We start from the raw sequence: 72,089 nt of genomic DNA on the forward strand, positions 1-72,089 counted from the left end.
GTATCGAGCTAGTTTGCTCTGCTGTACGTGGCTTGTTTGACTAAATTACTAATTCAGAGACCAGATGACTACATTTGATTTTCTTCATAAGTAAACACTCTGTACAAATAATTCAGTAGAGTGCATGCATTATGGTTACCTATTGCCATTTGCCACTAAGTACCATGATGCTGAAATCCCACCAGTTTTTGCACTGAAGAAAGGTATTGAATGTGGAAGAATAAGTAGTCTACAAAGCAATAAAAAAAGGCAAGAACATGGGGTAATTTTCTCGTACTCTTGGACACTACATAAAGTCACATCAATCTTTCAAGAAGTTGATACGTTTGTACCCCCCACCGAAAATGGGATCTGATGTCCTGAATGTACATGCTTGTTCCTGCACTCTCTCTCTCTCTCTCTCTCTCTCTCTCTCTCTCTCTCTCCCTCCTTTTGACAGTCTTTCTTTTGTATAAAAGATGATGCCAAATGTTCTTTAAAGGAGATACCATGCCTGCATTCATGGAGGGTGAGGTTAAATCAAACATATATTATGTCTGCAAAACCTGCTTAGATTGAAGCTAGCTTACTCATAGTGGCGTCCAGCTTATATGTTGAATCTTAATTTTAAATTGAGGGTGTAGTGCAATAGCCGTGGGGGCTCAATTCACTGCAATCGTACACGACTCCCTTATACGGAATCTTGAGTGGAAAGTCACTTCATTTCTTTTTATTGGAGTATGACTTCCATTATATGTATATATATATATATATATATATATATATTTATATTTATATGTATATGTCTCCATTTTTTTTTGGGTGGAAATGCATGAGTCATGCTTAAAAAATGAGTGTACATTGGTTCGGTGCTACCAGGCCTAACGCATGCAACAGTACTAGACGTGCTAGTTTCCGTTTTGCTTTGATATTGGTGCAGAAAAAAAATGCAGATTTTATACATCTTTATCAAATTAATTTAGAATATAATTAATTGAGCTTCAACAGAAGTACTAGTCTTTTTATGGGGGGAAACCAAGAAGTTTATATGATGATCATCATGAGCATGTTCCTGCATGTCAAAGGCTCAAAGCCTTGACAGTCTGCAGGTTTCATTTGCTGCCAATAATTAATTAAAATGCATGCACGGGTTTTATAATTTATTTACATATGATATCTAGCTAATACATGCATATTTTATATAAAGTCATGTAGTCCCATGAAATTACATGATGATGAGCATGTCGTCAATGATCTGCGGGCTGGCTTAATTTTCAAAGTTGCTTTGCTTGCCCTCCACTATCTGGTAGTCGTGCACAACAAAGTTGACAACCTGAGCAGAATGAGCGCACGCCTCCAACTGTGCAGACTCAGAGCCATTTCTTTGCACAAACATGCAGGAAGATACGCCATTATAAGGTGCACCTAAATAGGCTCAAAATGAGGCACATACATACACACACTATACATATCTGTCGTTTTGACGAGTTCGGTTTTTTGCGAAGTGTTTTCTTGTATCGAGGCATCCAATATGCCAGGCTCAATTAATAGTTATTGCTCGAAAACTGCATTGACTTGATCAACCAATATCGGGCTGCAAAAGTGGACTTTTTTTAATCCCTCTTTCCCCCATTTTTTAGATGGATGTACGATAATGAACTTTTCCAAGATGAAGGAAATTTTTTCTGCTCGCTGTTTGAGAAAAGAGACTACAAGAATTAATGATGGGAGTCAAATGTCAGATTGTTTGGGGCATGGATGACGATACAAGGCAACAACAACCTGCGGGAGAATCCTTCATTGATCTCAAAGGGGCCCCATGTATATACTGTATTGATTACGATCAACTTGCTTAAGGTACGCAAGCTGTACTGAGGTGACACTGATTGTTTGGGAGGAGAGAGAGGGGGGGGGGGGGGGGGGGGGTCTCATTACACGCGGAATGCGTGTGGATGCCCCACATGTCCTTGATGTTCATGTGGATCTCAAACAGACACTTCAAATTGCAAAGGATTTTTTGTTCCTTTTTTGGGACTTAAGCTGTCTGACAGGATAACGATCCCATTCATGCTAAGCTTTTGCCACAATATTTTGTTTGCCATTGGAAAAAAATTCACCTGAAAAATTTCAGGCTATGCCCTCAAACTTTCCCCCCACTTTCTAGCTGACTGATTGAGCAAAAAGTTGAGAGATCGATATTTCCCAATAAAATTTATAGAAGTAGGCCGTCTGGTTGCAGGAACACTTTCGTCACATCAATGGAATCCATCGAACGCGTTCAGAAATATTGAAAAAGACAAGGAAAAGAAAAAAGAGAGAAGGAGTGGATGAAAGACAGGATCATTTGGTTTGTCTTGTGTATACATGATATTGATGCATGCCAATTACAAGTTAAGACAATCCTTTTCTTCATTAATTCCTAGTCACACTTGTTAATTAATTTATAATATGGTTTCAGTGTTTCACATGTCTTGTATATCATCATTCATCTTAAATCATGTCATCTCTAATTACACATATTAACGTAATATATAATTTCAAATGTTTTCGAATATCAACCACTTAAATTACAGTTACTTAAAATATGCTACATATATAGCTAATGTCATGATTATGGATTGTAAAATTTTAGAATTAAGAACAGCCAGCATTCTCATATTTGGATATCAAATTTCAGAGGTCAGCATGTACTCCATCACAACAACGACAATAATATTGGTTATCTTGTCGTTTTAATAGCATATATATATATATATATCCTTTCTATATATAATGTCTGTTTCAATATTTATCTCTTGTACTACTACTTGTTATTAGTTGGTACTGATAAAGTATTGATAAGACTAGAAGATTGAAAGTATTTGAATCAGATCCAATTGAATGTTGAAACAAATTAATGAGACCAAGGAAAAGAGATCGAAGCAAAAACTAGTTGGCGCGCTGCTATAACTCCAAAAACCAACAACCCCACTACTTATAATTATATATATATATATATATATATATATATATATATATATGTATATATAAGCATTTCCATGAATCCTTATATATGTGTCTTAGTGCCAATTAATTATATGTCATCTCATGACAAGAAATGCAGATAAAAGCTGACTTATACGGATGTCCACTCCGGCCAACCAATGGAAATCAAACCCTCATCCAACACTTGTAATGTACGGCTATGATAATATAGAGAAATGATATATATATACAAGGTTCAAATAATATATCGATCGGCTTTCGAACTCCTTTTGAATATGGGAACGGCCTCAGCGTCCACCGATCGAATATATATATATATATATATATATATATATATATGTGTGTGTGTGTGTGTTTTTTTTATTTGAAAGTTTTTATAAAGAGGACATGATACCATATTTGAGATCAATAATAATTTGAGACCTATCAGGATTTTGACCGGTACTTTCGCTCTAGTCACTTTATAGTTCTTTGAATGGCCATTAAAACATCTTTATTGGATTATATAAATGTAAATTTAATGAAAAATTTTGTTAATAAAACTTAAAAATGCTCTACATTAAATTATTTAAATTGAAAATTTTTAACTTTTAACTACGGTAAAATTAAGATTTGTAATCAAATTTAATTGTTACTGTTTCACATCTAAATGAATAAAAAATAATATCTTTATACATTCTCTCTTCTTCTATTAATCTCTCTCTATTATCATTCTTCTTTCTGCATTATTTTTGCATATTATTTAATAAAAAATAATAATGTATTAATAGAAAAACATATTATTAAATTTATAATATTTTATTATTATTTTAACTAATAGATGGATAATCTAATGTGAAAATAAGTTTTGAGTAGAATAGTTAAATATAAAATCATATCATATTATGCAAATTTTACATTTATATTTAGATAATCCAATAAAGATACTGTACCTATATAATTTTTTGTCCAACATTTCTTTTGTTTTTGTCCAACATATCGACTGTTCATGACTTATCTAATATTTTGATGATCGTTAATTTATTTGTTGTAACAAAAGAGCATAATATATATATATATATATATATATATATATATATATATTTTTTGCTTCCTCATAGCTAGCTAGGAGTGCTCCATCAAAAATCTACCTCGAGTCTATGGGGACGTACAGTTGAGAGTTACAAATTTAGAAATCTAGCTAGCTATTTCATAATCATGACATGATTACCCTTAGGAGTTCTTAATTATCACCATTTACGTACCCACTTATATATTAATTATTTTTTGTTGACCATCATCATAAAGATATTCTTGCAGTGATGAGATCTGGCCAAAATATCTCTATCGACACAAATCATAAGCATATAGATCTTTTTGTGGAGCATTAATATACCCAATTAAGAGCATGCTGCATGGACGACATGATCTAGATGAAGAAGATGACTTGATTAGTAATTATTTATATGTCATGCTATAAGACAACACTTTCGACAGTAATATTAATTTAATGGGAGGTTTAGAGATAGAGATGAGAATTTTGAGTTTGAGATGAGAGTTTAAAATATTATTTTTAATATTATTATTGTTTTGAGATTAAAAAAATTATATTAAAATTTAAAAAAGTTAAATTGTTTATTATATTTTGTGAGAGAATTTAAAAAAATTATAATGATGATATGAGAATTTTAAATTTAAGATGAGATTTCTTTACTTCCAAACCTGTCCTAATTAAAGTACTAGTTCTTTTCAATCACGTACATGCGAGTACTAGAAATCGATCATACTATCATGGTAATTTATAATAATTTAACATTTTAAGCCTCATACAAAATTAATTAGAGGGTTTCAATATATGTTGAGATTGAGAAATATGTAATTAAATAGAGAGAAAACGGATGTCCTCAGCCTCGACTCTTTGTGGACTGTTTCTAAAACCTATCAACGTGCTTAATTTGATTGTAGAGAAGTAGCAAATTGGTGACACAAAGGCGCGTATATTTGTTCACGAATCTCATCCCTACCTTGACGTGTGAAGTTGCTGTCATATTTATGCAAATAATCATTATAAAAAAATTAATTTTTTTACGTCACTTAAATTAAATATGAATAACATAAAATTAATGGTTATGAAAATAAATTTTAATAATTATTTTATATTTTTTTACATCCAATTTAAATAACATAAAATGTTATTTTTTTTAATAATGAATTTACCTTCTTGAAGTAATCCAACGCCATCAATATCAAAATTGTTAGCTCAACATCATCAGATCCGGATCCCTCGTCAAATATCCGATTAATAATATCAACACCATGACCATCCAAGCAATTAGCTTTCCTTATCCAAATATGGGCCACTTTACACGGCCTATATATATATAGCTAGCTAGCTATTGCTAATTAAAGTAGTAGTACTGATCTAGCTAGCTACCATAATGCACTCAGTAGATATATGTATAAAAAAAATACATAGAATTTAGGCTTTCATGTCATGTCACCATATTGGATCAGCTTATAACTAGACGTTTGAAATTGGTCATCCATCGGGACGTACGCGTCAAGAACTGCATGATGAAAATTAGACGAAAAATAATAATGTACTTAGCTAGAAATTAAGTAGTACGAGATCAAGAACTGCAAGCTAGCTAGCTACAACAGGCCGCTGGCTAAGAAATATATATATATATATATATATCATGATATCATATATGCAATACTGAGGGATAATGTAGATATGTAGGTAGCTAGCTAGCTAGCTTTATTCAGCATGCAGATCGATGAGATCATGAGTTAAGTGGATATATGCTTCCCTTTGGTACAACATGATGATGAGTGAATTACAGCTTTTTTTTTTTGTTTTGGGATCGATCGAGTTATACAATATTAATAATATAATGCTCCATTAGATAGCTTGCTAGGTTTTCAGTGGATCATGCAGAAAGCATATTAAGATGTCAGGAGAGTGGACGACCATGCTCCATTCATGCCTACTAGTAGTAGTACTTTTCATTAGTACTCCCTGTAAACTATTGTGGCCAACCAAGAAGTACTCCATAAATATTCCCTATATCTTGCTATACATATATATATATATATATATATATATATATATATATATATATATATATATATATCTGAATTAAATAAATTAGATCCTTCTAATTAATATTTAACGATCTATATATATATGCATCTGACATAAAATTGGAAACATCGATCGTACGTACGTTAATAATGTTTAATTCATGCTCATTCCAAACTCGAATTAATTATATGCATGTAATATTAATTAATTACATGATATTGTGTGTTGGAGAATTTTCCAACACAGAACACGTACGTAAATGTCTAGCTAATAAGTTCGATCGGCATTCATTGATGGTCATGACGATCGACTTTAATTTGTCGACTGTTGGAAATCTCATGCATGCATCACTCCTAGCCTGACGTTGGCCGGCAAATTCTACTCGCAAAACAAAACACATGCAATATAATTTACATGTTTATGTTCAAATATTTTTATTAATTTATTGTAAGTTGATCAAATATTTTGTCGATATATATCGAAAATCTTAATAATTTTCACTCGAAGATAAAGTAGTAGTGCATGCATGCTTTTCTCGATCGTTCTATATACGCAGATGATGAGGTAGCTAGCCATTAATTGGTTAATTAGGTAGGTGGTTGGAAAAGGTTGCTGATCTATATATTTTCCTGATCTGTTGAAGATGGAGTAGTGATCGAGCTTTGTTAATAGAGAGATCATTGAATTAAAGAGAATAGTTAGTTAATTCGGTATTCCGACAAAGATAAAGTAGTTTTGATCGTCATGTGTTTCCGGCCTCACATTGAAAAATTAATATTGCAGCTATGGAGGTTGGAGAATATTTAAGGTCCTGGAAAATAGTAGTCCCTTCCAGAAGATATATAGCTTTATATCTATATATATTGTTTTGTTTCATATTTCTCTCGTGCTTTATAGTTGGTACTACTGTTGTTACAGTTGCGAATATACGATATATATAGATGTGCATGCAGGACGTTTTGTGTGGTTCATATATAAGTAGTACTTCATGTGTGTTGGTTGCATTGCCACTTTGCTTTAGTACTTTTGTAATCCAACAATCACGTACATTGTATTCTCTCATTTTCCAAAATCTCTTAATAAATCTTGACTTAAACCATTTAATTACTATTTACAAACAATCAACTCACTATTATTTATATATATATATATATATTTATCTCATTTAATCTGTTTAACCAAAAGATATCTTAATTAGATTTGGTTGAAAATAGCATCAAATTAATTCCCATTTCTGATATATATCATAAAAATGAGATATTTTAATTATTTTATTTATTAATATAATATTAACGAGATGTCAAAATATATCATATTTTATATTCAATGAGTCCTATATATTTTAATTAAAATGGAGATCAGTATCTAATTATTCTCAAATATATACTCGAACTAGATCATAACTTCACGAGTATTATATATATATATATATATATATGGTGATCCGTGTTAAGTATTGTTGTGCCTCGTTAGACATGGGTTGTGCCTTATGCCTACGATCAGGCTGTTTTTTAAAGCCTTATTTTTTTCTTTTGTTAATTATGAGTGGCTGTCGTAAAAGTCGTTAATCCTTCATCTTGGCTTTTGATCAATGATGCCTGAACATAAACAGAAAAAGGATGCATGGAATTTAAAAGAGATGCTGATGATCGGTTCCTAGCTAGCTAGCCAGAGCATGGTGGCGCGCAATTACGTACTTTGATGCTTTTATTATGAAAAATGATAAATATCACACAGCACTTTTTACAACACTTTTACACAATAATATTTTAAAAGAAGTAAGTTTAATTTGGACTAATATAACTAATTAAACTACCTATGCCATGCAAAAAGAAAGAGAAGGAATTCTGATCTATGAGCATTTTCATGATGATCCTCGATCTGGGTTTTGCATATGCAGCATTTTCATGTCATGCAGCTAGCTAGGCCGGCTGGGTCTGAATGCAATATGGCCACTGAAATAGATCAATTGTTAACAGAAATTAGGCTACAAACCAGACATTGTCACAATCGAAACATAAATGAAACATCAACTAATACTGATGATCAGATACATTAAAAAGAAAAAGACAAAAAAAAAAAAAAAAGGAAAAAAGGAAAAAAAGGAAAGATCGATCAAAGCGAGACGCAAGAAACGACATGATAGTGATAAGAGACATAATAAGGGGGAAATGCATTTTCCAACAATTTTATGTGCAGGTTCTCTGGCCTGTTTCGGGCACTTCCCACAATCTCCACATATTGCCGATAGATGACGTCTCAAACTCTGCAACGATGAGTGTGCACGTATGTATGTTTCCACTTGGTCCTACTGTTATTGGAGAAACTCCATGGATCTCAATCCAGGAAAAAAAGATGCTTTTTTAAATTTTGACCAACATTTCTTCAGACAACTTTAGCCAAGCTAAAAAGATGTGCTTGTCGGCAATTACCATAGTTAAAGTACTTCAGGCGTTGCCGTTGCCATGGCCAACCCTAGTATTAATATTCTGTTTTTCCCAAAATGAAATAAATAGTATCAAATAAATAATGACCATATATATTATTTAGACAACAAATTCATATTGAATGTAACGAGCAAAGGGTTTATTCTTAAATTAAATCTTAGAAAAAAAATCTGTAAATGAGATCATATATAGTTTTATTATAAACGTTTATAATAGTACTGATAAATGTGTCACTTCTTATATATTAAGATGAAAATAAGATGTAAGTATGGTGTATAAAATCTTCATTAAAACTATATATATAAATGCGAAGGGGCATGTAATAGCATGCGGATCCATTTTAGTAAATAAATCATCACCATGCACGTCCTTTTATTTTATTTTATTTTTTTTCTTACGAAAAAGCTTATATATATGATCTTAATATATCTTCTTATCATCACTTTCTAAATCTTTTAATACTTATTCCTTTTTTATTAAATTCTTTTATTATTTATCCATTCTTTCCATACATATTTAGCTCGGATTAAAAATTGGAACTCGAGTCTAGTTATATGTATAATACAAACAAAAATATTTTCTTTTGCTAGTCACTCTCCACATGATCATGTACAGAGCACAATTCTTAAAACTCTTCAAATTTTGAGAATTTGATGATGTGGGGTATTGCTACTTTTAGGATTTTAGTGAGAATTGGATGAAGAAAAAGCCAATTTAGGGAGATTGATGTGGACGCTACTGAGAACTACATACCAAAATGTCTAAAGCAATTACATGTAAAGCTCTGCAACCTCCTTTTTTTTAGAACAAAGAGGGAAGAGCTTATCCTCTCTCTCTCTCTCTCTCTCTAATTAAGTTTGATGGCAATGCAGAAAGAGAACATCTCGCAGCAAAAGGGGTCCCAAAAAAAAGTGTTATGGACACGTGGCACATAATAGGTCGATCATCGTGTTAGATATGATACAAGAGAATCCAAATCACAGTACCATGCTATACAATCTACTGAAGACTATACAAAAGAAACTTCAGATTAAAAAAAAAAAAAAAAAGGAAAGAAAGAGAGACTTGAAACAAACAACGTGTAAAAAACTTGGTGATCATTCCTTCGGCATCCTGATCTATATATATTGATGAGTTGGCAAGAAGTTAGGTCAGGGCCTAGCCTTGATCTCTTGATCATGATAAGTTGGCAAATTAGGGCAAGTTAGGTTTACGCATGCATTTTAAGTGTATATCAGTACGTACTAGGCCGTATGCATGATTAGAGATAACAAAATATAGAAAGAAGATAAACACACACTTAAATGTGTCATTTCAGTAGGTGTGATTGGAGATGATGAAAAAATTTAGAACAAATTAGAGTAACATATATCCGCGGTCAACGTACGGCTTTGCATGCTAAATATATATATCTATCTAGCTGTTTGCTCCATAGCCATCCGACAGGCGATTGCTTTATTCGTTTAGTTTGCGTAACTCATGATGAACACGTATGGTGATGATCAGTTATGTTTAATTCCATGTCAAATCAAATATTATAATGCGAGCATATATAATTAATAGGCATATATAGTAAACAGTACCGATATATTCCCGCGGAATCTTCGCTTATAATGTAAAGGAAGGCTAGCTGTACGTACATTGATTTCATTCACTTCACATTCTTTTAATTTGGTGATCAACGAAGAACCAAAGTTTCAAGTATATATATTTTTATGTATTATATATCAATATTGCCCAGATATATATATGCTACTGTATGAGCATCTTCCAAAACTATAAATGTTTGTACGAATGTTCACACACATATATAATCATGATCATAATCGAACATTTCATCCGGCCCCTAAGTTAAGAACTTCTCTAGTCAAACATACAGTTGGAGTAGTACTGCTTGATCATTTTGAGTACAAACAAGTATATATATGATCTGTAAATGTTGTAAGAGTAATATTTACGGCAGAGATCTAAGAAAAACATTGATACTTGATTCGTAAAATAAATGGAAAAAAGTATATATAGAGCTTTCAGTCATGTCATGGTTACGCCATCTAATCTAGCCAGCTAATCCATTATCTCTTCTAATTCCATGGATCGAAGGGACATTAATTTGACACCTAGAAAGGGCCGGCATGATCATCAGGAACCCAGCACTCCTTCCCCACCTTTTCTTTTGATCTCTCCCTAGCTCACTTCCACATGATCTCTCTTTACCATCTCTCTCTCTCTCTCTCTCTCTCTCTCTCTGATCTCTCTTTACCCCCTGGGCACTCAGGTGCCCTCAAAAGCTAGATAGAGATGCCCAATCCATGAAATAATTGAAACGATGGATCGCACAGTACCTGATCATCAAAGAATGATGCATATCTATGATCATGGTGATCTGCTTCAATATTAATTCATTTATACACGTGAAAAATATAACATACGTACGTACATGACTGATGACAAGTGCTAGCTCTTTGTGCATGGTTAATTTAATTTGGTGGCAAATCTGGTGGCCACAAATTAAAATCATGTACATACTTTTGGCCTACATACATGATCAAATATGCATACACGTACGCACGGTAGCATATTTCATATAAAATAAAAATCACATTTCACAACAATGTTTTAAAATAATGATATTTTTATAAAATAATGTTACTTTTATAAATTATTTTGTAAAAATATCAGGCGTATAAAACAAAATCGTACGTGTAAAACCATGTTGTGAAAAAGTATTGTATGAATCATTTTTCAACGACAAAAGCGAAGTCTTATCTGCTTGCCAAGCGAGATAATTAATGGGGGATAATTTTTAATATTATAATGTTACTTTTTATTCTAAATGATGCGGTCTTCTTTATTAGTTTTTATTGATATGACAAAATCTAGTGCAAAAGAAAAAAATATTTCTTCTTTTAATATCTTAAAATAGTTAAAGTAAGTTATCATTCTTGATTTTCAAAAAGATTTTATTAATTAATATATAGACATTTATATCAACATTCGGGGGATGTTTTTGCCCACAAAGAAAAGCGGCCCGAATACACTAACTAATAAGAGACACGTATCTAAGTAGAAGAGAAAGGAGGAGTTGTGATTGATGAAATAAAGCATCACCCAAAGCTTGATCACCAATGGCTATATATATAATTTATATTATGTTGGGATACACTCGTAGCAGTGGTGGTAGTACTTTTTATGGCTACAGTTCTATTATACCCAAAGTCTTTTTCTCGTGGCTTCCTCACATTATAAAGTCACATTACTTGTTCTTGCATGTGACCACCCCTCCCTCTCCTTCTTCATAATTAACTCTTTGCTAGCTTCCCCCCCCGCAATTACTGATCTTCTCCTCTTCAGCCTTCTCTTCCTCTCTGTCTGTCTGTTTAAAATCTATTGAAATGATGCCTCCTGAGCAAGAAACAATTGCCACCACTGGTACTGCTACTAGTATTCAGCCTGCGAATATCCCAGCCGCCAATTGGTCTGAGAACGCCTTGGTCCATGCAGAGCCATCCGGTACTTCAACAAGCAGTTTGTCAATTAATGTGAGCACTTGTTTCGAAGATCAGATGCCAGACCAACTGCAAGATCAAGCAAACACACACAGATTCTCCATTCTCCACCAATCCCTGCGCCCCATTACTCTCAAGGTATACAAACATGGCCAACTACCTGCACAAATTACGAAGATACTAGTCATGTTTCATCTATCAATATTGCATAAATTTAGCACAAGACAATTAATAGATGCATGTATAAATGAATATTCCTAATTTCCTAGCATGGAGTACTCCTAGCTAAAACTCATCATGTGCATGATGATTGTGGCAGTTTGAAGACGTGGCGTATACTATAAAGTTGCGAACCAACAAGGGTAGCTGTTTAGCGCCGCATGAGCCGAAACCCACTCGATATGTGCTGAATGGCGTCAGTGGTGTTGTTCGACCCGGCGAGCTTCTGGCAATGCTGGGTCCATCCGGCAGTGGCAAGACCACACTCCTCACGGCCCTCGCCGGCCGCTTGCCCAGCAAGGTCTCCGGCGTTATTACATACAACGGCCAGCCCTTCTCTAGCTCCATGAAGCGCAAGACCGGTTTCGTCGCGCAGGACGACGTGCTATACCCTCATCTCACGGTGCTCGAGACCTTAACCTATGTCGCCATGTTAAGGCTACCCAAACAGCTCTCGAAGCAAGAGAAAATGGAGCAAGCTGAGATGATCATCATGGACCTTGGGCTATCACGATGTCGTAACAGTATCGTCGGCGGGACCCTCCTCAGGGGTGTTTCCGGTGGTGAGCGGAAACGGGTCAGTATCGGGCAGGAGATGGTGGTAAACCCGAGTCTGTTGTTGCTGGATGAACCCACTTCGGGGCTCGACTCCACCACCGCTCAACGCATTGTCGCGACGTTGCGAGGCCTGGCACGCGGCGGCCGGACGGTAATCACCACGATTCATCAGCCTTCCAGCCGGTTGTACAGGATGTTTGACAAGGTGGTGGTGTTGTCGGACGGGTGCCCGATTTACAGCGGTCATGCGGGTGGGGTCATGGAATACTTCGCTTCCATTGGTTATGTGCCCGGGTTTGATTTCGTCAACCCTGCTGATTTCCTGCTTGATCTTGCCAACGGTACGGATCATTTTCTTAGTACTAAGTTCTCTTAAAATTTTTTATTGAATATAACATAAATGATATATATATTTTATCGGTTTTAATTTTTTGAACCCGACTCTATATTTTGTTCTAATTGGTAATTTCACAAGCAAACTTATTTTCTATTTTAACCAAATAGACAATGAGTACAAAATTTTCTTTTTCATTAATCTTTCCAATATTTGCTTTGATTTTGAGACTCAACGAGGATGAAATGCAAAAATATAGGAACTTGTCCACATGGCCCTCAAAATTGACTCGCAACAACAGGAAGTTACTTGGAAAAAAAAAAAAAAACAGAAAAGAAAACTTTTTAGGAGTTGTTGGTGATAATTTAGGTAAGAGTTCGTTTTCGAAATTAATGATGATTGTTCATGACAAGTTTTCACCACATGTCTGGCTGTTATGCATAGATACATACACATAATTAGGGTCGACCTCGATTGACAGGCACCACTCAATACAGCGCAACCGGGCACTACTTTTGTCCTGTTATGCAATTTGTTTAGGGGGATAGACATAGAATTCTCGCTGATTGAGAGGGATTGACCCCCGGCCTGATCTAGCTAGGACAGGGGAACTACCATCAAACCACACGTGTGCCTGCCTGCCACACTTTTATATATAATCACGACCTTTATGTTATAAATCCAAGAATAACAGCAAAATGTCTACATCCCATGATCACTTAAACATTAAAGTTTCGAAAATGAGCACCCTCCTTGAATGTCGACTGATTTCCAATAAAGTGGTCTTACGTACCCTTTTCACAGATTTAATATTCAACAATGTGTAGTACTCGTGAGCTTAATGGTCATAAAGTTTATTACATGTATGTTATATTGGTCATGGAACTTCTTCTTTAATTATCATAGTCAATGCCAAAGAACTTTGATTGATTCGACAGCCCTAGTCCTGTCACTGAAGCTCACGGATCATACATTACAGCCTAAGATATTTTCTTTTGTTTTTCATGATCTCCTAATGCCCGTTATGGTTTTAATAATTGTACTGAAGTCAAACAAGTTTGGACTGTAACTTACTTATTGGTCAGATTACAGCTACTTGAATTTTGGAATGTTACTCTTAGTCTTCATAAATGGCCCATGACTGTTCTTGATCTCTGAATTTTTGTACTTACACTACGAAAGATGGTGGCCGGTCGTAAAGCCATGCATCTTAATCGTAGTTATAGTTGTGCTCAAGGCTTAATTTTACTGATTTTCTTTTTAACTTTTGGCATCCTTTTGACATCACGTAGGTATAGCTCCTGATGTAAAGCAGGATGAGCAGGTGGAGTTTCATGGCAGATTAGATAACCATAGCGATCACAATTCAACCAAACAATCCTTAATTGCATCGTACAAAAAAAATCTATATCCAGCCTTGAAGGCAGATATTCACAGAAATTTGACAGACCCAGTTCTTTCTACATCTGGAATATTATCTTCCAGAGGTCAGTGAAAATTTTTGGCCGATCTATGTGCATTTATTCGATATCTATCCGTATGCAGAGTTCACTAAAATTCAGAAAAATCAGTCAGTACGTGTACTAAAAGTAAGTTTGTGTGGTACAGGTTGTGAGAATCGATGGACCACCAGCTGGTGGGAGCAATTTAAGGTGTTGCTAAGAAGGGGTTTGAAAGAGAGGAAGCACGAATCTTATTCAGGTCTGAAGATTTTTCAGGTCATGTCTGTGTCAATTCTGTCGGGCCTCTTATGGTGGAAATCTGATACTTCACACATTCAAGATCAGGTATCGTCATCTTATCCTGGCAGGAATAGGCAGACATCTACATTGGTCTCTAGCTAGAATGGCCTGTAATATTGGCAATATCAGAAATAGTATATGATTTGCTCTTATTCCCCTCCAACTATAGGGCAAATACCATTATCGATCCCTAAGGAAAAATACTTTTGAATCTGCAGGTTGGACTTCTCTTTTTCTTCTCCATCTTCTGGGGCTTTTTCCCACTATTCAGTGCCATATTCGCATTCCCTTTGGAGCGTCCAATGCTGATAAAAGAACGTTCATCAGGCATGTACCGGCTCTCCTCCTATTACTTCGCTCGAATGGCCGGCGACTTGCCAATGGAGCTTGTGCTCCCAACCATCTTCGTGACGGTCACGTACTGGATGGGAGGTCTCAAGCCTTCACTACTTACATTTGTGCTAACCCTCTTGATTATCCTTTTCAACGTGCTGGTCTCCCAAGGGCTAGGCCTTGCACTTGGGGCAATCCTGATGGACGTAAAGCAGGCCACCACCCTATCTTCTGTGACCATGCTTGTGTTCTTACTTGCTGGAGGATACTATATTCAGCACATTCCATCTTTCATAGCTTGGTTGAAGTATATCTCTTTTAGTCACTACTGTTACAAGCTTCTTGTGGGAGTACAGTACTCAGTGAATGAGGTTTATGCTTGTCATGAGCTAGGGAAGGAGTGCAGGGTAATGGATTTTCCTGCAATTCATTTCCTGGGTCTTGATCACAAGTGGTGGGATGTGGCTGCTTTGACTGTGATGTTGGTGGGATACAGGGTTTTGGCTTATTTGGCTTTGAGGATGGGACATTAACCTCACTGACTTGAGAAAAAGATCAGGTATCGTTGGATTGGAAGCCCGAGTTTAGGTTAAGGACCCACGATTTGACTGAATAATTTAATCAGGAACTTTGACCAAAAGTCTGGATAGAGATGTTGCAGGCTGGCTCTCAGACCGATGTAAATTAGATTCAGATGGTCCAACACCATATGTTATCTACTGACATGGGAACTTAGGACCTTATGGTTGATTATATATATGAAATATTAAGTTTGCAAACATTTATGTAGCTGATGAAATTGTCCTGCTGTACTTTCAAAACCACAAAGCTAACAAATGGACAATAAGATAAGAGCTTCGTTGAAAATGATCCAACTCTTTGATATTTACTCATTTTGTTGCAAGCAAATGAATTAATTCAACCTTCTCGTCTCATTTAATCTCATTTCATTTAGTACTCGTTTCGATAATGAGATAAGATAAATTGATATGATTTTTGAATAACAGTGAGACTGCTGAGTTGAAATAAGATAAGATAGTTTTTAAAAATTTTGTATATTTAGATTAGGAAATGAGATGAAATAGTTTTAACTTTTTTGAGATTTGATAGATGTGAGTCAACTCACCAATTATTGCATAGTATTTGTAATGATTTTATTTTATTTATAAATAATTATAGTAATTTATAAATTACCTACTTAAATTTAATTTTTTTATAATATCTTTCACAATAATATTATAAGATGACAAATATTTTTATTAAATTACATTAATTTCATAATATTTTCTTTCTTCTAAAAAGGTGACAATTTTTTTTTTTGTGAAAATAAATTCAAACCAACCTTCACATCTCTGTTTGGCTGTTTGGGTGGGAGATGATTTCTCTAATGGTTTCATCTCACCTCTATATCCAACAACTCTTTAATCATTACAACTTTATCAAACTTTCAAACAAAATGTAATAAACAATTCAATATTTTCAAATCTCAAAACAAAAATAATATTAAAAAAGTATATTTTAACAATATTTTTTTAAACTTTCATCTTATCCTATCTATAAAACCAAATAAGACTTGTTGAGCAACACCACCCAACGCTGACTCTGTTTATGACTTGTGAGTACTTATACATGCGAGATAGTTGAGTTTTGCGAGATAGTCTCAGCTATTTGAACATATATAAATGCACTTTCCGAACGGTGCATTGGAAGAGATTAGGGAGAAAACTCCATCAAAACAGCCCTGCAAATAGCAGAAAGTTTCCTTTTTCACGTTTTAATGCTCTGCTAGGGTTTCACACATCGCTTGGGTCTTTACATAGGCTGCATCGTGGCTGCTGGTGCGCCGCCACCTACGGCTAGCCATCCTCGGCTGTATGCCGACCTTGTCTCTGTGGTTCCTCAACCACTACCAGAGATGGATGTCCCGTTTCGTCAACCGAAAACCATCGATGGAGAATTGTTTTTCACATTTTCTGTGGAGGAATTGGAGAAAAATGCAGAGCCCTTTCACTACTCAATGGTGCTTAAACTCCTTCGACAGCAACCTTCCTTGGATTCCATTAGAGCTTTTATCCATTGTCACTGGGGATTGTCGAGTATGCCTATTGTCTCTACCATGCGAAAGCCCAGGCATGTGTTTATTCAGCTGTCCAACGAAAGTGACTTCAATAAATCTTTTTCCAGAGAATTATGTGAAGTGAATGGAGTTTCTTACAGGGCTTTTGCATGGACAATAGATTTTGATGAGGATTTCGAATCGTCAAGGGTACTGTCATGGGTTTTCTTGCTTGGTCTGCCACCGAACTTTTACCATTAGTTTGTTTTAAAGATGCTTATGGTTTTGATCGGCAAGTTTATACATTGTGGCAACTCCACGGCATGTGTGACTCGAACCAATGGAGCTAGGGTTTGTCTTGAGATAGATTCCTTCAAAGATCTGATACCACATTTTTGGATTGGGAAACCATGCTTGCCATGAAGCCGTCGACAAGAAATCCTGTTTGAAACGTTACCTGCTTATTGCACCACCTGTAAGTGCTAGGGACACAATCTAAAAACCTGTAGACGTGCTCGCGACCAACAACAGAAGACGCAATGAGGGTAGAGGTGGGCAGCAAAAGGGGGACAAACTAGAGTAGAAGAGAATGTAGAAAATACACATGTTGTGGATACTGAGAGTGCACCAAAGTCTGATCTTGCACGAAAAAACATGGTACAACCTGATGGAGTTGTGGTGTAAGAACTGGTAGATTCTGAACAAGAGCCTTCGAAAGATGGGGTCCCTACTTCGGTTGGGAATATTGAGGGCACAGGTAAGAGGGACGGTCTTCAGGAATTACAACAACTTGATCAGCTGAAGATGGTGGTGGTCGTTGATGCTAATGATTTTGGTCTTGAGATGAATGCAATATTAATCGTGGGACATGTGAGGGGCCTATTGCTTTCATGCCTGATGGTGATGGGGCCCAGTCACAGTTGGCGTCGTGTGTTGATTCGACCTTGGGCCTTGTGGAGCAGGGCCCTACGCAGGGGCTGGATTTGGTGGAGGGCCTTGGGCCTGTGATTGCTATTTTGGGTATTTGTGAGGCCGGACCTAGTTTGAAGACTCACTTAGACCCGATTCAAATTGAGGAGATTGATGATGATCATGGTGAAGAATTTGTTCAAGATAGGTGTGAGATTGTCGATGAGCAAGAATTGGGCATTAACATTCAATCTGATTACGGAATTGAGAGAGACATGATTAAAGGTGATATGACAAAAGATTACCATTCAGACTCGGAAGACTCCAATATTGTTGTTGTTGGTAAGTTTAAAAATAGAAGCTCCAGCAGGGTGGTTACTCGCCCTTCCAAATTAAACCAATGATAAGTCTTATCATTTTTTGGAATATTAGAGGAGTTGGTACTTCTCAATTGTGATTGAAGAAACTTATAAAAAAATTTAGGCCTAATATTATTGCCTTGGTTGAACCCTTTTTAAGGGAGGATAAAATTCCTAATCTTTTGGGGCGTTTCCATTGTGAGTCTTTTCTTACTAATGAATCGCAAGAAAGAAAATTTTGGCTTTTGTGGAATTTGGTAGTTTCAGTTCATTGGTTGGTTGCGTCTAATCAATTTGCGTCTGTTAGAGTTGAGGAGAATGGGCATGTCTTTGTTCTCACCATTGTCTATGCTAAGTGTACTCAGTTCGAGAGAAAGACACTTTGGGAGGATCTTGAGATTTCTGGCTGTGGTAACCTTCCATGGGTTATTTGTGGGGATTTCAATATTATCAAGGATGATTCAGAAGGGTGCGGTGGGCAGCCATGTCCTTTTGCCGCTATGGAAGATTTCAACTTGTGCATTTACAACAATGGTTGGATGGATATGTGTTCTAAAGACTCGAGTATGACTCGGTGTAATGGCCAAGGTGGCTTGGCTCGCTGGTGGCAATGTTAGATAGATGTTTTATTGATTCAAATTTTCTTAACTGCTTTCCTAGTGCCTTTTTTTTTTCAGGTTTTAGCTCGCTCTATCTCTGATCATTCGCCACTGGTGATCCAAATGGGTGAGGGTCCTTTCAGGTATGGCCCTAGTCCCTTCCAGTTTTAGTTTATGTGGACGAATCATGTTGATTTTCTTCATCTTGTTGAGAGTGCTTGGAGATTAGAGGGGAATGGACTTGGGCTTTTTAATCTTTCTCTTAAATTAAAAAGGGTTAAGGTGGTGCTAAGGGATTGGAATGAGAATGTTTTTGGTAGGATTGAGGTTAATTATGATCAATACTTTAGAGCAACATATTGAGAGTTTAGAAAATAGGCTTCAAGTTTGTTTTAATGTTGAGGATGAAAATGATCTTTTGATGTCCAAAATGGATCTTTTAATTTGGATGAGTAGAGAGGAAACTCATCTATCTCATATGGTTAAGAAAAGTTGGCCGAAAGATGGGGACCAAAAGTCAAAAATTTTTCATGCTTATCTGAATGCCAAGAATCACAAAATGGTTAATGAGATGTGTCTGGCTGACGGTACCACTTTAAATTCCCCTCTAGAGATTCATCAAGTGGCTGTTGAGTACTTTCAAAATTTTTTGGGGGTTGAGGATAATAGAGAGCTGCCCAACTTGAATGACTTGATTGCTCATATGATTACTACTGATGAGAACTTGGCGCTTTGCAGAGCTCCTTCTCTTCAAGAAATTAAGAATGCTCTTTTTAGTATTCCAATTGATAGTAGTTCTGGTCCATATGGTTTTAGCTCTGGTTTTTATAGGGTCTGCTGGGATCTAGTTAAAGATGATTTATTGAGTGCCATATCCAATTTGTTTCATAGTAAATCTTTTCTCAGATTTTATATTACTTTTTTTTATTATTTTGATTCCTAAGGTGGCTAAGCCTTCTGGTTTTGATCAATTCAGACCCATTAGTCTTTGCTTGGTGATTTCTAAGATTTGTGCCAAAATTCTAGTGGGTCGTATGACGGGTTTGCTTAGTAAGATTATTTCTCAGGAGCAAAGTTGATAAAGTCTTGTATCTCTATGTCGTGGTACTCTGTTATGATGAATGGCATCTTGTTGGGTTTCTTTAAAGGTGAGCATGGATTGAGGCAATGAGAACTGCTTTTTCCTTATTTATTTATCATTATGCAAGATGCTATCCCGTCTTCTTAAGAACTCTTTTGGGAATGTTAAAATTGGTCAGTTCGCCTAAGCTAGAGGTACCCCTCTTATTTCCCATCTCATATATGTAGATGATATTGTTATTTTTGCTAATGGTGGTAAGAGGTCCATGAGAGGTTTGATGTAGGTTTTGAATACTTAAGAAGATTGGACGGGGCAAGTTCTTAACAAACATAAGAGTGCCATGTATTTTTCTAAAAGAACTTCTCCTCCTAGGAAACTTTCCATTCTTCATCTCATTGGTTTTTCTGAATGTTCATTTCCTTTTAAATACTTAGGTGTGCCTATAGTTGATGGTAGGCTCAAAGTTGGTGATTTTGGTGAGTTGCTCGGTGAGATTCGTAAAAAGATAGTGGGTTGGAAGATGAAAATGCTTTCTGTTAGTGGTCATACTATTTTGCTTCGCCATGTTTTTTTGAGTATGGATACTCATTTGTTGGTTGTCTTACATGTCCCTAAAATTGTGCTCACAGCGTTGAATAGGATCTTGAGTTCCTTCTTTTGGGGTAAAGCTGAAGGTAAAAGCAAGAGGAAATGGATTGCTTGGAATAATATTTGTAAGCCTATTGAGGAGGGTGGCCTAGGTTTTTGGGATTTTGGTGATATTCAAAAGGCCTTACATTTGAAACTTGCTTGGCAGCTTCTTAAAGGTCAGTCCTTAAGGGTGGATTTTTTTTAGGGGCAAATATGTTAGGGGTACTCATTTATCTCTTTTAATGCTAGATAAGGGTACTCGGTTTTGGAAATCTATTATTAGAAGTATTCCTGATGTTTTAAATAACTCGAAATGACTTGTTCGATAGGGTAATATTTCTTTCTGGTATGATAACTGGGATAAGGTTGGTCCGATCAGTGATCATTATCCAATTATTGATCAGCATTTGTTGAAGATTAAAGAGTGTCGATGTGATGACCCGATTTTGATTGTATTTTCGCTGATATGGTTGTTTTCATTTTAATTAATATATTAGTTATTTATTTTAATTTATTTGCGTTTTAAAATTAGTTTTTAATTTATTTGATGTTGTATTTTATTTCTTTAAGTTGTTTTGTGGTTTTTAATCCCTTTTCGGTGGTTTGTTTTGTTTTCCCGGAGTGAGGATTGGACCTCATTTCTTTTTGCAGCTCTTTTCCTTTTTCTCTTCTTTTTCCTTTTTCCTTTCTTTTTCTTTTTCATTTTTCTCTTTTTCCTTCTTTTCTTTTTCTTTTCTTTTTCTTTTTCTTCTTTTTCTTTTTTTTTCCTCCTGCTTCCCGCGTCGTCCCCCCCCCGAGCTCTCTCTCTCTTCTCTCTCCCTCACGGCCGAAACCTTCTCTCTGCCGGCCCACCGCCGTCCGGCCACCATTTGGCTCGCCACCGGTCCCATTCTCTTCGTCTCCCTCCGGCGCACCACCCCTCCGAAGCTCAGCCCCAACCGGCCGGCCGTTTGGCCGGAATAGCCCTCCAAAGCCTCCACGGATTTTGCTCCGATCCGCCGCCGTCGCTCCACCTCCGGCCACCATTTCTTCACCACCTCATCACCGGTCCCTTGCCGTCCTAACCCACCCATTTCCAGCCTCCAACGACCACCGGAACAACTCCTACGAGCTTAGTTTCCGATTTGCGTTTTCCGGCCATTTCCGGCGATTCCGCCGCCACCCTCGGCCAACCACCACTTCCAATAGCTTCACAACCATCCCTAGACCATTCCCTATCAATTTCGTGTCCTAGTTTGCCCCCGTTCAAAAGTGAGTTTTTCAAACCCACGACCATAGTAAATTTTCACTGTGACGTTGCTTTTTCGCCGCCGTTTGCAACGCCGCTTGTTTTCTAAAATTGCCATATAGCGCTGTAAGTATTTTTCAAACCCTATTTCTAGATTTAAATATATATTTCTCTTTCAATTAATTAATCTGCTGGTTGGTTGATTCCAGACTGAGTCCGAGGAGTTCGGGGGTCGGGTGGATGGAGGACGGAGTTGCCTGTTTAATTGTTTTATGTTGTTGGATTATTTTATTATGCATTTTTATGGCATTGCATGGTGCATGCACGTGTGTTTGTGACAGTGTGTGAAAAGCCTGTGTATTGGCGTGAGTGGTTTTACGGGTGCGTGTGTATCACGACCCCAAGCCGGGATGAGGTATTATCCCGGTGGAGCTCCTCTGGTCACTCGGGAGCGGAATAAACTGAGTGATGTCCCCTGAGTTTTCGCTAGACGACGAAAGCGGGGGCTAGGGGATGCTTGGCTACGAACGCGCCGGGCGTGGAACCGGGCATCGCCCTACTCACCGACTCCGTGGCCCTTCGCTGGCGAGGGCTAGAGGATGCTTGGCTACGCACGCGCGGGGCGCGGAACTGGGCATCGCTTGTTAGGTGTCACACGCGTGGTGGTACTCTGCGGTGTGGCACTGGAGCCAGGGTGTGCGGATGACCCCTAGGGGAGGTCATGGTGCATACGGTTAAAATTGGATAATGGTTTGAGAGGCCAAATGAGACTTTTGGCGTGGTATTGGGCCAAATGGACTTTTGGCGAGATATTGGGCCAAATGTGACTTTTGGCGTGTTAGTTAGAAAGGTTGTGTGTTTTTGGGCCAAATGGGTTTTTGGCGTGTGTGGAAAACTTGTGTTTTATGGGCTTTGTGCATTGGGCATGTTTCATGCATCTTGTTTGAGTTTTATGTGTTTTTATCTGGTAGTGTTTGGGTTTTACTTACCTGCGGTACCATTTTTGGTTCCGTAGCTTTTGGTGCAGAGTTAGAGGACGAAGAGGAGGAGTCTGAGCCCGAGGATGCGGCTCCGCCGGGTTGCTGATGCTATGTTTTATATTTGTTTAAAACTGTATTTGTGTTTTTTTTTTTGTAATATTTTATCTATGTACGTTTTAAACAGCTTGTATTACGTTAAGAAAAATTCTGGTACTTAGTTATGACTTTCGTTATCCGCTGCGTGCTTCTTGTGCACATATGTTACCTTTGCACACACTTGGCACCCGTCGATAGGATGGTGACTCGGGTTGTCACCATCCAGACGTCTCGATTTCCCCGTGTTCGGGCGTGGAGATTTGGGGGCGTCACAGTCGTCTTGATAATGGGTGTGATGTTCCACTTCTTGAGAGGCTTGTGGGTTCTCAAAAAGCTTTTGATTTATGTAAGTTGTTCTCTAGGAGGAGGGATGTGCAAGATGTCTTAATTTGGTTTAAAGGACACATATGGCAACTTTACTACTAAAAGTGTTTGGGATTGTATTGGGGTTCAGGCATCCCCTTTAATTTGGGCTAATTGGATTTGGCATAGTAGTCTTCTTAAGAAGGTCTATATTATGATGTGGACGGCTTATTATAATTGTTTGAGTATTGATGAAAAAATTAGAACTGTTGAGATTCCTATGGTTTCTAAGTGTCATTGCTGTTCTCAGCGTCACGTTGAGGATTTGAGTCATGTGCTTTGTACTGGTGACTTTGCTTATCAAATTTGGCGTATGAATGTGATTCAGTTAGGTGTTCATACGGGTGTTTTTCAAACATGACAGGAACATATTAATTTTTGGTTTCGTTGTGTGAGCAAGTCTTCTTAGATTTGGACTATATTTGGTCTTATACCTTTCATTGTCTCTTGAAAACTTTGGGACTGGCGTTGCAAAGCCCTGTATGAAGATAAGGTTTATACTGTTGAGTCGACCTGGTAGGTTATTAAATATTGGTTCTGAAGAATTATGCATTTGATCATGAAAGTTTCTAAACTTTCCAATCAGGATGTTTCTAGTTTAAATAGATTGGATATTCCAATTCTAATTCCTAAGCCTCAACAGGTGCATGTGGTGAGATGGTCTCGGCCTCAATTTGGTTGGATGAATCTTAACACTGACGGTAGTAGTTTAGGTAATCTTGGACCGGCTGGTGCTGGGGGTGTTATTCGTGATTATGGTGGTAAGTTTTGTATGGCATATTCTGTGTCGTTGGGTTAGGGCTCTATAATTATGCTGAGCTGCGTAGTGTGTTGGAAGGGGTTTGCAGGTGTGTTCATCTTGGGTTTTTTCGAGTTGAGATTGAGAGGGATTCTCAATTGCTTGTTAATTGGATCACTAAAGGGACTTGCAATATTTGGTATTTAGAGGATTTCTGGAATGACTTGCATGCGTACCTTATGTGCATGGAGTATCGTGTTCATCATCTTTTTCGTGAAGGTAATGTCGTGTATGATTTTCTTGCTAAGCGGGGTGCTGGGGGTTTAAATATGGATTGGGTTGATACTGATGATATGCCTACTTGGTTAAGAGGTTTTCTTCGTATAGACATGATTGGTCTTCCTTATTTGCGCATCTCATAGGTTTGCTCCAAGTAAGTTGGTTTTTCTTTCAGTATTCTTAAATTGCTATTATTATTTGCATGTGCACTATGTTTTGCAGGTGTTGGTTGCCTTCTAGGGTTGGTATCTTGTCTTGGTTTTGTAATTTCTCAATTAGAGTGAAATTTCTTTATTTGGTTGGTGTTTTAGGTTTTTGATACCTGGTATGTGTTTTTTTGTCTGTTTGTAACTTCTAAGTGTCTGGTTGTAACCACGATTTTCCTTCACCTCAAATAAGGGCTATTAATAAAATTGGGGTACCGTCATTTTCTTATAAAAAAGAAAAAGAAGAAGCATCCTTGCAAATGTCCTTTAGGTGCAATGAAAAGCTTCCCATTTCAATTATCAAAGATAATGATAATGATAAAAAGGAATTGGTTATTTATTTTATTATCAGTTGTGTTATAGTAATTAGTTAATCGTTTTCCCTTTGAAATTAATGGTAGGAAATTTTCAGAAAGGTATCATCCCCTACTTGAATATGATTAAAGTTGGAGGCGTGGACAGCCCAAAAAAAAAGCTGGGTTTGGCCCATCTATTTCACCAACCCAAACTTTTTAAATCTGGGTGGATCAATGTTTTACGATAAATTATCCATTTCTTTTTATTTGTCATATTCTAAAATTGTGTCTCACGGCCCACGAAAAGCTTAGAGAAATGGCATGATTATCCATCTAATTGGGCTAGTCCATGTTTCTTGGTACGAAGCAAACAAAATGTTAGCACCAGTTGTTGTGAGATGCGCTCTATAAATTTTTGGTTGAGGTGATTCATGTTGTTGAACACCAGTCCTGCATTTTTGAAGAGGTGCATAAAATTGCTACAAGGACGGAACACATAAGGTGGTTGAACTAAATGAAGTTCGGCACGCATGGCATGCACTACACACGTTGGTCAAAGAGTGGATTTTGATCAAAATGGGTGGAGTGAGCTAGCTAGCTGTAAGTAATCTTTTGGCGAGGTAAATGGGCGGCGACAGAGTGATGAAGATCTAAACTTTAAGGATCGTGCTACATCCACGGAGTGTGTAGTCCAAAAAACTCATTTGAGAAGGCCATTTTGATTTTTTTTTTTAATTTTTAAATCATACATTTTTTTTAAAAAAATTTTCATCATTTAAAAAGAAATTTCCTCTCTCTCTCTCTCTCTCTCTCTCTCTCTCTCTATATATATATATATATAGACTGTATTAAGGCTATTGTTTCACCTGATGAGGTGGCCAGTGAATCAGCATCTAAACAATGGTACATGGCCTCTGCTTTAACCGAATGATATAGAATCATTTGGAAGAATATTACCATAACAGAATTGATGAGTTGCGCAGTGAGGATTTAATCTCTAATTTGTAGTCTGTTGGGATTTTGTATTATATATACACACAAGAACAGTGCATTGTATTGTGTGAAAGAGTCTGTAAACTTTTCATGGAAGATATGAAATTCAAACCTTTATGAGGCATTTTGTCGAGCACTTTATGGGCATTACCTTTCTGTTATATCATCTTCCCCATTTCTTCTTTAGACTTGGATTCCTCGTAAGTAGAACAATCAAGAATAAAAAATATTCTTTTTCTCTCCCACTTAATATCTTCTCTCATCTGTTTCATGGTATCAGAGCAGATATCTGAAGAAGGTCTACTGCCATGGCTTCTTCTGCTTCCATCTCTCTAAATATGGATAATTTTGCTAGTCCTTATCACTTGAAAAATGGTGATTCACTAGGCACCATGTTGGTATCTCATGTTCTTATTGGGAAAATTTATCATACATGGAGCATATAGATGCATATGGCTTTGAAAGCAAAAAATAAAATTGGGTTTGTGAATGAGTCAATTGTTCAACCTAATTTGACAGATCCTTTGGATGAGATGTGGGAATGATGCATCAACATGGTTTCCTCTTAGATAATCGGTTCTCTTTTAAGTGAGGGTGGAAGCATAACACAAACAATCAAAATTTCTCAAGTGACTATATGATGGGATTGAATTGTAAAGGATCTATGTGGAGACTTATTGTTTAGGATTGGTGATGGAATATGGTTTATAAGATAAGTCGTAGTAAGAATACATTCTCTTCAAAAATTTAAGGGTACATTTGGCTGAAACTTTAATGCTCTTTCTACATTTAATAAGTGCTAATGCTTTCGTTCAGCTATAGAATTTTGTTGAGGTGTCTCTACATATGAGACTTGATGAATGATTCCTTTTGAAGAGAAAAAAAAAAATCTATCATTTTAAATTCTAAGCCATTATCGCTTTTTACATGTTGTGTTCTTGTTTGAAATTGTGTTAATGAGATTGTAAAAATAAATGAATAACGTTTTAACTTCAAATTTTGATTTAATCAAATAAACCCAAGTAGACCTAGAATGGTCATCGACAATAGTAAGGAAAAATCTAGAACCATTTTGAGTAGGAGTAGAAAAAGGGTATACTCAAAAGGAAAGCCTGTATTTTATTGAAACTTTTTCACTTATTACAAAAATGGTCATAATCAGATGTGTTTTGTCTCTTGCTACCATTCATTTAGATGTCAATAATGTATTTCTATATGGAGATTTAGATGAAGAAGTATATATGAAAATACCAACTGGTTATCTCAAGGGGGACACAAGAATATGCAAACTACAAAAATCCTTGTATGGATTGAAACAAGCCTCTAGGCAATGAAATTTGAAATTTACATTTGCTTTGATTGATATTGGATTCTTATAATCTAAGTCAAATTATTCCATTATTCAGGAAAAGGGAAGGTAGTCTTTCCACCCCCCCCCCCCCCCCCCCTTTCCAAAGCTCCTATTCTTTCTATTGATAAAGGTTAGCTCTCACTTAGGTAGAGGAACAACCATAATTACAACAAAAAACCCCAAGCAAAAGACCCAATGAAACTAATGTCTAACATACGGAATACCTAATCTATATGTACGAATAAGACCCATAATTCTCCCCGGTCCACATGTCCCACCCAAAAAATCCAAGTTCCCACCATTAGCCCTCATCTTGGCTAAAAAATCAGCTACCATATTAGCTTCTCTAAACACATGTTTAAACTGAATGTTAAAAGAAAAGATAATAGACTTAGCTTCTTTCAAAAAATCCCACAAATATCAATAATTACAAGACCGCGAAATAAACCAACCCACAACCATATTAGAATATGACTCAACCAAAAGATCCATCAGCCCCAATTGTTGACAAAGACGAAGACCATTTAGAAAAGCTCGGCATTTTAACAATAGTGTTGGTAGCATGCCCATAGAAATGAGCAAAACCCCCCAAGAACCTAACCCCACGCATTACGGACAATGCCTCCTTCACTAGACATACTCGGATTCCCATGCGAACCCCCATCCACATTGAGCTTGACGACCCCAACATCATATTAGTGGCTTTGTTGGTTTATGTCAGTGATATTCTCCTCACTAATAGTGATTTACCTACTATTGATTTTGTTGAAGCATCTTTAAGTGTTCAATTTAAACTGAAAGACTTGGGTCTTACCAAGTTTTTTCTTGGGATGGAGATTGCACATTCACAGAAAGGCATTTCTTTGTCTCGAAAAAAATATACTCTCAAGTTGATTCGAATGTGCATTTACTTGCTGCTAAACTAGTCATTTTTCCTATAGACACTCATTCCAAGTTGTCCAAAAAAGGTCGTGAATGAGTTTATGATGTTCTGCTTATAGAAGATTGATTGGCAGATTACTTTATCTTACTCATACTAGACCTAATATCACATGTTCAATCCAATATCTAAGCCAATTTCTGGATAGCCCTTGTGTACCACATCTACAAACTGCATTATGAATTCTCAAATATCTCAAATTAGCACCTAGTCAAGGTTGGTTCTTTCCAGCTTCTTTTGCAGTTCACATTAAGGCCTTTTCAGACTCTAATTAGGCTAGTTTCCTTCATACTCTTCGTTCAGTCAGTGGCTATTGTATTTTTATTGGTGATTCACTTGTTATCTAGAAATTCAAGAAACAACATATAGTCTCTATTTCCTCTGCACAAGCTGAATATAGGTCAATGGCCTATACAATTTGTGAAATAACTTGGATTCATGCCTTGCTAAATGATCTTCATCAACATCATCCTCAACGGCCAACACTTATTTTTTGTGACAACCAAGCTACACTACACATAGCAACTAACCCAGTCTATCATAAACGTACTGAATATATTGAGTTAGATTCTCATTTAATGCATGGAAAGCTACAAGAAGGATCCTTAACAACTTTACATGCATGTTTCATCAGTTCATCACATTGTTGATTTGATGACCAAGCCATTAGGTTCTAAGCTTTTACAGTCCTTGTTATCCAAGATGAATGTGCATAATATATATACATCATCTTGAGAGGGACTATTACAAATTCAATGTGTAGATGTGTAATTTTCTCATTGGTTGTACAATACATTCCTGACTTGTTACTATATATATATGTAGAGAGAGGCAATATTTCTTGTAAGTAGAACAATCAAGAATAAAAAAATATACTTTATCTCTCCCAGTTAATATCTTCTTTCTCTCCTGTGTTTCAAGGAGACTGGTGGTGGCAGTGTAAGTTGGTGAGGATCAAACGATGATAAATCTAAAAAATCTTAGCTGGGAAAATGGAGAATATGGAAGATGGGTAGATAGAAGGGATAGCTTGAGAATACTGAGGGAGGGGTCAAATAGTGACAGAAAAAAGGCCTACGGCTCCTTCCAAAGAATCCATTAATAAAATAAATAATCTCATCAGCATCATGAATGTAACTTTTCCAGGAGAATATCTGCTATATATTTAAACTTTTACTTTTTAGGGGATGGAAGGCATGTCTATCCCGCAATTCACCAAAAACAAATTAAGGAAGAAAAAAACAAACAAACAGCCCCACCCCACTAATCTCTTCCTAGCTTCATCCCAGATTTGGTACTTGGTTTACAAAGAAAGATGTTATTTATTCGTAATATGTACACTATATAAACTCTTGAACCTTAAGACTTCTAGCTATTGTACGTTCTTCTCCGGTTTATGTTGTTCCTGTTATTACAATGGGGGTTCGTAATCTGACTATTGTCTCATGCATGCTGGTTTAGTTTTCTTTCCCTCTCCATACGTTTCCTTTAAAAAGAAATACAAAAGATGCTTGTATGTTTTGGACACCAAATTTCATCACTTGAGTGTTTATGATCAGAAAGGTGGTGAGCTTTGAACTTTTCTACAAAGAATCCTATTAACTATTAGTTAGTCTCGCGTCAAGACGAGGTTCTCACACATCTTGGAGTGGCATGCATACCACTTACTAGATTTATGCTCCGAGAGTGTCTACCTCATTTCTTAGAATACGCATCCAAAAATATCCGAAATATATGCGCCTCCGCAAAAGAATCTGATACAATTTAGCATCTCTTCTTTGAGATCACAAAGAGGCTTCCAGCTGAGTTTATTCCATTATCATGATCAAGTGCCAGCACCGTTTCTGATCACTTCCATAATTCCATTTGATGTATGACATGATTCCAATTCCCTGTCACGATCATATATAGTTTCGAAACTCAGCTATATATGGATGCCTCTTGCTGTGTAGCTTATACTTGAGGACAGCAACGTACGTAGACACGTCTTTGAGTGTGAAGAGTATCCAGCAAAAGAAAAAAAACAGAAAAATGGCATCACTCAAACCTGAGAAGCCTGTTGCAGGCGCTCAACCACCTCCTCAGGTCAAGAAAGAGCCTTCAAAACCTGCTACCGGGAGCACAGCTACACCCAAAGCTCCGGCCTCCAAACAAGCCCCTAAGAAGCCTGAGGCAAGGCTTCGGGAGCCTAAGAAGAAGGTAGCACACAAATTTTAAACATTTGAACAGGCATTCAAATCTTTCAATTTCGTGTTTGAAACACAAATTTGAGCAGAAGTACGAGAGAAATAGATGCATAAAGTAGGTTATACATAAATATTTATTGGACATTTGATGGTGCTCGAAAAATCCACATAGGCAACTATGAATGTTATAGCACTCACTTCATGCATGTGTCTCTTTCTGACCTAAAGTTTACAAATTCGTGCAGGAAATTGAGAAGATTATTTTCTAATAATCAAGGGCTCATCGATTGCATACTAATGAATATCTTTTATTTCATGTCCATGGTTTATTAGGCAGCAGGAGCCAAGTAAGTAGAGTTAATGAGGACGACAAGGCGTGCGTTTGAAGGGTCCGTGAAGATGGCAATTCACGCCGGTCCTACTTAATAATCTTCATCAATATTACAGAAGTTGCTTCTGATTTGTATCCATGTGTCTCTTTTTAGGCTTGGCCTACTAAATAAAAACAAAACTATTTCAATAAAGAGTTAATTAGTACTTGTCAATCTCTTTGGTCGATCCAGCGATCTTCCTCTTTCCGGACAACACGTATAAACAAAGGGCCCGTGGTTTGGTATTTTGCGTCGCAAATTCATCTCATAGGATCTATCTTTTATAAGAATAACAAAAAAAATAAAAAAATAATAACAACACAAGATATTTACGTAAAAATTTAAAAATAGAAAAAAAATTAACAGACCTAGAGAAAAAAATTCACTATGTGAAAAATTATTATAATCACATAATTTTTCTCCTCATTCCAAACACATACACAAAGCTTTTCCATTAGTAAAATTTTAACTTTACACATTTTTTCCCTTTACAAAAAGGCCAACAAAAGAATGTAACTAAATTTAAAAATTACTAAATAAGTTTTCAATTAATATACTTAAATTAAGAGGCTCAGCTTCTTATTTATAGCTTTAAATCTATGTCCTTTATTTTAATCCCACCGATGTAAAACTAAAAATGGAGCAACAAGTCAACATTTTGTACAAAACACGCAAGAGAAAACCGAAAATAAAATGCAAATAAAGCACATGATGTCGCTGAAGCAAGAAAGCTCATGCAATAAATACACCTCACTACAACAAAATTACTAAATTTTTCATCCCAAAAGATATCTATTTCGTCTCGATCTAAAAGTATTTTGCGAGAAAAGAACTTTGTCCCTAATTTGTCCAAAAAAATCTTTTTCAAAAAATATTTTTTAAGACAATTTATCAAAACCACTTAAAAGTGTTCGAATAGATGTTTTTGGGATCAATTTGCTTTCGTCCCTAATATCGTTTGAACGCCAAAAACTCCATTCGAACGGTTTTTGGAGCTGAATTAATTTTTTTTGGTCCCTAATAGTCTTTGAACGCCAACAAAGTCATTCAGACGGTTTTTTGGGAGTGAAATGTTTTTCTTCCCTAATAATAGTTTGAACGCCAACAATTTCGTTCGAACGGTTTTATTTTGGGACAATATATTTTTTTTTTAATCTCTAATACACGTTTGAACAATAATAATAGTTTTTTTTAGGCAATATTCATATCACTTCATTTTTTATGTTCAAACATAATTTCTCCATACCATTCATTGACAATAAAATATCTTTTTATAGAAATAAAAATTTCATTGTCCCAATATTTTTAAATTAATAACAAAACTATAAAATTGTACATTAAACAGAAAACAAAGAAATAAAATCTCTTCATTCAAATGATTCTATGTAGGACTGTTCATCCGGGCCGGATTTTATCCGGCCTGGACCGGAACTTGGATAACTAGGTTTCCGGTTATGGTTTTTTGCCCAGATTTGACCCGGGCCGAAAACTGTATTTACTAAACCGTATATACCCAGTCTGGACCCAGGTTTCAAGCCCGGGTTCCGTATTATAACCCGGTTAACCGGGTTTATATATAAAGTTAAAAAAAAAATCCTAATCTCTTGTCTGTCTTTGGAGCCGTCTCCCAAGTCCCAGCCCGTGTGATCTCTCTCTCTCTCTCTCTCTCTCTCTCTCTCTCTCTCTCTCATATCTCGCCGAAAACCCTTTCTCAGTCTCTCTGAAACCCTAGCCGTCATCTTCATCCGCATACCTGGTCTTCATCACTTTGCTCAGTCATTTTCATCCTTGTGTGCCGTTTGGTCAGTTTTTCTCTTCTCTGGGTCTTGCTTAAATGCTTTTCTACTATGTTACCTTTGCTTTGTTCAAAATCTCTGGTTTGTTTGGGTTGTTTTTGCATTCAAAATGGAATAGATGGATAATTTTTTTTAATGTGATTTTTGTCTACTATATTCTGTAGAGAGTTGTCCTGTTTTTTATTTATTTTTTAATGTAAATTTGATGCTTGACACTTTTGGGTGTTTGTTTTGTGTCTATATGGGGGGTATTTAGGATGTGTTTTGATCTCGGGTCCTTACCCATAATTTAAAACTGCTCACATTTGTGGCTGAGTTTGATTGAGGATTTTACATTTGTGGGTATGATGGTTGATTTTCATAAGATGTTTAGTGCTTGAGTTTATTTATTGATGCTTTGATGTTGAATCTAAAGGAGTACCTTGATCAAGAAAGACATAGCCTTAGTGAAACAAAACATTGTTCTTGGATGGAACAATATGTTCATGTCTTATGTGTGTGCCTTGATTTGTTTTAAGTGAAAAGTTTGACTTGGGTTGATGATGGTTTTAGGTTGGATTTATGTGTGCATATATGTGTAAATGTGGGTTTGCAAGATAACAGAACCTTGCTTGAATTCTGAAATCTTGGAGTGTGATTTGGAGTAAGTTAAAATGTGTTTTTCTAAGGGGTTTTCTGAAATCTTGATTTCTTAGCATGATAGATGATGTTTAGGTTGGATACAAATAGTGTTTTGAATGATATGGAGCTCGGTTTGTTTCATGATGTCAGTTTGAATTTTAATGTTGGTTGTACAAAGGGAACTTATCTTTGTGACCTTCAGTTGATGTTCTATTAGTCTTTAATAGTGTTTTACATGACTTAGAGATGTGTTTAATTAAGTCTGAGCATAGATATTAAGTATAAAGCTTGAATTGGAAATCCTTGAGGCTCTTGGGTTGCCCTTTGTAAGGGTCTTTGGTGCTTGTATTTTTGGTATGAAAAATGGATATTTCCAATACTTGCAATACGGATGTTTTGATTTCATTGTAAATTAGGGGTTTGGCCTGAAGTCATTTTAAAACTTGATGCAATGGGTTAGGAGTAAGTCCCAGTGATATCATATTTCTACAACCTTCTTGTCCTGCCCATTGTTTCTGATATCATATTTGTCATTTGGCTACAAGTTGAATCATGAGATATTTTAAATCATGAGATATCATCATTGATCAAGGGATCTAGATCATGTAGATTCAGTTCACTATGCACAGCCACTTAAGAATCACACGCAATTAAGTTCTCTAGTAGCTTGATTTGACTGTATAAAAGAGTGGTATATCAGCTTGGTATTATAACTTTTTAACTGATTGTGAGACAAGAAAGAAGCTAAGATTATTGAAAGAGTCCATATTTCTGTGAGGTTTAAAAAACAGAACACATGATGATGTTGATGCCAACTACTAAGATATGGGCAAATATCAAATCCATCACATATTTTCATATGCGAATTTTCATTGAGAGAATTCTTGTTATCATTCTTATAGCTTCCTCCAAGATTATTCTGTGCAACACCGACTTTTTTTTTTTTTTTTTTTTTTATTTCTTTGAGGAGGTTTCCAAGTTTAGTGCTTTTCTATACTTCCAAGGCAGTTGGTAGTGGCATCATTGCTCAGCCGGAATATCAAATCTCGGCTATTACTACGAGAACCTGAGAAAGCAATCAACTTGTTCATATGATTTTATACCTTACAAAGTAAGCACCAATAAGGAAAGTATTTGAATATAAATTTTATACCTTACAAATATATATTTGCAGAATGCTCATATTCATATGATTTCCAATATCAAAGTTTCTTTAGGAATTCACGTATTCTGTACACTTTCTTTGGTGGTTCTTTGAGGATTTCTATTACAAATAAGAGCAGTACATATATAACATACACCATATGTTTGGTGTAATGTGTTGGTGAAATTACTTTTTCTTGCTTGACATAACCTGCTTCTTATTTTTATGGGTAAACAATAAATCATGGATTCACAATTTTTGAGTTGGTTTCACTCTAAGTTGAGTTGGTTTCACTCTAGGCCAGAGAATTATCTTCTTCTAGGCAGATTGAACCAATTTTTAAATCTAATCCTGTTTTAGCATGTTTGGTCCTGTTTTTTGTGCCAATATAATCTATTATCACTTCATTACCCATTTGTAATATGGGCATGATGGATTGAGGATCATGCCCATATTACAACAACCTCATCAGCTTCAAGGAGTGGTAATCTTATTAGTAGTAAATTAGCTAATCAATACTATGCAATTAAAGCCTCTAAAGACTACTGACTTTCTTTGCATACAAATTGTGCAGGATCTCTCTCAATCAGATCCCTTGAAGTTGCTACTTGCTAGATTTATTTTGTAATTCATATCTTGTAATTTTGTATTTTGTATTATAATATAATGTGTAAATAATAAAATAATGTAATATGTAGTGGATTGGATGCATTTTATTTTTTCATTTTTATATATTTTTATTATTCTGGAAAATGTTAATATTATGTTTTTTAATGAGTTAGAAAACTTTTTATATAATATATGGCTTTGACGAAAATTATGATTTTCAACACTTTTTTTAATATTTTAAAATATAGGATAATCATGCTTCTCAATATTTTCATATAAATATAGGCTTTTTTAAAAAAAGGTATGATTTTCAATTTTTTTTTTTTAAATTTCTATAATAAAAATATAGGCTTTTACATAAAGAGAATTATGCTTTTCAACATTGATTTTTCTTAAAAAATCTTTAATATAGTATAGGTTTTTATTTAAAAAATTAATTATGCTTTTAAAGCCTAAGAGAAGAAAAAAAAAAGGGTTCAATCCGGAACCCAGAATCTGATTTTTGCAAAATCCGGATTCATCCGGGTTTCGGCCCGGATCTATCCAGGATAACCAGGTCCGGGTTCTGGCCCAGACTTCAAATCCGGATTTCGATTCGGGTATATCCGATTTCCCGAATCGAAACCCGGATGAACAGCCCTAATTCTATGATTCATGCAAGGGTTGACAATATTGCTGCTTCTGATGCTCATATAGCTACTACTACAGTTGTCAATCTGAGACATCCAAATCCACTAAGTTGATAGAATGATCGACCTCCAATCTTTGTTGCTTGAAGTTCATCTCATCTATCTCTAGCTCAATCTCCTTTAACTTTGCTTTATTCTCTACCAATATAAGGCTAAGTTCCTGCAAAATTTTTAAAAACTCAACAATTAAGTTCCTCCAAACATCCAAAAGACAACTTTAAGGAAAGGATACCTAGACTCATCCTCAGCTGCACCCTTCTTGAGAAACCGTGTGCTAATAGAAAATTAGTTACGAAAAACCCATTGTGGAGTGAAAAATGATGCACAAAGCAGATGCAATCATGTTCCAAAATGGAAACAAGAGAACACAAGATACAAAAATACAATAAACCAATAATATACTATAAATAATGTTTTGAAACTACCAAACTAGTTCTCTCCAAATTATCACTCCCAAGTGTAGAAGTGGTTCAGTTGTAATAATAAGGAAGTCCTAGGTCATTTCCACAGAGACAAGTGTGATTCCAGTAACATGCTTGAAAAAGCTTATTGGAAAACTATGATGATATAGAAGAAATATTCTGCGACAACCTTTGTTTGAATTGTTATGATTTTTGAAAACAAGTTGGAAAGATAAAAAGTGTCTGCACCCAGTAAAGGGTTTGTTATCAAGCGAATGTATAGTGGATTGTGGCTGTTTTCAGGGCAATGACCTTGCTCTAAAACAGGGATTAAATCATACAAAAATCTGACTTCTAAAATTGGTGTAATTCTAAAACTGAGTTACTAATCAGTAGTTCAACTTGCAGGGTTCACAGATTCAATAGAGCAAACACCCGAGTTGCGGTTTTAAAGTTCATTGGTGTCCAACACTTACACATTTTTCTCAGCATTAATCTCCACTTACTAACTCAATCAAAGAGTTAATAAAATAGAGCATGCAAAATAAAAGCTTAGAATAACTATGCCAAAACCCAAAATAAAGTACACTCACTAAGCTTCCACCAAGGTTAATTTAACACTTGGCTAATGGAATCCTTGATTAATTCAAGGTTCTGTTGTGCCTTGTGTCTACAGCAGAGCAAGAATAAGAGCAAGAGATTTCATCAGATTTTCCTCTTTAGAGTTTAATTTCAGACCAAGTGAGGTAAACAATCGGAACCATAGAAAATCCAGCAAGCGATGGAGTGCAAAGAACAGTTTCACCGCAACCCAGGCTTTTAAATTTAGCCAATCATCTTTATCAAAAACTAGCAAAAGACTAATATGCAAAACCCTAAGAAAATCTCAGAAAATGCCGTCTGAAACAAAAAATGGAAAGACATAACAAGTAAAATGAAATGGAAAAGCCGAATGCCCATAGTCGAAGCTTTCTCTTCCTTTTATACTAAGAATCCTCTCTTCTTGCCACGGATTGCAGCTTTTCCATCGTGCACAACCGCCCCATTTCTCTGCTTCTCGTAGTCCCCAAATCCCTCAGAGTGGTAGCATGTGTCTATCAAGTTAGGTGATGCTGACCTCTTCCCGTGGCTTTCTCCAGGTTTAGTTTCTTCTCATGGGCTTAAGTTGTCGGCTTGAGTCACTTTATGGCCTTACAAATCTCGAGCATCAGTTGGCTTCACTCCTGTGTTGGGCCACAGCTCATGTAAGTTACCAGCCAGCCTATTTAATTGATGAAAGTAATACTCAGGCCATATACATGAAAGTTTATTGTTTTGAGGTGTAAATGGTCATTTCACATGTCAGGAAGAGCTAGTACACATTGTTTGATTAATACTCTTGATTTAACAGATAAATTTCACTAATCTCACTACGTTAAGAGTACTAAAAACAACATATTTATCCATTTATCACAAACCCATTGTACTTGATAAGCCAATAATACACCATTCAACCTAGTGAAGATTGATATTAAACTCAACAAGAAAAGCCTTTTAGCAAGCTATACAAATGCCAAACCCATTGTTTCACCTATTAAAATGCCATTCAGATCATTATGATATTGTCAACACAAACACAGCACAAAATATAGTAAAGTGATAGCGGTTCCAATTGCACCATGATTTGGAAAATGGCACCTGGTATCAATTTGAAAAATGATAAAAGTATTAAATAAAAACAAAACTGGACAGTAAATAGATTCGCATAATATGAATGAAAACAATTTAAGAAACCTACAAGTTGTAATGGATCCATACTCAAATTACACAAATGGAATAGTTATTAAGGATTTATGTGGTTCAAATTCCATTGTGCATTACCATATTTGTCAAGAGGAGTATCATAATCATAACTAGTAGAGATGAAAGGACCACCAGTAGTGATAACTATGGTTCGAACAGCCAAATATACAGGATTTGCACCAAGTGAATTATCGATACAATTCGGCTTTAACTTTTACAAATTGGAAAGGGTACGAGATTCTTCGCGTGATCCACTAGCTATGAGAGTTATGAGAAGAGTGTGTGCGTGTGTGTGTGAATCACGGTTCACACAGATCACCAATTAGAAAACAGCAGTAACAGAGTGTAACACCCGACTCAACACCTGGCCCACTTTCTAAGGTTTTTTTTATTTTATTTTTTATTTTATTTTTTCTGAATTTATAGGCATGAAAAGCCCATTTAAGATTTGTATTAAAACTTTTGAAGGAGGATACGGGCCTAAGATTTTATTTTGGCATATATCGTTTTTTTTTTTTTTGGACTTGCCAAGCTAGTTAAATTCATATGGAGCATGTATATTTTTCTTAAGGTTTTGTCGGGGTCCAAGATTTTGGAGAGAAAGCCCAAGCCATAAGAAGCATGCTTGAATTTCCCTTCGCACTTGGTCTTAATCGCTTCACGTCCGTTTTGTTCATGACATGCACGTTCCTATCCCCTTGACTTTTATGGCAATAGCTCGGATAGGAGATATACTTCACGTAATGCATGTTTTTTTTCTTTAGGGTTTTTCTCCAATCATCTCTATAAATACTCACAAGTATGGTTTTTTTTTTTTTTTTGTCTCTGCATTATTGTCGCAGCTTTGAGTTGTACAGTTAAACTCCTCCACATTTTTTTTTCTTCCTCCCACCATGGCCTTAGAGGCCCGCGCACTGCACCACTTTTCCCCCTCACAGCCATCGTCCCCACAGGAAGTCCTGCCTAGACCTCTTTGCCTTAGACAGCCGTGAACCCACGTCGGAAACTCCACCCTCACCATATGACCTCTATTTTTGGGTCTCAAAACAGAGCATGTTTTCTCGTGCGGTGACTCCAAGCGCAGCAAGGGAACTCCAGCGACGCCGACGCCCCAACCGCTCCATGATCTGTCACTGTCCAACCACCTTGTCACCGCCGCTTTGCTGTCCTCTCGGTAAGTATTCCGTGCGGTCTCTCTCTCTCTCTCTCTCTCTCTCTCTCTCTCTCTCTCTCTCTCTCTCTCTCTCTCTCTCACGCTCTGCCGCTCAAACCAACTGTATTTTCACCGCACCACTGTGATCCATTGTTGTGCACTCGTCATCGCCGAACCACAACTCAGTCGTGTCCTGCTCTGTCACACGGTGTTTTTGTTTTAATTTTTTTCCTTTTTAGGTAAGAGGCAGCTTTCTGGTAGAGTTTTTCTGCTTTTCATGTTGCTGTTAGGTTTGCATGTAGGAGGCTGTACCCTTAAGTTCAACTTTTGGCAAGTTTGATGGTTTCGGTTTGGGATGGACCTTTTAGTGAAGGTGTTTTGATCTTACGTTGGGTTTATCTTGAGATTTTTTATTTATTTTTATTTAGGTTGGGTTTATTTCAAAAGGTTGTTTTAATGTTTTAAGAAGTATTGGACCTGCGTTTTAAAATTAGTCTGGGTCAGGTTATAGTTTTTATGGAAACTATTTTTTTTAGTGAACATTAAGTCAATAATGGATGGTTTTGGAAGAAGGATGGTATTGTAGGTTTTGAGGATTTAGAATAGCTTAATTTAGCATTTTGGATTTAAATATTGAAATGTGTGTTTGGTAAGAAATTTACGAGAATTATGTGATTATTTTTTTATAAGTGGCAAATAATTTTTGTTTAGCATTATTGAGGAAAATTTCTGAAACGCTAAGAAGACCAGGTAAGCGGGGTTCCTATGATTTGACACAAATATTTGAGATTGGGGTTGACTTTCTAAAAACTTTGCATGTTTTGTTATAAAATGAGAACTTGGGAAAAACAACCTCAATCGTTTCTTTGCATTACTCATGAAATTGGTATGAAAAAGGAAAAATATTTTCTGACATGCATTATAGACATGAGCTATATTTTTGTCATGCTGCCTTTGAAATGTGAAAAAAGAGCGATATGAAAATATGAAAATTTGTGTATTTATTTAGAAAGATGCTCTGACCCTATTTTTCAGTATGTGAGAAAGATCTGAATATTTTTGGTACTCTGTTTTATCCTGATATGGCATATGAAAGCCTTTGGCATGGTGTACTGATTTTGTATTTGACTCTGTCTCTTCTTTGATCTGCTCTACTCTATTTTGCTCTGCTTTATTTGGATTGGTACCAACTTCTCTGTCTCTGAGTACGCCCACTTTAGAAACAAAGTGATTTTTATGTGATCTTTTTCCTGTGTGCACACTCGGGGCTCCGAGAGTAATAAGGGGAAGATTTATCTCTGTCTCTGCCTGGTTTGGCCACTGGGGATAGCACAACCCTACCATGTGGGTTAAATATGGTCTCTGCTTTGTGATATGCTTTGTTTTGATATGATGATGATGCTCAAATTATGCTATGCCAAGAGAAATTCTAAATAAGAATATTTTTGAACTTTCGCTTTGATATTTTTTTTATAACATGTTTATGCATCCGCACTCTGAAAAATGTTAAAAATATGTTTTGTTTTGCATGATAACCTTGGAAAACATTTTGTTTTGCATATTGTATTCTATAAATGCTCATGTTTGCATGCTAGTATATGTCATCTGCTTACTGAGTTGTTGATAACTCACCCCTTATCTCCAAATATTTTTCAAATAATTTTGATGGTTCAATTGGAGAACAAGAGTAGGAAGTTTTAGCAAGGTCTGATGATCGAAGTGGAATAAGTGCCTGAGAGTACAAGTGCTTATTTAAGAATCGTAGTTAGTAAATTGATTTATTTTCGGATATTTTGATTTGATGAGTTAAGGATATTTTCGAGTTTTTGGAGAGTTTTTAAATTATGTTATTGAGAATTTCTTTGTTGTTCCTATTAAGGAACATGGATATTTGGGTTGAGTGAATAAATTAATATTTTATGGAGTTATCTGGATTTTATAGTTGTGATATTGAAGTTGATATTAAGTAATAAAAGCTAACTCTTGGACCTCCGGGTTCAGGGTGTTACACAGAGGATAGGAAAAAAAAAGGCACAAAGAGAGTAAAGTTCAGTCATGTGCATTGAGGAATAATTATTCGTTTCATCCATGGGGACATTACATACAAACCATCAAGAGTGAATTTGGTAAACGTGCTAAGAAAAGGTAGAAAGAGAGCTTGGCTGTGCTTACAATAGGATCAAGGGCATCATCTTGCTTGCACATGACCCATGGGACACTAGTGCCAAGCCCCACAGCCATTCGGATTGCCTATTTGGTGTAAGCTTGACCAGGTGCCCCAATTTTGTACTCTATAGGTCCATATTCATTTTCAATCTGTAACAAACATTTGCAGAGAAAGATATTTCTCTAAGATTAATATCTCATCATATTGGAAAAATAAAAGTTAGAAAGTATGACTTGAATCTATTAGGAAAAAAACGTTGCATTTCGTTGGGTTAATGGAAAGAGCTATTTGCCATTCGCCAAACAACATATGAATACAAACATGCAAGTGTTCACTGTTATTTATTAGATAGCATTGTGTCAACTACATACTCATGTTTCCTAAGGTTCGTGCCATTTGCCATGTCATAGTGTTCACTGCCCAAGTCTAAGTTCAATAACATTAACATTGAATTGACTAATCTTAACTATCCCAATCATTATGCATAGAAAAACATTCATTCAGGACAAGAAAAAGCATATATTGGTACATACCTCTGGTGGCAATAGCCATTTCTCTCTTGCTGTCTGCCAAAACAAATAGACAGAAAATTTTACTATCATATGGGTAATCAGTTGTGGGTTTAGATATGTTGAAGAACAAGACCCAACTCCTATTTGGTTGGTCGTGTAAAATTAGAAGCTATTCATTTGGTTGGGTAATCAACTGTTCATTTGGTTCATCCTCTTTACCTTGAGCAAACTGTGTTCTTGTAGAACCTTAATCCTAGTGGGCCTTCCATCCTCGCATCGGGTCCTTTAGGTGAGGACTCATCGAGGGCTAGTGTCAAGGCAAATGTAGGGTGACTCCTCTTGGCACCGGGTCAGGGTATTGGACGGGTTCTCCTTTAGAGAGGCACCAAGAGTTGGACTCAAGTTGTTGGGCATTGTCGATTTAACCTAGTCTCCCTTGGTTGGATGGCCTGCAGACCTCAGGGGAGGTCTGTTGAAGCTCATGTTAGTCCTCGTTATTTGGAGACACGTTGTAGAGATAGTGTGGCCTAGGTTTTATGACTGTGACATTCGATGGTCTTTCCTATCTCATGACCCATCTTGCAGCCCATGTTCCGTTACAATGCTGCCACTTGTTCAGCAAGGCAAGTAGGTCCAGATTTGCCTTTGGCGCTGATGGCTTCAAAGGTGTGGAAATCCCGACGTGCCACGTCCATGCAAGAGCCTCACTTCACTTTGAATGTGTCGAAATGGTCTAAGGCAATGGTGGTTACTCCGACAACCGCTTGCAGATCGTGGAACCTGATGTTCTTAGGATGGGCATGCCCTCTTGTCTTCACCTCCTGTATACGTCTGAGATGGTGCCTCTCGATGACCCCACTGAGTTTGATTCCACCGATGGATCACTTTCCTACCTGAATGCATATATGTTCCTTTCTTCATGTAAGGTTCCTTGCAAACATGCTATAATCTTCCCATTTGTAAAAATTCCAAATGTTGATGAATAAAGTGTACTTTATTTATATTTTTGCATTCTGTCGCCTTTATTTTCTCACCTTCTATTCGTGTTCTGCGTGAGCCCCCTGGGGTGACTAAGGGTGATCATTTGACAACCTTGTTGATGTACAAGGGCTTGGCTCTCTCTCTTCTTGATGGGTGGATGACTTCCAGGGTCGTAAAAGTAGGCCAGTGTGTTTCACGGCAGCTCACAGAGCCAAGTAGCCTTCGACACTGGACTTGCCTGTAAACTCCTGTAGAGGTCGAGTAGAACTTGGGCTGAACTCACATTGAGCTACATGTGAAGTCAGGCTCGCCCAAGTACTATTGCGAAAGTTGAGCAACATTTAGGTTGAACTCGACTCGTTGACCCTCGTGTGTTGGCTAGAGGGGCCAAGCGGGGCATGTGAAGCTAGGCTCGCCCAAAAAATCCTTGTGGAGGTCGAGTGGCACCTGAGCTGAACTTGTCTCATTTACCATTGTGCATTGGTGAGAGGGGCCGAGTGGCATGTGAAGCTAGGCTCACCCATAAATCCTTGCAAAGGTTGAGTGACACTTAGGTTGAACTCGCCTTGGTGACCCTCGTGATTTGGCGAAAGGGGTCGAGCGGCATGTAAAGCCAGGCTCGCCCAGATACTCCTGTGAAGGTCGAGCAACACTTAGGCTAAACTCGCCTCTTTAGCCCTATTGCATTGGTAAGAGGGGCTGAGTGACTTGTCAAGTCGGGCTTGCCCACAAATCCTTGCAGAGGTCAAGCAGCACTTAGGCTGGACTCGCCTTGTTGACCGTCGCACGTTGGAGAGAGGGGCCGATCACTTGAGCACACCATAGAGGTCAAACCATGGTATGGAAAATTATTGATGTTCACTAACTGAAAATTATTGATGTTCACTAACTTGAGCTAAGACGGGCTGATGAGAGGGTGAAGCTCTAAGCCATTATCCGCTGGAGGGGGACCATCTCTTTAAAGTTTTGTTGGGTAGTCTTGGGACCATCCAGCACTCCGACGAGGGAGGGTAGAGGTGTCTCAGACCACACTCTCCCTTTTAATCCCCCAGGGGAGGTAATTAGTCAATAGCCTCAGAGTTGGATTACTCTTTGCCGGCGGGACAGTGTAATCCATTTGGACAACCTCATGGCTGGTCCTGCTCTCCTCCACGGGGGAGGTCGGGTTAGCCCAAGGCTAGTCCCGCCTGTTGACCTTCACATAAAGGTAATCCATTCGGGTAGTGTGTGTGATTGGACCCGCTCCTATCCATTGACATCGCATGGAATGTAGGTGAGGGCTTGGTCAGGCTGGTTCTGTAGGACCGGGTAATGTTCAAGCAGCCTCAGGGCCTAACCTGCTCTCCCCAGGAGGGTCGAAATGGCCTTTGGCTCATCTCGCCCTTTGGTACCCCATGGGAAGGTAGTCTGTTCGGGTAGTCTTGGACTGTATCTACTCCTGTTGGTCGAAGAGAGGAAGGTAAGTTGTCGAGTTGTTAAGGAAAGGCCCGCACTCCACCGTAGGAGGGATCTAGTAGGCATAGGCATTACACCCATCCCTTTGGTACTCCACAAGGGAGATAAGTATCAGAGGGTCGAGGGGTCACCCACTCTTTGCCATGATGGGGACGGGGTAATGTTCAGAGAGCCTCAGGGTTGAACCTGCAGTCTCCATGTGGGAGGTAGGGTTAGCCTGGGGCTAGTCTCGCATGTTGACTCATACGTGAAGGTAATTTGTTCGGAAAGTCCCTAACTGGACCCGCTCCCACCTGTTGACATTGTAGGGAAGGTAAGTGAGGACCAAACTGGTGTCGTGTCCACTCTGCATTGTATCGGGATGGGGGTATCGGGATGGGGTAATGTTCAGGAGGCCGAAGGGCTTGGCCTTCTCTCCTCCGCGGGGCCTGTTGAACCACACGTGGAGGTAGTTTGTTTGTACAGTCCCTGATTGGACTAGCTCCTGTTGGCTGACATGCATGACTAAGGTAAGTTAATGGATAGCAGGGGCTAACCCACACTCCGCCACGGGAGGGATAAGCCATAGGTATTATACCTATCCTTTTGGTTCTCTATGAGGGATGTAAGTATCAAAGGGCCAAGGGGTCATAGGCTCTTCACTGTGACTGGGGTGGGGGAAATGATTATGTAACCTCAGAGCTAGACTTGCTCTCCTTCATGGGGGAGGTCGGGCTAGCCAGAGGCTAGTTCCACCTGTTGACCTGCACGTAGAAGTAGTCTGTTAAGACAGTTTATGACTGTACTTGCTCCCACCTATTGACGTCATGGAGAAGGTAATTTGTCATTGTAGATTTTATTGGTGAGGGCGTCTTGGTAAAGGTTCATGCCAGAGTGGGCTACATACTAATGGAGACATCGTTTCCACACATTTAATTCTTGAAATACTCACATTTCTTTATCAACAGAACAAAGCAGATTATAAATTTACACATCACAAGGCCTTTATTGGTAGAACATTTGTAGGTGCTTGGCATTTCATAAGTGTTGCAACTCGTTCCCTTGGGAGTCTCGATGCTAATAAAACCCAGGGCGATTATTGGCGACAACCACATAGGGGCCTTCCCACTACAGTCCTAACTTGCTTTCATCTCTTGTGGTGGTCCCTGTTTGCTTCAGTACAAGATCCTCAATTTTGAATGACCGTTGGCATGAAGTAGCACTCCACCCTCTTCTTGTATGATGCCATTATCAATTCTGCCTCTTCTCGAATTTCTCCCACTAGGTCAAGTTGTTCCTCAAGGTGCTAGTTGTTGGTTCGTAATGCTACACTATGTAGGTAAGGATTTCCATCTCAACTGGTGGCATGGCTTTGTGACCCTATGCGAGAGTAAACGAGGTCCTGTCGACATCCTTACTGTCACCGGGTATGCCCATGGGACTGCGGAAAGTTTTTCTGCCCATGCCTCTTTCCAGTTGTTAAGCTTCTTCTTTAGTATTCTCAGCAGGGTTTAGTTGGTCGGATCTACTTGATTGTTGGACTAGGAGTGCCCTTGTGAAGAGTACCAAAATCTTATTCCCAGATCTCGACACTAGTCTCAATATTGGTTAGAGTCAAACTTCCTCTTATTGTCTGAAACGATGTTACGGGGAATGCCAAACCTACATATGACGTTCTTCTACAGGAAAAGGGCTTCGGCCTCGACCTACTTGGTAAAGTAATCCACCACGAATTTTACCCCGCATTTACCTACCAGGTCGACCCCCCATTGGATGAAGGGATAGGGCAAGAAGATTAATGTCAGTTCTCCCGACGAGAGGTAGAGGACCCAAGAGTACTCCTGGCACTTCATGCACCTCCGCACATACTCTTTAGCGTATTGCAGGGCGTGTGGCCAATAGTACCCTTCCTGCATTGCCTAGCTTGCCAGTATCCTGCCTCCAGAATGGTTGTCATAGATTTCCTCATGTATTTTTTTGCCAACACATGTTAGGCTTGCTCATTCAAAATGCACCTCAAGAGGGGGGTGTTGTATCCTTTTCGGTATAAGATACCATTGACTATGGTGTACCTTGCCGCTTGATAGGACCTTTCTTGCCCTTTGCCTATTTTTCGGTACTTCATTGGTATTCAGGTACTAAAGGATGTTTGTAGCACACTCTGGTGCACCTGGCTTGATTCCCAACACTTCGATTCCTACGACTGGCACTTCGGTGGTTTTGAGAATGGCTGATTCTGGTATTGGGGTAGCCTCTTGTCTAGACGCTATTTTCGCCATCCTATCTGCTAATTCTCGGCCCTTGGGATTTCTTGTATTTGAAAATGTTTGAAGTAAGAGCACTCGACCACTACCAAGGTTAGGCATTTTTTTAATTTCTCACTTTTCACTGCGAACTCTCCCCATACTTGGTTAACTACCACTTGGGAGTCGGCTTGGACCTGAACCTTTTCAATGCCTAAATACCTTGCGATTGTCAGGCTGAAGAACAAAGCCTCATACTTTGCCTTGTTGGTTGTAGTTTTGAATGCCAGTTTAATGGCATAGTCATGCTCTTCGCCTTTATTTATGACGACATGCACTCCCACTCCCTGTTTAGCCAGGCAAGATAAGCCGTCGATAAAGATTTTCCATGGCTTCATGGGTTGTGCATGTTCAGTTTCTTTGGGGAAGCTTGTGAACTTCGTGATCAAATTTGCTAATATCTTCCCTTTCGTGGAGGTGCGGGGCGTACTCGATGTCGAACTCACTTAGTTCCATGGACAAGTTAGTGAGGCAACCTGAGGCATCTAGTCATAGTAGGATCTTTATTAGGAGGCCTCAGTGAGGACTTTGATCAGGTGGGCCTGAAAATAGGGTCAGAATTTCTGAATGGTTACCACCAAGGTGAAAGTGAGCTGCTTGATGCGGGGATATCTGTCTTCCTCTCCCCTTTAAGCCTGGCTGAACCTCGCCATCATCTCATACTTGGGCCAAGGAGGTTGCTTGCTAGGAGATTGACAGGTATAAAATTAGGACCTCCCCACATCAAGGTTGGCTAAGCAGTAGAGAGCTAATTAGATATTTCTTAAGCAAGGTGAATGCCTCGTCACACTCTTCGTCTCGGGCCTTTTGTAGTACTTTGCCTTTGTAGTACTTTGAAAAAAGGAAGGCACTTGTCAGTTGATCGTGACACGAAACTATTGAGGGCCACCACTCGGTAGCGAGCATCTACACGTTGTTAATGCTCCACAGGGGAGGCATGTCAAGGATGGCCTCCACTTTCTTAGGGTTGGCTTTGATACCCCGTTTCGACACCATGAATCCCACAAAAACTACCCAGAACCCACACCGAACACGTACTTTGCTAGGTTCAACTTCATCTTGAACCGTCTTAACATCGTAAAAGCCTCTCGAAGGTCATCTAAGTGTTGTGTGGGGTCTCTTCTCTTGACTAGCAAGTCATCCACGTAGACCTCCATATTTTTCTTGATTTGATCCTTGAACATACGGTTGATCATAGTTGTACAAGAAATTGTAAAATCGGCCAGGACTAACTAAGATTGGCCGTCGAAGCACGGAACCGGCCGAAACTGGTAGAAAATCGGTTGGCCGGAGGCAGGAATTAAGTAAAACAGACATCGGTCAGCTCGATTTCAATTTGACCCAGTGAAAAATCGCTGAAATGACCGACGTCACCTATCTTCTTTTTTTCCAAATATATGCACAAGAAATGATGTCGTTTCACTAAAATAAGTGAAACGGCGTCGTTTTGGGGATGCAGGTTGTAAAAATTATATAAATGTGATGGCACCATTTGGTGCTGTTTTGAATTAGGGTAAAAGACCTCTATGAGCCCTTCTTTCTCATTCTTCATTTCAAAAGTTTTCCCTCAGTCAGATCTCCCCAGCAGCAGCCACCCCCCAACCTCCCTCTTCGATGTGGCGATGTCAACTCCCTTTCCAATGCGGCAATGCCATCTCCCTCTCCATCTCATCTCCCTCTTGGGCTTTCAAAGCCTATTTCTCAACCTCTCAGGTCTTCATCTCTCATCTCCCTTTCGTCTCTCTCTCTCTCTCTCTCTCATGGGATAGTTGATGAAATCAACTTGATGTTTATTATTTGGGTCTGTAAAGTTGATGTTTGTTGTTGAATCTATATTGTTAGTGTTGAGAAATTTACTAAGTGTTGGAACCAATATTCACGCCGATGAACCGATTGCGACTGGCCAAAACTACTCCAGCCAATTTTACTGCTCTCCATTGACCCGTTATGGTCAGTTGCTCCACCCTTTTTTCACACATCGGTTGGTGTCAATTTTCGGATAAGTTTTCACCCAAAGTTGACCAACCACTAGTAGGTGCCCCCCCGAATTCTTCAAGCTTAACGGCATAGCTAAGTAACAGTACAATACTCTGTTTGTGATGAATGACGTATTCTCCTTATTGTCCAGGTTTATACAGATTTGATTATTCCTGGAGTAAGCATCCATGAAGCTTAGCATGTGATGGCCTGCTGTTAGTCCACAATGAGGTCGATGCAAGGAAGAGGAAAGCTATCCTTTGGACAAGCCTTGTGCAAATCAATGAAGTCTACACATATTCTCCACTTACCGTTTGGTTTCTTTACAAGCACCACATTGGGCAGCCAGTCTAGGTAGTGTGCTTTCCATATGAATCCTGCTGCAAGTAGTCAATCGACCTCGGCGGTGATGGCGGTGTTCTTCTCTGCACTGAAGCTCCTGTACCTCTGCCTTACTCCTTGGCCTTAGTGTCTACACTTAAGTGATGCTACATGATCGTTGGGTTGATCCTCAGTATATCTTCATGGTTCCAAGCGAAGACATCACTATGCTCCACGAGAAGCTGTTGTGGAGCATCCCCGATCACCACCACGGCCCTCATCTCGCGGCATTTTCTTTGTGTTCTCAAACCCAAGACCAAAGATCCTAGTTGCTAAGAGCCAGGCCCAAAGGAGTGTGAAACACAACGTGTGTGTGTGTGTGTGTGTGTGTGTGTGTGTGCGTGCATGAAAGTATGTATGTATGTATGTAGGTGTGTGTGCGTGTGTGTTTGTATGTATGTATGTGTATGTATGTATGTATATGTTTGTGTATGTGTGTATGTATATGTTTGTGTATGTGTGTATGTATGTGTATGTGTGTGTGCGCATGTGTGTTTGTACGTCTGTTTGTATGTTATATGCATGTATGTATGTATATGTATGTATGCTTGTGTGTATGTTTATGTATGTATGTATGTATGTATGTATGTATGTATGTACATATGCTTGTGTTTGTGTATGTGTGTATGTGTGTTTATAGGTATGTATGTTTGTTTGTATGTATGTGTGTATACATATGTATGTAAGTATGTGTGTGTGTGTGTGTATGTGTACATATGTATGTGTGTATGTGTATGTGTATGTGTATAATGTATGTATGCATGCATGAAAGTATGTATGAAACATATATTTATGTGTGCGTGTGTGTTTGTATGTATGAATGTGTGTGTGTGTGTGGTTTTTCGCATAACAAATTTGAAGAGAAGGATTAAATTCTTCACCTTGGATGAATCATTCATTCCACAGCGAGCATCTTTCTGTTGTAAATTTCATTCTTTCCATTTATTCTAAAATATCATTAGCAATAAAACCTTAGAATCGAATTAAATGAGAGTTTTGATATGGGTAGCAAAATAGGAAAAAGAAAAAAAAAATTGTAAGTACCTTGCAATGCATAATACTATGAGTTGATTCTTATAGATATATTGCAATTTGATGCAAAAAATTATATACCACTTTTCGTTCTCCCATCCAAGGCTGTAGCAATTAAATAGCTCCCAACAACTTGAAAAATATAACATCTATTAATAAAAAATATTTAGTATAATATAATATCTATTTACTCTAATATTTTAAATAATATACAATATAAGCAGGCTTTTGTTGTGAGTGAAATAACTAAAATATCTCACATTAATTAATAATATAAATTTCATTAAAACTTAGATCATTTGAGTTATTGTAAAAATTAAAATGATTAAAATAAGTCAGCTATGGTAAAAGAATTTGAAATAAAATAGATCAAATGACTAAGGTAAATTTGTTTGGGATGAAGGATATACCTTAAGAAGTAATAGCGTACAATAGATGATGACATGAGATAGTATAAGAACCTAATGAAGAAGACAGAGAAACCAAAAAGTCTCGACTATTTGTCTGAACTCAAAAAAACACTAAGTCATGCATTGCATAAAAAGTAAACAAAAAAAATATATATCCATAACTCCAATCTCTTTAGGATCATTACCTTTACTCCAATTTTCTCTTCTTCAGACTCTGTCGTGCACCCATATGTATTTGTGTATGTGTGTATCTGTGTCTGTATGTATTTATATCTATACGTATGTATGTATGTATCTATGTATGTATGTGTGTGTGTGTTTGTATGCATGCATGTATGTGTGTGTAGGTATGTGTATGTGTTTTGCATGTTTGTGTGTGTGTGTGTGTGTGTGTGTGTGTATGTATATACGAACGAATGTGTGTGTGTGCGTGTATGTTTGTATGTATGTATGTATGATTGTATGTTTGCATGTATGTGTCTTTATGTATGTATGTGGTTGTATGTATGTATGTATGTATGTATGTATATTCATTTACATGTATGTGTTTATGTATGTGTGTATGAATGTATGCATGCATTAATGTATGTATGTATGTGTATATATATGTATGTATATATATGTATGTATGTGTGTATGTTTATGTATGTATCTATGTTTGTGTGTCTGTAGGTATGTATGTTTGTTTGTATGTATGTATACATGTCTGTATATATATGTATGTTAGTATGTGTGTGTGTGTGTGTGTGTGTGTGTATACATACATAGGTATGTATGTTTGTTTGTATGTATGTATACATGTCTGTATATATATGCATGTTAGTGTGTGTGTGTGTGTGTGTCTGTATGTATGTATGTATGTGTTTGTGTGTGTGTTTGTATGTATATACATATATGTATGTATGCATATATGTATGCATGCATGATAGTATGTATGTATGTATGTACGTGTGCGTGTGTGTTTGTTTGGGTATATTTATGTATGTGTGTATGTGTGTATGTATGTATGTATGTATGTTTGTATGCGTTTGTGTGTTTGTGTATAATGTATATATGCATGTATACATGCATAAAAGTATGTATGAAACATGTATGTATGTGTGTGCATGCGTGCGTGTTTGTATGTGTATGTAAATGTATGTATGTGTGTGTATGTTTATGTATGTATGTTTGTATGTATGTATGTATGTATGTATGTATGTATGTGCGTTTGTGTATGTATATGTATGTGTGTATATGTGTATGTTTGTGTGTTGTTTTTGGCATATAAAAGTTGAAAAGATAGATTAATTACTCACCTTTGATGAATAATTCATTCTGCAGCGATCATCTTTTTGTTGTAAATTTCATTCTTTTCATTAATTCTAAAATATTATTAGCATAAAACTTAAAAACCGAATTAGACGAGAGTACCAAAATTTGGATAGCAAAGTAGGACACAAGAAAAAAAAAATGTAAGTCATTAACGTTGCAAAACATAATACTATGAGTTTATTCTTATAAATATATTGCAAATTGATGCAAAAATATAGCCTCCAACACCTTGAAAAAATAGCCCCCAAGGAAGTGATGGAAGAGTTCAAGTCATAGTTAAGGAGAGTTCAGAGTGAAGCTAGATGGAAGAGATCGAAGATCGCTAGAGCAACCTGAGGCTTACGGAGGAAGAAGAAGAGGTTATTGAGTTTCCTCAAGAAAGTGAAGAAGAAATACAACGCAAGGGTGAGAGAAGCCTTATTGGAAAGATCTGTTCTGACCGAGTGGTTGGAAAGGAAGTAATAGCCAAAGCAATGGGGAAGATATGGAGAATAAGTAAACTAGTGTTTCAAGAGGTTGAAAAAAATGTCTTTGTTATAACGTTCGCCAATCACGCTGATAGACAGAGGATTATGGAAGGTAAACCATGGCTCTTTGCCAACGTATTATTCATGATATTGCCTTATGACGGGGATTTACAACCCGGGAAAATGCATGCCGATAAAGAAATGTTCTGGCTACAAATCCATGATCTACGATTAGGATTTATGATGGAAGACTAGGGAAATCGCATTGGTGCCTCGGTGGGGAATGTGCTTGACGTAGATGTAGACGAAGACGAGATCGAGTGGGGCAAATGTTTGAGGGTGAAGGTGGAAATGAAGTTACAGAAGCCCATAGCTAGAGGTAGGACTATAATGGTGAATGGTAAAAACGTCTAGCTCAGTTTTAAATATGAGAAGCTCCCAAAGATTTGTTTTAGTTATGGGTGGATTTTACACGGGGAAAAAGGTTGCCTGAACGAGGTGGGAGGTAACCAGGCTTCCATCTCCTAGTTTGGCTCTTGGCTCCGAGTAGAGGACAGTTACCGAAGGTGTCCAATCTTCATTCCCTCAAATGGCAACTCGAACGGCGTGAGGATGGCCAGCAGGACCCCACAAAAGAAGCTGGGTACAGCGAAGCAGAGGGGTCTATAAGAAGCACTGCAAATAGGAGACAAACAAAGGACTTAGTTCAGGAGCAAGTTAGAGATAGATCCGACGACAACGAGAACTACGACCTCAGAGGAGGGATGGTGATAATGGATACTCGACAAGGGGATTTGGTGGGAGATGATGGGAAGATTGTCGCTGAGGATAAGATTGATGGGACACGATATGGGGCGCCTCAGACTATAGGTAAGAGCCTACACAGTGGAAGGCACTTGCACAGGGAAGACGTGCATGCAGGGCGGGAAACAACTAAAAACATGATGGGCCTGATTCCAACGGGGATGGGAGATAAGGCTGTGGAAAAGCCCATCGTAAAAAATGGGCCCAACCATCAAACACAAGAAGGGAAACATGATGAGGAGGGAAGGCCTGCGTTGGAAATGGCTCTGCTCAATAGACAGTTTATAACAGGTAATCACTTAGAGGGTATAGAGAAATCTAACCAAAGTAGCTGTAGATGGAAACGACATGCAAGAGACCAAGGAACAACTCCAATGGAGGGAGGTCTTCAACCTGAGACTAAAAGATCAGTTGAGATTAATGAAGAGGACCATGCAGCTCCAGTAAAGAAGAAAAGAGGTAAGAATTCTGTTAACAAAAGCAATGTGATTATTACAACTGAATCGGTGGAGGCTGGGGACCAGCCTCACCGATTGTCATGAAAATACTCAGTTGGAACTGTTTGGGGCTTGGGAACCCCTGAACAGTTCTTAGCCTTTGTTTCCAAATAAAGGCAAAAGCTCCCGATTTGGTTTTCTTGATGGAAACCAAACTGTCACAAGCAAGAGCCACCAAGGTGGCTAGGAAGGCCAGGCACGAGTGCTGTGTAGCAGTAGATGCAGTGGGGAGGAGTGGCGGGTTGATGCTCATGTGGAAGCAAGAAGTCCAACTAGAATTAGTGAATTATTCTCAAAGACACATTAACGTGCTAATGAAGAATGAAGATGACAACTTAAGTTGGCTACTAACATGTTTCTATGGACACCTCGAAACAAACAAGAGGAGGAAGGCATGGCATCTATTGCAATCCTTCAATTTTAGTGATATGGGGTGGGGTATAATAGGAGACTTTAATGAGATTTTGTCCCATGATGAAAAGGTGGGTGGAAGGGTTAGACCAGAAAACCAGATGAGGATGTTCAAAGAGGTGGTTGAAAATAGAAAATTATTCGATCTAGGTTGGAAGTGGGCCAAATATACATGGTGTAACAGACATGAAGATGAAACCTTTACAAACGAGAGACTAGATAGAGGTTTTGCAAACAAAAGATGGATGGAGATCTTTCCAGATGCTAAAGTCATTGCCATGACGACCTTATGTTCAAATCATAGGCCTATTTACTTGAGGGTACCAGAGGAAGGGGGGAAGGGACACAATTTCATTACCATTTCAAGTATGAGATGAATTGGACAAAGGAGGAAGGATGCAGAGATACAGTAGCAGAAGTGTGGCAAAGAGAAGTCTACCAGCTAAGTCAAACTAGTAGGCTGCAAAGCAAACTGGAAATGTGCAGCAAGAGGCTCCAGAAATGGAGCAGGGACCTAAGAAGAAATAGATTAAAAGCCATTAAATAGAAAATAGATGAAATCAAACAGTTGCAAGAGGAAGAGAGGGCGGATAATATGAGTGATCTCAAAAGACTTCAAAATGAGGTTGGCTTCTTACTCGATCAGGAAGATGCTAGATGGAAACAAAGGGCCAAAGTCCATTGGTTGACACAAGGGAATAGAAATACTAAGTTCTACCACGCTTGTGTCAACCAAAGGAGAAAAAAGAATTCAATAAAACAGATTGTGGATGGAGAAGGAAGAGTATTGTGCTCTAAGGAAGAGGTGGCAACAGGGTTCTGGTTTCATTTCAATCGAGTTTACCAAACTTCTAATCCAACTGAAAGGTCTATACAACAATGTTTGAATGGTGTAGAGCATATGATTTCTCAGGGTATGAAGGAACAATTGGATAAAGAATTCACATCAGAGGAGGTTGTAGTTGCTCTTAAACAAATGTCACCCTTTAAATCCCCAGGGCCAGATGGATTCAGTGCTGGTTTTTACCAAGACCATTGGGATATAGTTGGTCCTGATGTGGTTCAAGTGACTCTAGACTTTTTCAGAAATGGTGAGATGCCAATAGGGCTGAATCATACACTCATTGCTCTAATTCCCAAGATAAATTCCCTCAGAACAGTTAATGATTACAGGCCAATTAGTCTTTGTAACGTTTGGTATAAACTAATATATAAGGTTTTGGCAAACAGGTTGAAATCAGTGTTGCAAGATGTCATATCTTGGAATCAAAGTGCTTTCTTACCTGGTAGACTAATCACAGACAACATCATGGTTGCTTACGAGCTTCTTCATACTATGCAATCTAAGCAAAAGGGAAGAGAAGGCAGCATGGCTATTAAGTTAGACATGTCTAAAGCATATGATAGAGTGGAATGAGATTTTCTGCAAACAATACTTACTAAACTAGGTTTCAGTGACAAATGGAGGAAACTAATCATGGCTTGTCTTAAATCTGTTTCTTACTCGGTGGTTATTAATGGGATCCCAGGTGACATCATTTGGCCAACAAGAGGGTTAAGGCAAGGGGACCCTCTTTCCCCTTACCTTTTCCTTCTATGTGCAGAAGGATTGAGCACCCTTTTGAAACAAGCTGAATCAAGAGGCCTTATCAAAGGTGTAGCTGCTACAAGGGGAGGCAAAAGAATCAACCACCTATTATTTGCTGACGAATGTGTGATGTTTTTCAAGTCTAAGCTAAAGGAATGGTCCATCATTGTCCATTTGTTAAAAATCTATGAAGTAGCATCTGGACAAACCTTGGACAGGCAAAAAACCTCCATACTATTTAGCTCCTACACTAATGCTGCTGCAAAAGAGTGCATTTCCCAACATGCTGAAGGTGTAATATGCGACAGCTACAACAAATACTTGGGTTTGTCTACCATGGTAGAAAAATCCAAGTATAATACATTCCGAGGTCTTTGGAAAAGTATAAATAGTTGGAAGACCTCCTTTCTATCCTCTGCAGGGAAGGAAATCATGATCAAAAGTGAACTGCAAGTCATACTAGCATACACAATGAGTGTATTTAAATTACCAAAAATGCTTCTCAAAGAAATTGAAACTATGATTGCAAAATTTTGGTGGAACCACAAAAAGGAAGGTAAGGGTATTCATTGGCAGCAAAAGGCATGGGGGGGCTAGGTTTCCGTGATCTAAATTGCTTCAATAGAGCTCTATTAGCCAAATAAGGGTGGAGAATTTTACAGGAACCCTCATCATTGATGGCTCAAATATTCAAGGAAAAGTACTTCCAAACATGCCACTTTGTGGAGGCACAAGTAGGCTACTGCCCATCTCAAATTTGGAGGAGCTTGATGTCAGTAATGGATTTGATTAAGGATGGGTTTGTATGGAGAGTTGGTAATAGAAAGAGCATTAGAGTTTGGAAAGATAAATGGGTGCCTATACCTTCCACATTTCAAATCCAATCTTGCCTATCAAGTTACTGGAGTCAAATGCAACAGTAGATGAGCTAATTGAAGGAGAGAGTAAGACTTGGAAAAAAGACTTAGTGCAAGCCATTTTCAGACAAGAGGAAGCTAAATGTATTTGCAATATTCCTATCAGTATAAAGGGGATGGATGATAAAGTTATATGGGGACTATCGGATAAAGGGCTATTTTCAGTAAAGAGTGCATACTTCACAGATCTGGAGAAAATTAAACATAAGACAGGGGAAACATCAAATAGTGATCAAAATGAGAGGATATGGAGGAAAGTATGGAGATTAACAAGCTCGGGTAAGGTAAAACAGTTTCTATGGAAAGCTCTAAATGGAATACCACCCACAAGGAGCAATCTCTTCAAGAGAATGGTAGTTGATAACTCTACATGCCCAATCTGCAATAGAGAAGAAGAAACAGCATTACATGTACTTTGGGATTGTCCTGCTTCAGTAGATGTGTGGAGTGAGGAATTTAGTCCAGTTAAAAAATGGAGAAGGAATTATGCTGATTTCATGTCAGTATGGTCTGATTTTCATTCTAAGTTAGAAGATGAAAAGCTTCACATAATAGCTACGATGCTTCATTGCTTATGGAGGAGAAGAAACGACCTTGTCTTTGAAGGAAAGTTCAAAGGTCCTTCTGTTTTGTTTCAGTTGGCATTACAGGGTGTAGAGGCTATTAAATTGGCTCAAGAAAAGCCTAGAGAGAGTCAACTAAGAACAACAGACTCGTTGAGAATATTATGGAGACCCCCACGGCTTGAATTTATGAAGGTATATGTTGATGCAGCCTTGGATACAAAATAGGGAAGGATGGGAATCGGTATTGTAGTGAGGGATTCCAGATGAGAGGTTCATGTGGTAGCAGCAGCCCCTAAACAAATTGTCAGGTCAGCCAATGTAGCTAAGAGCTGGGCTATGCTACGTGATGTTCTTTTGTGTAGTGAACTAGGTCTCAGACAGGTGCAACTGGAAGGAGATTCAAAGATGGTAGTGGAAGCGATCAATTCTAATACACACAACACATCATGGGATGGGCAAGTCATAGAGGACATCAAATCTATTCTGTCTACACAGCCAAGTTGGTCGATGTCTTCCTCGGGTAGAGATGGAAACAAAGTAGCACATGCAGTTGCGAAATTAGCTTTATCTTTAAACTCTGAATGTATATGGTTGGAGGAGGTACCAAGTGAGGTCCTCCCTGCTGTTATTTCGGACAAATCTTGTTTGTAATGCTTGTCTAATGAATTAAAGTTCCATTTCAAAGAAAAAAATAGCCCCCAAACTTACAAGTCTCTTCGTCTTGCCATCCAAGGCTATAGCAATTAATAGCCCCCAACACCTTGAAAAAATTAGTATCTATTAATATAAAATGTTTGGTATAAGATAATATCTATTAATTCTAATATTTTAAAAAATTTACAATATAAAAGTGATTCTAAGTGAAATAATTAAAATATCTCACATTATTAAGTGATACTATAAATTTCATTAAAATTTCGATCATTTGAATTATTGTAAGAAATTAAAAGGATTAAAATAGTTAGCCATGGTAAAAAAATTTGTAATGAAATAGATCAAACAACTAAGGTAAATTTGTTTGGAATAAAAGATATACCTTGAGAAGTAATAGTAAGCAAGAGATGATGAAATAAGACGGCAAACACACACACTTTCTGAGATGATCTTTGGGAGCAATTGTATGCATATATAGCAATTGGGCAGCAATTGAATGCCCAACACCTTAAAATGTTTGGTATAAGATAGTATATATTAATTCTAATATCTATAATAATATATAATATAAAAGTGATTCTATTATAAATGAAATAACTAAAATATCTTACATAATTTTAATTAAAACTAAGTGGATAGTTAGTTAATATCTTTCATTAAAACTTCAAACATTTGAGTAATGTGTAAACAAGTAAAAAGATTAAAATAGTCGTCCATTACGCTGATAAATTTGAAATGCAACAAATTAAAAGACTCGTAAATAATTTTATCTAGGATGAAGGATAGAGCTTGAGAAATAATAGTCCATGAGAGATGATGGCATGAGACAACCAAAGAACCCTAATGAAGAAGATAGAGAAACCAAAAAGCCTTGCTATTTGTCTGAAATTAAAAAATAAAAAAAATAAAAAAATCAGGCCATGCATTGCGAAAACGAGAAAGGAAAAAATATGACCACAACTCTAATAATCTCTTCAGTGTCATCACCTTCACTCTAATCTCCTCTTCTTCAAACCCTCTCGCACCCATATGTATGTGTATGCATGTTTTATGTATGCATGAATGTATGTGTGTAATATGTGCGTTTATCTACTTAGAACTATACCAACCTCTGATTTTAGGTAGGGAGAGAGCAAGATTCTTCAATTAAAGATTTACCTGGTATGAAGCTTCCTTTCCGTAACATCCCGTATTGTACATTACTTTCTTTTCATTCATCCCAAAATATCGTTAGCATAAAATTTAAGAAATAAATTAGATGATGGTACCATGATATATTGCAATTATTAACTAAAAAGGGAAGAAAAAGTTGATCCTTATTGATATATTGCAATTATTTACAAAATAAAAATACATATTCCATTTTGTACTACCATTGAAGGTTGCAGCAAATGAATGCCCCAACACCTTTAAAATATAAAATCAATTCTTTGCAAGCGAAATAATTAAAATATTTTATATTTTTAATTGCATGGATGGTAGTGTAAATTTTATTAAAATTTCAAACATAATAATCATTCTCAATGAGTAAAAAGATTATAAAAAAAAAAAAATTGAAATAGATCAAAAGATTATGATAAATAATTGATCTTTGTAAAGCTTGATCATAAAAACTTAAATAAATTCCTTCATGAAAAAAAAGTGAGAAACGTTGGATAACCTAATAAGGCTTGTTTGGATAAATTTTGAATTGATCTAGGTGCTATAAAGCACGTTAAAAGTGGGATTCAGCAACTTTAGACCAACTAAACCTACTCTTATAGCCAATAGTTTCCTTTTCCTTTTTTTTTTTTTTTTTTTTTTCTTTCATGGTGTCACAAATACTACAATACATTAAAAAAAAAAAAAATCAAGACTTTCGCAATAGCGAGTAAAGCAGTAAAGCACTCAATGGCAAGAAAAAACATACATAAACCTCTGGTGGCAACAGCCTAAGCACCTGCCAAAACAACTAGCCATTCTATATTAATAATTGGGAGATCAATCACGATTTTCAATACAAGAAAACTAAGCTGCAAATGTGTTGGAGAACAAAACCCAATTCCATTTCAGCTTCTTAGAGCCAAACCTCAGCCAAAAGACATCAAAAAATTTTCGAGAAAAGAGAAAAATAAGAAAATAGAAAGAAAAAGAACAAAAAAAAAAAAAATTAGAGCAGCATGGTTATTTGCCGCTATTTTAATCGCCAAACAAGGCATTTGTGGCTAAAAATATATTTACTATCCCAAATATTTACTTGGGTCTGTTCAAATCGCGGCAAATTAACTTCTCCGATGAAAAAAATATTTCCAATGATTTGTAGCCACAGGAAATAGTTTTTTACGAAAAAATAAAAATACTAGCAAAATAGTATGACAGGCTATCACAAACCTTATAACTAAAATACATAAAGAATGTAAACAGTATATTAAAAAATATATATATATATATTGAAATACAAATAACAATTTCTTAAGTAGTTTGAAAAGAAAGAAAAACATAATCAGCACATATTAAAACATGGAAAAAGCAGGGAGAGTGTGCTCCAGTTGTTATTTGATCATTTTAAAGTTTTAACTTGCTAAACAAAACTTATTTGTTATGTGAACAGCCAAATGCAACATTACTAACCGGATAAACGATCATATTCAAGAGTAAAACATGAATTAGAAATGTGGAAAATTCCAACAAGCTCTCACATAATGAAAACGATGTAAATGTGGGAAACTCTAGCAAATTTAGGTTATCTCTCTCATCTCCTTTAGATTAAAAGCAGGCAGGCAGTGGGCCTTACCTACCATTCAGCCCTCTCTAAAGAGAATGCAAGTCATGCAAAAATGCAACAGCATAGAAAGCCTGAACTGCTTAAGTTGGCACATTTGATTCTCGAGGTGAAGTCGCCATTCTCTCTCTCATTTTTCATCCAAAACTAAGCCACCCTCCTCAACACAGCAAGAGCTAGCAGAAGCTCCCCAATATACTCTCCCTCCCTCTTCCAGCATATTATTATCTACTATATATTTTTGTGAGTTTTATACACAGCTTGTACAAGCAAGAAAAGTTTCATGCCCATAACTGACACTGGTGTTCCAGCAGGTTTGGAACTAAGATTAAAACTGAAATATGAAGAAGTTAGCTATAAGTTTCTAACTTACCACACTGAATCAGTTAGGGACTGCCTTCTGAGCCTCCTCAACTAATCTATCTGATTACACATGTATGCCTCACACTGTAAACAGGTACGGATATGTCTAAACTCTCTCTTAGGATTCTCTTTGCAAACAAATAACATTAGAAATAAATCTTTCCAGGAAAACTCAGCATTTACAACTTGTCATTATGTATTATCTTCTTTCTAAGATAAGTATACACAATCAGTTGTACAGATTACGGCATTAGAATTTCCTTTTTGAATTAGCATATCTTCCTTGGTTTTTAACAGAATTGGAAATCATATAATTATCAAAGACGTGGTGAAAACACAACTTAGAGTACTTCAAGAATAAGTACCAAACGACAACAATATTAAGAAAAATAATAGGACCAAGGAGAAAACGAAATACAGTTATAAACCCAGTGTCTATGAATAACTGAGCGGTAGAACTAAATTCTAATCTAGAAAAACTTAACATCCATACCATCGAAAGAGTTTTATCCTCCACCGCATTGAGCTTTCCAAGAGCAGATCTTATGCTTTTGGGGTGGGGCCAAGAATGAGAACTAGCCTGAAAATTAAAAATCAAAATAAAGTATGTTGAATAAAACAAGATAGTTCAAAACCCAGAAAACCAATAGATCGGTATGATTTCAACACAAACAAACCACATTTATCGAAATCGATCTCAGGGGACTGGAAATATTACCGCAAGTGTAGGCTGATTTAAGTAGGAATGACGATGCGACAACGGTCCGAGTTGGGCTGTGATGGGGCTAGCCGAGAGAGAGAGAGAGAGAGAGAGAGAGAGAGAGAGAGAGAGAGAGAGAGAGAGTGGAGTTCGGAGGGGGAAAAGAGAGGGCGTGGAAGAGAAAGAAAATGAATATGTGAGAATTTAAATAAGAAACTGTAGGGACTGAGCATTAACGGTTTATTACCGTTTGATGGAGAAGTGGGAAATCACAAACTCTACAAAAATTCAAATTTGAAATTCAAATATATATATATATATATATATTTATATATATGTTATATAGTTGCTATACATCTGATGCGGCATTGTTCTCAACTCCTTATAAAAGGGGCTTCAACGCCAATTCAGTGCAATCCATGTATCGCAATGCATTGATTCTTTCTTCCGTACTTGTGGTGCATCCTCTGAATTGAATGCATTCTCATTTACAGTCGATGTAAGTTCATGAATGTCGATCTATCTTAGCATCTGGAATAATTTCTGTGTTATCATTGTTCTCACATGCAGCACAATCTCAGTACAGCATAGAGATGACCCAGTCTCAGATTCTTTTCCCCCTGACTTCAACACATAGAGGTTTTTATTGAAGCATTCTAATAATGCTCTACAGTCTAATTGTTAAAAAGATGCTGGAAATATAGTTTCCAAATCAGCTATTCATAAAAATTAAACCCTCGTCTCATCAATAAGGCTGTGTGCATGTGTATCTTTTGCTTTGTCTATTCTGTTCTATTTGGGACCGTTTCTTTTGTTAATCTTCTCTAGCCTATATATTGTGAACAACGCGAGGCACTATATATATTGTTATCTGATGTTGTGGTGCCATGCAAGCTATTTCGTGGAACAAATTATTAATTCGTGGGCTATGTTCTTGCAACTGGAGCATTCTCATTGATAATTCAAAGATTAGAGGAAGATTTGAAATATAAATTTTGTAGATGAAAAGGATACCGTAGATTTTGCCAGTGTGAACAGGTTACCATAACATTCTATTTGATGAGCAGCAATGCATCATGTATATTCTTTTTCTTTTGTTATAAACTCTTGTGCATTGTCTCACTGTGTTTGGAGCTATTATCTTTGATTTGGATTATTACATTATCAGATTATAACAGTCTTTGGATTTGATTGGTCTGTCATTCTTAAGAACAGGATATCTGCCACTCTGATGTGTCATGTGTCATCTTATGCACAGGAGCTTTGCTACGGATCAGCAACTGTAGCAATTGCACACAACACACACCCTACGTGTCTTCTTTTTATTCGTCTTCTTTCTTTTAACCAAAACGTGTGTTTTTGAAAACAAAAGTCAGTGTTTTCATTTTCTTTCCATTTGAATTCCTCCCGCGAAACTTCTCTACCCTCGCCTGCGCGTCACCTTCCTCCACCCCTCCTCCGTCGCAAAGCAACCCACCTCACGTTTGACCTCTGCCCAACACCAACCCGAGACGCCGTCCCTCTGTTCAGCACCACCTCGTGAAGCTCATCCATCTGCCCATCACCGTCCCTCCCCGCGAGCTCATTTAACGCAAACTAACGACACTGTTTTGGAGGAGCTTTGTGGCTCACGGTGAGAAGAAAAATCCTCTATTTCAGAGAGCAAAAACAGAGCACTCCCTCCAGTGGTTTTCAGAGGCTAGCACGGTGGTTTGCGTGGTCTTTTGCGGCATGCTTGGCTACCGTTGATGGTGACCAGATGTGGTGCTATGGTTGCACTTGCTGTCTGAAATAAACCACTGAAAATAAACCACCTCGTCACACTGAAATAAACCACTGAAATAAGAAGTACACAAGTTTAGAAGAAACAGATCACACAAAGAGAGAAAAAGAGAAAAAAAAAAGATCGGAATCGCTTTAGGTGGGGAGCACAAGCCATTAAAAAAAAAAAAAGAGTAGAAATACAAGAAAAAAACAACACCAAATGAACTGGGTTGAGAGTGGGACGAAACGATGAGAGTGCACGAAACGATGAGGGAGATCTGTTGGTGATATGGAGCAAACGGGTTGGGGGCTCGGGTACTGCGTGGTACTGAATCCTTGGTACCGCAACGAGCAAATTCTCACATAAACGCAACGATACAGTGAGAAAGTTGTTGGTGCAGAAGACGCGAAACGAGGTCAATTGGAGAAGCCAACCAGCCCGATCGTACGTACCGTCTGAATTCTCGGTGGAGATGGAGACCGGCTCACAGACCCACACTAGCAATCCCGATCCCAACCCAAACCCCAACAATTCGAACAACCAGAACCCTAGTCCTAATCGGAGCTCAACAGTATTTGGATCTTCGCCCAGGGTGGCTGAAGCTCTGTTCAACGATTTCAAAACAGTTTAATGGTATGAAAATGACGGAACATGCAGCTGGGCAGCAAGGGACTATTTCGTCATTTACTATGTGCCACGTAGGGTGTGTTTCGAGTGTTCCCAAACAGAGGCTGCTCCCAATATTAATTCTATGCACAGAGACATTCATCTAAGAAATTAACCTGACCGCCAAAATATCTCGTTCTCATGAATTAAGCCCACAAATACTTATGAGATGAAACTCGGCGAAGCCTCGTTTGTTATTAAAAAAATGAAATGAGATTAGTTGAGATTAAAGTTAAAAATTAAATAAAATATTATTATAAAATATTATTTTAATATTATTTTTATATTGAGATTTGAAAAAGTTGAATTATTTATTTTATTTATATAAAAATTTAAAAAAATTGTAATAATTAGATGAGATGAAAAGTTTTGGAAAAGTGAATGGAACGAAAGTGTGGTTGAAGTTGATAATTACAACGGGATTGGAACATGACTTTGTTGCTTGTGGTCACAATGCAAACCTAGTTTGAGTAATGTTAGGTATAGTCTTATATTCGATTTGGATATAAGAAATGTTTCATCTCAATATCTCATTTTATCTTATAATTTTCTTAAATTTTCACACAAAAATAATAAACAATTCAACTTTTTAAAATTTCAAAATAATAATATTACAAAATAATTTTTTAACAATATTTTATTTAATTTTTATCTTTCATCTTAACTCACTATCTAAACTACACCTTAAAGTATGCAAGGTTCACATACTTCTTTGGGAAAAAAAAAAAAGTATGGTTCATCATTAAAGAAAAAAAAATTCATGTGAGCCTCATTTATACATTTTGTTCACAATGAGAAGGCGAGGTGACCCCTAGGTAGGCAAATATTATTTCTCATATTATAATAGACATTGCAAGGCTAGTTATTTAGTAATTGACTTTTATTTATAAAATTAAAATTAGAGAAAATAGAGAAAAAAAATAAAGTAATCGATTAATAATAGAGTGAGTAGAGAGTATGGTCATTTAGGTAGCGTTTGGTTACTAAGCATAGCCCAACTCAACTCAACTTATCTTATCTAATCATTACAATTTTTTTAGCTTTCAATACAAAATATAATAAATAATTCAATTTTATTAAATTTTAATTTAACTTTTTTAAATTTTTAAATAATAATAATATTAAAAAATAATATTTTAAACTTTCATCTCAACTCAACCTACCATCCAAATCAGGTCTACAGTAGTTGGGCTAGCACCTAATCTGGCCTACAAATAGCATACCATGACCCTACAGGCTGGCGGGTGGATGTGATTCATGCTATTTTTGGATAAAGTTATATTATGTATAGTTATTTTTTGTCTATTACATTAATAAAATAATTATATTATATTAAAAATAAAAAATCTAGTTATAATTATAATTATACACTAATATGTATACCAATCTAATTTGATTGGTTAAAAAATAAATTTTATTAAAAATAGTTAGGACTGTTCATCCGGACCGGGTTTTACCCGATCCGGACCGGAACCCGGATAACCGGATTTATCCGGGCCGAAATCCAGATGTCTAAACCCGGGTGTACCCGGGCCGGGTACCGGGTTTTAAACTCGGAACCCGGGTTTAAAACCGGGTACTCGTGTTTCTTCAAACTGGATCAAGATTTATTAATTATACGGGTCACTCGCCCTTGACTCACTGAGTCACCGCCACCGACCTCTGCAGGGAAGCCGAATGCGAGATCGCAGGAGCCCGTTCAGTTTTCTCCGACTACTGGATGTAGGTCAACGGCCACGTACCGGTGCTCCGACACGCGGCGACGAGGATCTCATAAGCAGTTTCTGGGAGCTCGGAGTCCGAAAGATTCGAGCCCGGGTCGTTGAACGGGGAGGGCAGGCCTTCGACCGCGGTATACGAGCTGCTGCTGTAGCATGGGTCGTCGAAAGAGAAAGTGAAGTCTGTAGAAACCGGGTTCAACTCGGAACCCGGAATCCGGTTTTTTCAAAACCCGGATACATCCGGGTTCCAGACCGGATCTGATCCGGATTAATCCGGGTCGGGTTTCAGTCTGGATTTGAGATCCAGTTCCCGGCCCGGGTGTACCTGGGTTCCCGGGTTGGAATCCGGTTGAACAGGCCTAAAAATAATGTTAATTTAAATTTTTAATATGAAAAAATTAGTATTAATATGTAGATTAATACATGACTTTACTTATACGTAAAAAAATTTTATTAAAAAAAATAATACAACTAATTAATTAATAAAATATATAAAGAATATATAAAAATAACTACTTATAAAATTTTTCTCGATGCCACGAGTGTTTATCGGATATAAGATAATTTGAATTAAAAGAAAAAGAAAGCCGTTGCTGTTTTGAACTTTGAAGTCCCAACTATTTATATGCGTTTGAAGGGAGAGAGATTTGAGAAACAGGGAGCGAGAGAAACAAAGGGAAATATCCTTCCGTTTTCTCTCTTATTCTTTTTCCATTTCAGTAAATCCAATCCATTTCAGGGAGCGGTCGTAGTCTCGGAGGATTGCCGAACATCCGTGATCATCCGTGATTCGCACTCCAAGACTTCTCGGGATATTCATGGCAAGAAGCCTGAATGGAGAAGGAGCTGAAGAGGGAGATGGACGACTTGAGAGCCAAGGTGGCTTCCCTCCGTAACGCCTCTCATCTTTGAATCATCTTTCAAGTTCTGGTTTTATGTTTTTATTTTGTCAGGAAGCAAACTTTAAAACATTTTATTATTATTATTATTGGCAGGTGTTTTCAGAATCGAATGCATTGCTGCTCAAATAGAATGTTATGGTAGTAACCTGTTCACACTGGCAAAATCTACGGTATCCTTTTCATCTACAAAATTTATATTTCAAATCTTCCTCTAATCTTTGAATTATCAATGAGAATATGCTCCTGCAAGAACATAGCCCACGAATTAATAAATTGTTCCACGGAATAGCTAGAATGGCACCACAACATCGGATAACAATATGTAGTGCCTCGCGTTGTACACAATTTTACCGAGTCTTATTAAGCCACAAGAAAAGGGTGATTGTTGCTGAGAATTTTTGTAAACTTTAGTGCCAGAAAGACCATGCAGCAATCAGTACTTCACATAGAGCTTTTTGGAGGGAGGACAAAAGAAGTAGGCTGTAAAAGTGAGAAATAGGCTAGAGAATATTAACAAAATAAACTGTCCCAAATAGAACAGAATAGACAGAACAAAGGATATACATGCACATAGCCTTATTAATGAGACGAGGGTTTAATTTTTATGAACAGCTGATTTGGAAACTATATTTCCAGCATCTTTTTAACAATTAGACTGTAGAGAATTATCAGAATGCTTCAATAAAAACCTCTATCTTGAAGTCAGAGGGAAAAGAACCTGAGACTGGGTTATCTCTATTCTGTATTGAGATTGTGCTGCATGTGAGAACAATGATAGCAAAGAAATTATTCCAGATGCTAAGTTGGATCGGCATTCATGAACTTACATCAACTGTAAATGAGAAGGCATTCAATTCAGAGGATGCGCCACAAGTATGGAAGAAAGACTCAATTCATTGCAATGCATGGATTGAATTGTCGTTGAAGCCCCTTATTAGGAGTTGAGAACAATGTCGCATCGGATGTATTGCAAGTATATATATAAATATATATATTTGAATTTTTGTAGAGTTTGTGATTTTCCACTTCTCCATCCAACGGTAATGAACCGTAACGATCAGTCCCTACAGTTTCTTATTTAAATTTTCAATTCATTTTCTTTTCTCTTCCACGCCCTCTATCTTCCCCCTCTGAACTCCACTCTGTCCCTCTTTTCCTCTCTCCCTCTCTCTCTCTCTCGGCTAGCCCCATTACAGCCAAACTCGGACCATAGTCGCATCATCGTTCCTATTTTAATCAGCCCACACTTGCGGTAATATTTCCACCTTGAGATTGATTTCGAGGAGTGTTTTGTTTACCTTATGACTTTTAACGTTTGAAAGTTGTCGACTCTGAAGATTTAGAATTACAGTGATAACTATGGTTTGTTTGTTGAAATCATACTGAGCTGTTGGTTTTCTGGGTTTTGAACTATATTGTTTTATTCAACATACTTTATTTTGATTTTTAATTTTCAGGCTAGTTTTCATTCTTGGCCCCACTCCAAAAGCATAAGATCTGCTCTTGGAAAGCTCAATGCAGTGGGAGGATAAAACTCTTTCGATGGTATGGATGTTAAGTTTTTCTAGATTAGTTCTACCGCTCAGTTATTCATAGACAGTACTGGATTTATAACTGTATTTCGTTTTCTCCCGTTTTCTCCTTGGTCCTGTTATTTTTCTTAATATTGTTGTTGTTTGGTACTTATTCTTGAAGTCTAAGTTGTGTTTTCCCCATATGTCTCTGGTAATTATATAATTTCCAATTCTGTTAAAGACAAGGAAGAAATGCTAGTTCAAAAAGGAAATTCTAATGCCATAATCTGTATAACTGATTGCGTATACTTGTCTTAGAAAGAAGATAATACATATTGACAAGTTGTAAATGCTAAGTTTTCCTGGAAAGATTTCTTTCTAATGTGATTTGTTTGCAAAGAGAATCCTAAGAGAGAGTTTAGACATATCCGTACTTGTTTACAGTGTGAGGCATACATGTGTATTCAGGAGGCTCAGAAGGCAGTCCCTAACTGATTCAGGGTGGTAAGTTAGAAACTTTTAGCTAACTTCATATTTCATTTTTAATCCTAGTTCCAAACCAGCTGGAACACCAGTGTCAGTTATGGGCATGAAACTTTTCTTGCTTGTACAAGCTGTGTATAAAACTCATAAAAATATAAAGTAGATAATAATATGCTGGAAGAGGGAGGGAGAGTATATTGAGGAGCCTCTGCTAGCTCATGCTGTGTTGAGGAGGGTGGCCTTAGTTTTGGATGAAAAATGAGAGAGACTGGCGACTTCACCTCGAGAACACTTCCAACATTCTACTTTAATCATATCCACTCTTAACCTCCAAAGAACCAAATGTGCCAACTTAAGCAGTTCAGGCTTTCTGTGCTGTTGCATTTTTGCGTGACTTGCATTCTCTTTAGAGAGGGCTGAATGGTAGGTAAGGCCCACTGCCTGTAAGGCCTGCTTTTAATCTAAAGAAGATGAGAGATAACCTACATTTGCTGGAGTTTCCCACATTTACATTGTTTTCATATGTGAAAGCTTGTTAGAATTTCCCACATTTTTAGTTCATGTTTTACTCTTGAATATAGTTGTTTATATGGTTCGTAATGTTGCATTTGGCTGTTCACAGGCCAAATAAGTTTTTTTCAGTAAGTTAAACTTTAAAATGATCAAATAACTATTGGTGCACACTTCCCCTACATTTTTCCATGCTTAGTATGTGCTTTTTTTCTTTTTTTTTTCAAACTACCTAGGAATTGTTATTTGTATTCCAATATTTTCTTTATTGTAATATATTATTTACATTCTTTATGTATTTTAGGTACAAGGCTTGTGAGCCTGTGATATTATTTTGCTATTTTTTATTATTGTTATTATTTTGTAAAAGACTATTTATAGCGGCTACAAATCGCTGGGAATATACATGCTGCTCTAATTTTTTACGTTCTTTTCCTTTCTATTTTCTTATCTCTCTCTTTTCTTGAATTCTTTTTTATGTTTTTTGTCTGAGGTTTGGTTCTAATAAGCTGAAATGGAATTGGGTTTTGTTCTCGAACACATTTGCAGCTCAGTTTTCTTGTATTGAAAATCGCCATTGATCTCCCAAATATTAATATAGAATGGCTATTTGTTTTGGCAGGTGCTCAGGCTGTTGCCACCTGAGGTATATGCATGTTTTTTTCTTGCCATTGAGTGCTTTTCTTGCTATTGCAAGAGTCTTGATTTTTATTTATTTTTTAATGCATTGTAGTATTTGTGACGCCATGAAAAAAAAAAAAAAAGGAAAATGGAATTATGGCTGTAAGGGTAGGTTTAGTTGGCCTAAAGTTACTGAATCCCCCTTTTAACATGTTTTATAGCACCAAGGTCAATTCAGAATATATCCAAACAATGCCTTATTAGGTTATCCAACGTTTCTCACAATTTTTTTTTTTTTTCATGAAGTAATTTATTGAAGTAGTATTTTTTTGTTTTTATGATGAAGCTTTACAAATATGAATGATTTATTATATAATCTTTTGATCTATTTCATTTGTTTTAATCTTTTTACTCATTGACAAAGATTATAATGTTCGAAGTTCTAATAAAATTTACAGTTGTCCATGCAATTAAAAATAAAAAATATATTAATTACTTCACTTACAAAGAATTGCTTTTATACTTTAGAGGCGTTGGAGCATTCATTTGCTGCTGCCTTGAATGGCTGAACAAAAGGGAATATGTATTTTTATTTTGTTAATAACTGCAATATATCATCAATAATGATCAATTGCTTGTATTATTGCATTGGGGGGTTAGTAACTTTACTCTTTTTCCTCTTATTTTTTCCCCCCTGTTTTGTTAATAATTGCAATATATGTTGATATTATTATCTAATTCATTTCTTAATGCTAATGATATTTTGGAGTGAAGAAACTAATGTACAACACGGATTTTACGGAAGGGAAGCTTCATACAAGATAAATCTTTAATTGAAGACCTCTCTCCCTGCCTAACGTCAGAGGTTAGTATAGTTATACACAGGATAAATGCACATATTACATACATATATATACATACATATGGGTGCGAGAGGGCTTGATTTTTTTATTTTTTATTTTTAATTTCAGACAAAGATAGCAAGGCTTTTTGGTTTCTCTATCTTCTTCATTAGGGTTCTCTTAGGTTGTCTCATGCCATCATCTCTCATGGACTATTATTTCTCAAGGTCTATCCTTCATCCTAGATAAAATTATTTACCAGTCTTTTAATTTGTTGCATTTCAAATTTATCAGCTTAATGGACGACTATTTTAATCCTTTTACTTGTTTACACATTACTCAAATGTTTGAAGTTTTAATGAAAGATATATTAACTAACCATCCACTTAGTTTTAATGAAAGAATATATAAGATATTTTAGTTATTTCGTTTATAATATAATCACTTTTATATTGTATATTATTTCTAATATTAGAATTAATATATACTATATCTTATACCAAACATTTTATACTAACATATACAATCTTTTTTAAGGTGTTGGGGCATTCAATTGCTGCAACCTTGGATGGTAGAACAAAAGAAGGTATATATATATATATATATATTGTTTTATTAATTATTGTAATATATCATCTGTGTAAGAAGGGCTGTGACTTGTATTTTTTACTTTATTTCCTTTTTCCTTTCCATATCTTGTTGGTATTCTCGTCTAATACGTTTCTTAAGCTTGTTAAACTAATGATATTTTTGGATGAATTAGAAGAAAGTAATGTACTACAGAAAAGCAATTTTTGAAGAGTAGAAGTTTCATGCAATGTCAATCTTTAATCAAATGTCTCTCTTTCTGTTTCTCTCTCTTGTCTAAAATTCTTCAACACGCATGTAAACACATACATACACAAACAAGCACATACACACACATACATACTTACATACACACACGCGCCCTTACACAAACACATACACATGCATACATACATCGTATATACATACACACAAACAAATACATATGTACATACACACACATATACATACATACATACATACATACATACATATACACAAACATACACGAAAAAGTCTATTTGCACACGGGGTTGGGGACCTCTCGCGTACACGTTCATCTACTTGTAATAATGAAACGCATTTAGCTCATCTTCTTCTTTGCATCTCCTTCATATTGTCTTGTCTGTGTTCAAGCAAGGAAAGAGAGCATGTGTGCTCTCTAACCCTAAGCCTTGCCGCACGTTGATCTCTTCCATGCCAACCCAGACCACCTCCTTCACGTCCAACCCGTCTACGTTCAACCAACGCCGAAAGATCAACCATCACCATTTCTCTCATAACCAAAACGAACAATTTCCACACCGTGACCCGTTCACGCCGACTCTTTGTATGTTATAACCCAACCTCCATCACAACTCCTCACGTTAACAAGGCTAAAGGAAGCAACCACCGACGCACAACGGCATTGTCACCACGCAAGAAACCACTGAACTACACGCCGCTACCAACTCGTAGTTTAGCCACCCTCTCCATTCATGGTACCGGCTTCGCAGCAAGATCACTTTCAGCTCATTGCCATGGACAAAATCAGTGCATCATCGTCGCCACATTCAGCACGGGTCCAACCGAAACAACTCCATCATGTCCTCTATTTTAAGAAGTGAAAACAGAGTAAGGAGGAGCAATGCAAGCCACCAAGAGCAACCTCCACGTCATGACCCCACTACCCAAAGTCTCCCCGTCTGCCACCCTCAACCATGCGTAGCTCCGTAAGCTTCAATTGCTCTCTC

General features: G+C 37.2%; 2 protein-coding genes and 3 long non-coding RNA genes across 7 annotated transcripts in view; 4 read left to right on the forward strand and 1 right to left on the reverse strand.

Annotated features, from left to right (window-relative positions):
• Positions 1-11,632: 11,632 nt before the first annotated feature.
• Positions 11,633-16,040, forward strand: LOC122311883 (ABC transporter G family member 21). Its single transcript, XM_043126649.1, has 5 exons — positions 11,633-12,122; positions 12,304-13,102; positions 14,388-14,582; positions 14,704-14,882; positions 15,056-16,040. Exons 1-5 carry the CDS (start codon positions 11,871-11,873, stop codon positions 15,701-15,703), a joined length of 2,073 nt encoding a protein of 690 aa, XP_042982583.1. The 5' UTR covers positions 11,633-11,870; the 3' UTR covers positions 15,704-16,040.
• Positions 16,041-29,500: 13,460 nt separating this feature from the next.
• LOC122309386 lies at positions 29,501-31,006 on the forward strand. The gene is made up of 2 exons (XR_006242426.1): positions 29,501-30,474; positions 30,795-31,006. It is a non-coding gene; the product is annotated as an uncharacterized LOC122309386 (long non-coding RNA).
• Positions 31,007-41,066: 10,060 nt separating this feature from the next.
• LOC122309530 lies at positions 41,067-49,147 on the reverse strand. The gene is made up of 2 exons (XR_006242450.1): positions 41,728-49,147; positions 41,067-41,343 (listed from the first exon to the last, which is right to left on the reverse strand). It is a non-coding gene; the product is annotated as an uncharacterized LOC122309530 (long non-coding RNA).
• Positions 49,148-56,155: 7,008 nt separating this feature from the next.
• On the forward strand, positions 56,156-57,013 carry LOC122310096. Its single transcript, XM_043123982.1, has one exon. The coding sequence runs from the start codon at positions 56,156-56,158 to the stop codon at positions 57,011-57,013; it is 858 nt and encodes a 285-aa protein (XP_042979916.1).
• Positions 57,014-66,089: 9,076 nt separating this feature from the next.
• LOC122309676 overlaps positions 66,090-72,089 on the forward strand; it is a 6,535-nt gene continuing 535 nt past the window's right edge. Inside the window, exons 1-6 of one of the 3 annotated variants that reach the window (XR_006242494.1) lie at positions 66,090-66,310; positions 66,414-66,490; positions 67,778-67,865; positions 69,450-69,473; positions 70,223-70,517; positions 70,828-72,089. The exon at positions 70,828-72,089 is cut by the window's right edge and continues 535 nt beyond it. This is a non-coding gene — a long non-coding RNA (uncharacterized LOC122309676). Of the gene's footprint in view, positions 66,311-66,413; positions 66,491-67,777; positions 67,866-69,449; positions 69,474-70,222; positions 70,790-70,827 lie in introns of those variants that run through there. The other 2 variants (XR_006242492.1, XR_006242493.1) reach the window with 2 other exon arrangements.

The sequence above is a fragment of the Carya illinoinensis genome, chromosome 5 (genome assembly GCF_018687715.1).
Source record: "Carya illinoinensis cultivar Pawnee chromosome 5, C.illinoinensisPawnee_v1, whole genome shotgun sequence".
Lineage (NCBI taxonomy): Eukaryota > Viridiplantae > Streptophyta > Magnoliopsida > Fagales > Juglandaceae > Carya > Carya illinoinensis.

Excerpts from the sequence above, each read along its gene's own strand:
- LOC122311883 (XM_043126649.1), top strand. The coding sequence starts at position 11,871 with ATGATGCCTCCTGAGCAAGAAACAATTGCCACCACTGGTACTGCTACT. Across the intron at positions 13,103-14,387 it reads CCTGCTTGATCTTGCCAACG|GTATAGCTCCTGATGTAAAG; the intron begins GTACGGATCATT and ends GACATCACGTAG. Across the intron at positions 14,583-14,703 it reads TGGAATATTATCTTCCAGAG|GTTGTGAGAATCGATGGACC; the intron begins GTCAGTGAAAAT and ends TGTGTGGTACAG.
- LOC122310096 (XM_043123982.1), top strand. The coding sequence starts at position 56,156 with ATGGGTGCCTATACCTTCCACATTTCAAATCCAATCTTGCCTATCAAG.